The sequence below is a fragment of the Bos grunniens genome, chromosome 12, assembly GCF_055505025.1.
Source record: "Bos grunniens cultivar Pamir isolate PY7600 chromosome 12, Bosgru_T2T1.0, whole genome shotgun sequence".
Taxonomy (NCBI): Eukaryota; Metazoa; Chordata; class Mammalia; order Artiodactyla; family Bovidae; genus Bos; species Bos grunniens.
The window spans coordinates 59388299-59460387 of record NC_141176.1 but is presented as its reverse complement, the minus strand read 5'-3'; positions in this window follow the sequence as shown (position 1 = coordinate 59460387).

The following is a 72089-nucleotide window of genomic DNA, read 5'->3' as shown; positions in this document are numbered from 1 at the left end:
GCAAGTATTGTATGTGTGTGTTTCTATGTGATCATGCAATATCGTTTCAAAAGGCCAGAATAAAAAGTAGAAATAGGGAGAAGAAGGAAAAACATTTCCATAAGAAAAGTGCATTGGTTAGCTCAAGGTTTGAAAAAAGTTCAGGTAGAACCAGGTGTGGTCATGGCAACACAAAATTTTAAGAGAAACCTCCTTTTAATTTTATATAGAAAAGGGAAAAGAATCTGACACTTGTAGTTTGTTTCCTCTTGCTGCTTAGGAGAGAGATAAAAAAAAATCTGACTCTTGCCTCCGTTTGGAGACCCCTAGCCTTCCTGTGTGTTACCCTCTCAGTTTCATTAGTACCATTTTTCTAGATTCCATACACATATGTTAATGCACAATATTTATCTTTATCTTTCTGACTTACTTCACTCTGTGTAATAGGCTCTAGGTTCATCTATCGCATCAGGACGGACTTGAACGTGTTCTTTTTTATAGCTGAGTAATATTCCATTGTCTATATGCACCACAATCTCTGTATCTATACATCTGTCAATGGACATCTAGGTTGCTTCCATGTCTTAGTTATTGAAAAAAGTGCTGCAGCAAACATTGGGGCACATGCATCTCTTTCAGTTATGGTTTTCTCAGGGTATCTGTCCAGCAGAGGGATTGTTGGATCACATGGTAATTCTGTTCCTAGTTTTTAAATCAATCTCCATGGTGTTCTCCATAGTGGCTGTATCAATTTACACTCCCAGCAACAGAGCAAGAGGGTTTCTTTTCCCCACATCCTCTCTAGCATGTATTGTTGTAGATTTTTAACGATGGCCATTGTGACCGGTGTGAAGTGATACCTCACTGTAGTGTTTGTTTGCATTTTTCTAATAATGAGTGATGTAGAACATCTTTTCGTGTTGGTTGGCCATCTGTATATCTTCTTTGGAGAAATGTCTGTTTAAGTCTTCCACCATTTTTTGATTGAGTTGTTTCTCTGGTGTTGAGCTGCATGAGCTACCTGTATATTTTGGAGATTAATCCTTTGTCAGTTGTTTCATTTTCAGTTATTTTCTCCCATTCTGAGGATTGTCTTTTAATCTTGTTTATTGTTTCCTTTGCTGTGCAAAAGCTTTTTAGTTTAATTAAGTCCCATTTGTTTACTTTTGTTTTTATTTCCATTAGTCCAGGAGGTTGGTCAGAGGCTCTTGCTGTGATATATACCAAAGAGTGTACTGCCTATATTTTCCTCTAAGAGTTTTATATTTTCTGATATTACATTTAAATCTTCAACCCATTTTGAGTTTATTTTTGTGTATGGTATTTTCCCCATTTTTAACTGGTCTTTTATTGTTCAGTTTTAGGAGTTATTTCTATAAGTATATATTAATCACCTATCAGATATGCAACCTGCAAATATTTTCTCCCATTCTGTGTGATTTGCTGTTTAATAATTGGGTCACTTTCAGGCTTACTGTAAAGTTTGCCAAAATGCCTATTATTTTTTTTCTCCAAGCGTTGTCCTTTCTACAGTTCTTCTGGCTTTCAGACTTTTCTTCTTCATTCTTTTGTGTGCGTCAATGTAGTTCAGACTCAAATGAGTGGTGAAATTTTGCTACCCTTTGCTCACATCTGGTCATATAACAATAACATTGGACAGTACACTTATGATAGAAAAAAGAAAAAGAAGTCATATCTTTATAAATTTTATTTAAGAGCTCATAGTTGCTATTAGAACAATCTCATTCATTTTCTTCAGAATGTTTTTTGTCAATGCACTATTCTTTGCAAATGCAAAAATTTCATGAGCATATTTACTTGCATATTGTGTTTCATCAAAGCTGTTTTATAACATTTTTTCTGTAAAATTTTCTATGGCTTTCAATGGTTTCCTTAACCTATATTTTCTCTAAAACATTTTTTAGCACATTATTTGTTGAGCTATTTGTGTTCTCAGCCCCAGAATCTTGCTAGATATGAAGAAAAGAGCACAAAATGTAGTCTGTATTCTCAAGAAGTTACTGATCTTAAAAGAATTAGGGCATAATAAAATGGACATAGAATAAGCAAATAATATTTTTAAATGCCCACTGTTGTACACAGTATGGTGTATGGCAGAAGATGAAATTTGAGGATAAATCTATGATTGCAATCCTGACATTGTCTCTTATAATACATATACCCTTTGCATGGAACACTTTTGTTACCTTTATTGTATTCATGTATAAAGTGAAGTTAACATTTTCATAATAAAATTTGGGTTTTATTACAAAGAGAAATTGCAGTGCACTTCATCTATTACATGTAAGGCATTAATGATACCAAACTGAATTCCTTTCTCAATGATCATATTGAGTGGCTTTATTTAAATCCTTAAATGTTAACTTAATTGCATTATATCAAAAGTTTCTTCACTTAAATCAGAATCTTGAATCACTTTGATGAACTTAAGTCAATTTATTTCTATTATTATCACATTACTTTGTAAGTTTTAAAACATTTTTTAAAATTTTAGTATTTTAAAATTTTATTTTTTTCCTCATTATGATATTAACTCAGGAAATTATAAGAAACCTCAATATGTTATGAAAGTTATATTTTTCCTTTCTTAATAAGAGACAGAATTAGACTTGCCAGTTTTAAATTAACATACTTCTTTTTCTTTCATCAAATTGCTTCAATAAGTAAAAGTAATGTGACCTAGTTAAATATCCTTTTATCATTGAAAAATAGATATATATATAATGTCAGCTGTATTATTGGTTATTTAAAGTGCAAATAAATAAATGAAGGTTCTTTTGCCTGCAATCTAAATGTTCTTTTTTGAATTTATCATTACTTGTGATGTTAATTTATTTAAATTCTTATGGATCATATAACCTCAGTGAGAAATTTTTATTAGAAATATGATAATGGTATTGATCCATATTGGGATGTCAGGCTTGGAATCTCTTTTTTGGCTATGTCTAAATTTATGTATTATGCAAATGTCTAACTTGACTAAATATGTTTTTTGCTGCTTGAATTACATTAGCAATCATTCTTCTAGACATGGCCTCAGATTAAAGATGTGGAATCAGTCCAGCAGGTTTGATAAATTCTGTGTATTCTCACCATTAAGAGAGAAATGAATTGTCAGAAGTAGAATTAAATCTTATTCCAAAGTTTCCATTGGCCACATAAAAGTATTTGGAGGAGGAAGTATACTTTATAGCTTCATGACAGCTGCCTGTCTGTTTGTTTGTTGTTATTTTGGGATCAGTGCAAGAATTAAATGAACATTCCCTTGAAAATTTAATGTTGTTCCCCAAAACTTCTTCATACAGTATTGCCATTTTCTTGAATAATGCAATATCTCACATTTTCAATTTATTTACTCTGTGTTTACTCTATTTTTATTATGTTCGATGTATTAATGAAATGGCAGTATCATTGTATTTGTATTAAAATAGTGTCAGGCACTCTTTGCTGGCTAGCCACTTGTTACAGCTGGAAATAGTCTTTTGAAGTCCATGAGCTTGATATTCCATAATTATCTACATTTAACAATTAATTTGACTAAGAAATAAAATGCTTAAACTCAGGGACATAAATGCTTAAACCCACTATTGTTAAAATTATACTTCAGTGGCAATGTTATAGGGCTTCCCTGGTGGCTCATATGGTAAAGAATCTGCCTGCAATTCAAGAGACTCAGATTTGATCCCTGGATCAGGAAGATCCCCTGGAGAAGGCAATGTTAAAGATCAAATCAGGAAAAACTAGACTGGGATGTACAGGCTCACTGTCTGAGTCAAGGAGCAATGCCAAAGACAACTTGATTTTCACTCTTCATGAATAGGATGCCTGATAGATCTGAATAATAAGATCATTGCCAGCTCTTTCAGAAATTCTGAGCTTCAGCTTTCAGATATCACCTTTCTTATCTCACTGCACTTGTCAACAGGAAACATAGTCCTTTTCCATTTTCACCTCATGTTTGTCAGTAAGTTCATGATGAATGATTACATGCAACATGAACTGACCTGAGATTTGCATTCTACCTCAGTCAACTATCTTTTATCAGACAGCTACCAAACACCTTCACAGATAGCTTCATGTCTTACCTTTCCTGACTTTCCAGGCTGCAGATTTTTTACAGTTGAGAAATGAACACAGCATCTACTTCCCTCACAACATCTGTAAAATTGGCCCCTCTTAATGAGACTTACGGAGGCCTGTATATAACATAAATTAGTCACAAATCCCACACACACACACACACACACACACATATGCACTGTCAAGGATATTTAGACCCCTTTGATAAAGTTTCTTTCCTTTCTAGTTCTGTGCTTCTCTAATGCTCTAGTGTCTGATCCCTGGAAGAGTTATCCTTGCTCCTCTGATTAGTGGGGTGTTTCATTATCTTTCCTCTTTATGGAGTCAAGTCCCCTAATTCAAACTCCATACTCAATTTGCCAGTCCCCTCCAGGCTGCCATTACAGACTCAATAGACTGAGTTGATGCAACAACAGAAGTTTACTTTCTTACAGTTCTGCAGGCTAGAAGTCCAAAATCAAGACATCAGCATGGTTAGTTCCTGGTTAGTGCTGTGCCCTGGCATGTAGACTGCCGCTTCCTCACTTGTCCTCACGAGGTGAAGAGAGACAAAGCAAGCTCTTTGGTGTCTTTTTGGGAACAACACTAATCCCATAATGAGGATCCCACCTTTATGATCTCATCTAAACCAAACTATATCTCCAAACATCCTTACGTTGGGGATTAGGACTTCAGCATGATGTTGGAAGGGGACATTCCATAACACCAGCATGGATCTTTTCCTCTAGGATGGAAGTTGGAATGTCTATTCTCCTCAGGGTGAAAATAGTTCTATCCTGTTTAAAAAAGATACAACAGGTTCCCAATGGAGTCAGTTATGCTAAGCCCACATCACCAAACCAAGTCTTAACACCTAATTTACATTTTCAGTCTCTTCAGGAGTAGAATCTTAAACCAATCTGGAATTAATTGGTCAGTAGAGAAGTAACTGGCCTGATAGTCCCCTCAGAAAAGGTGACTTTGCCCGAAACAATTTGCTCTTTGCTAGTAACTCCTTTGTCTCACCCTCTCTGCCTATAAGTCTTTTATTTTGTACAGCTCTTCAGAGCATCTTTCTATCTCCTTTTTGGGACTATGCACAATTTAAAAAAGCCCATAAAATCTCTAAAACTTCCTCAGTTTATTTATTTATTTTTAAACAGTCCCTTGTGGTTGTGCTTACTCGCTCAGTCATGTCCAATTCTTTGCGACCCCTGGACTGCATCCTTCTAGGCTACTCTGTCCATGGGGATTCTCCTGGCAAGAATATCAGAGTGGGTTGCCAATGCTCTTCTCCAGGGGATCTTTCCAACCCAGGAATTGAACCCAGGTCTACTGCATTGCAAGCAGATTCTTTACTGACTGAGGCACCAGGGACAAGACCCTCTTTTAATTTGACCATCTTCTGCTCATAACTTCTGCCACTACAACTAGGATAACCTTTTAGAATATGTTTCTTTCTCATTGGCTCAATTTGCAAAGCCTGAGGCATTCAATTCAGAATACCAACGAGGGTTGAATTTCACACAAATGTTTTCCTCTATCTACTCTCAACTGTCATTGAGACAACTCCATTTTCAATTTTTGCCATTGTCCAGTGGCTACTTCAACTTTCCTATGGATAACTTCTGATAAAGGATACATAAATTACAAAGATAAAAATCTTCCTACAATGAAAGAAACCTTTATTTTGCAAAGCAATTTAAGTCTATTGTCTCAAAGCTCTGCTTTCAATAATAGAATCTTCAATTTATCTTTGAATAACAAAGAGGCCCATTAGAGTGATTTTTGTAAAAACAAAGCGATGATTTGATAAAACATAAATATAGCTCTCTGTTAGAAAAACAGAAAGACAGGTCAAAGCTTAATGCTTACTTCCCACTCCTTTCTAGGTTTTATGGTTTCCTAATGAGAGTGCTCATTATTAGAGACCTATTAAATCCCGTGGACAGAATTTGTCTTTAATTATTGCATATATATATTAATATTTTCTTTCTAGTGATAAAATGATATAAGATCACACATACTTTGTCTATTATTTAGTATAAGTATGTAGCAGGATAAAATTTTCTTCATGATTATTTCTTTTCCACTGAACATGTCTTCAACTCTGCCTTTTAAGCTTGTGATTTCTTCTCTTTCTCAGGTTTGTTGAATCAAAAAAGGCATTGATAACTAATATAAATAATCCTTTAATACCCATCATGTATATTATGCTGGCAAAACAATAGTATAGAAATTGTTACTCTCAATTAAACTTATTAACCAGGGGGGAGAGAGAGGAAGAGTGAGTGAGTGAGTGTGTGCATGCACATACACATGCGTGCTCAGTTCTTTCCAACTCTTTGAGACCCCAGGGATTGTAGCTGAACTGTAGCCCACCAGGCTCCTCTGCCCATAAAATTTTTAGGCAAGAACACTGGAGTGGGTTGCCACTTCCTCCTCCAAGTGATCTTCCTGACTCAGGGACTTAACCCTTGTCTCTTACATCTCCTGCATTGGGAGGCAGATTCTTTACTTCTACGCTGCCTGGGAAACCCCAATATTATGCTTAGAAAGCAGGAAATGATTCTCCTAGGATGACAGAAATAAAATGAGAAGAGCCTGCCAGCCATTTTTAAGTCAAAGCCCTGGGGAGGTAATCATACAGTTGCATAATGAGGTTAAACAGAAAGGGCAATTGTAAAGGTATCAAGTGGTTGTCTTGCTCTACCTGAAGTAGCTTCTGGGAGACGAATAAGGGCTGCCATAGCAACAACCACTGTGATTATGTCAGTTACAAAGAATATGAGAAATGAAGGAGTTTTTCCAGCCTAGAATGGAGAACAAAGAGAACCAGAGGTGAAGCGTCCCACATTCATCTATGTGAAGGTATTTCACATAGTCTTGTTATCATTTAAACACCCAACCCCATCAAGGTAGGTGTCAGGCAACTGGATAAAGTTCCAGTCACAACAAATGGCTTGAGATGAACTGGAGATAGAACCTAAAAGAACAAATAGCAGGAGAGGAGATTAATCAGAGATCGGATTGTACAATGTGACAACACAGGTAATTTTTAAATATTTAAGAATTACCAAAATACCAAGGGGAGACTACAAAAGGGGTTTACACACAAGTGTGACATAACCAGGTATCTATTTGCAGTTCATCCCTACTGACCGTATACACTATTAACAATGGAGAGTACAGAGCAGTACTTGTAACTAACAGTCAAAGAGAGTGTTAGAAGGTTATCTAGTCATTCCAGCAAGGAATAACAAAGCTTCTAATCAAGGACAACAGCAAATAGAAAGAAACAATAGGACTTTGGGTGTATCAGAAAGTCAAAGTGACAGGGTTTGATGAATAATTGGATATTGGGAGTTCAGTGAAATAAATTTTCAAAGGTGACTCCCAGGTTCTTCCATAAAGAATAGCATGTATAGTGGAAGAGAAAATGATTTAGGTGGAAAGTTTATAAATTTGGACACAGGGATTACACAGGGCCTTATGGTCTTGTACACACTTTGTCTTCCATACTGAAAGCAGATTAGAATTTTTAAAGCAAAAATTTTACTGCACAAGTAAAACACGTGTCTTAGGTCATTTTGGCTCTGAAAATAAATTACCATACGCTGAGTGGCTTAACAAATAAGAGAAATTTGTTTCTCACAGAGAGGTTAGGAAGCCCAATATCAGTGTGCTAGCAGAGTCAGTTTCTAGTGAGGCCTCACTTCCTGGTTCATAGATGACATCTTCCTGCTGGATCCTCACTTGACTGAAGAGATGAGGGAGTTTTCTAGTGTATCTTTTAAAAAGGCACTAACCCTATTCATGAGGGCTTCACTCTCATGAACTAATCACCTCTCAAAGGCTCCTCTACCTGCAAATATCTTCACACTAGAGCTGAGATTTCACCATGTGAATTTAGGTGGTGTGAGGACACGAACTTTCTGATTGTAGTGACAGACAAGGAAGACTTTATTCGTGGCGATAAAAGAGAAAGGTCAGAATGCAGCCTGAGCTTAACTCACTAAAACAAAGGGCTAGATGGTTTTTTAGGATATGTGGGTAGAGGATGAGGGTGGAGAATCACAGTCCACTTGCGTTTGTAATTGTCCTTACCCAAAGGAGGAGCTACCATTCTTACACCTTCATGACATAAAATAGTTTTACCACTTGGAGCAAGGTGCCCACTGAAGTTCGAAGTTAGGCTCCTATGCTTCGACAGAAACTGAAAGATGCTATCTTCCTGGAAAAGGATGGCTCCCAGTTCCTTGAAAATGACTTTCTTGGGTTGTAAGTCTGGCAACAGGCTTTAAAAAAAAAAATTATTGGAGTATAGTTCATATAAGAGGTTTTCCAGGTGACACAGTTAAGAAATTAATCCCCCTGCCAGTGCAAAAGACTCAAGAGACACTGGGCTTGATCCTGGGTGGGGAAAATCCCCTGGAGTAGGAAATGGCAACCCATTCCAATATTCTTGCCTGGAGAATCCCATGAACAGAGAAGCCTGGTGGGCTACAGTCCATGGGATCACAAAGAGTTGGACACGATTGTGCAACTCAGCATGCATGTATATCAGTTCAGTTCAGTCTCTCAGTCGTGTCTGACTCTTTGCGACCCCATGAATCGCAGCACGCCAGGCCTCCCTGTCCATCACCAACTCCCAGAGTTCACTCAGACTCATGTCCATCGAGTCTGTGATGCCATCCAGCCATCTCATCCTCTGTCGTCCCCTTTTCCTCCTGCCCCCAATCCTTCCCAGCGTCAGGGTCTTTTCCAATGAGTCAACTCTTTGCATGAGGTGGCCAAAGTACTGGAGTTTCAGCTTTAGCATCATTCCTTCCAAAGAAATCCCAGGGCTGATCTCCTTCAGAATGGACTGGTTGGATCTCCTTGCAGTCCAAGGGACTCTCAAGAGTCTTCTCCAACACCACAGTTCAAAAGCATCAATTCTTCGGTGCTCAGCCTTCTTCACATCCATACATGACCACTGGAAAAACCATAGCCTTGACTAGACGGACCTTTGTTGGCAAAGTAATGTCTCTGCTTTTGAATACGCTATCCAGGTTGGTCATAACTTTCCTTCCAAGGAGTAAGCGTCTTTTAATATGCATACTATACTCCTATTGAAACATTTTCCTTTTCTGCATGCTTGCAATATTAATATATAGGACTGGGGACTCTCTCATGCTAGATTTTATGCATGACACACACTTCAGAGCAATCCTTTCTTGTTATGAAGTCTTTGCATTTTTCTGCAGTATCTGCATTGTTAAGAGGTCTCCCTATCCACTTTTTCTTTAGAAATATATACTGGCAAAAACATACACATTACATATATTATATATACATATGTATATACACAATATACATGACAAATATATATTCATAATTATGAAGACATATATTTCATATATTTCAATTATTTCATAATTAAAATTAGCATTTAGCTTATAAATAAAAGAGAGCATGCATCTCCTATTGGTCAATGGAAGGCATATTGAATGTTCCAATAAGTGACAGAGGAATGAAAGAAAAGCTAGAATTTTATAAGGCAATATATACTTAAGATATATAATTTTAGGTGTAAATGTAACTAGCGCTACGTGTTTTTTTTTCCTAATCCATAAGGGGAAATAAATATGTTATTGGCATCAGGAAAGTAGAAATCACAGACTTTTTTGTATACTGTAAGATACAACCTTTGATAAGATCAAAGGTTGCAACACAATGCTATTTGATTTTATTTCAGATGCTCGACAGACATTTTTGTTTCATGAATATCGCATTGTATAGTGCAGATACAAAACATTTCCATGACCAAAACAAGTTCGATGAAAATTTACAGTCACATTAGCAGATGCAACGTAAACATAGGAGAACAAAGAGAGAATAAAACTGAAGTTTAATTGGATTCATAATGTGAAAGTAATTATCATTTAAACTTTGAAATTATTAAGAAATCATGGAGAAGAGATGTATTTATGGGGTTACATAAAACTGAAAATTTTCACAGTGAAATGTCACTGAAAAAATAGACTTGGAAATACCACTGATATTATTGTGTTAAAAAGTTTACATATGTACAAATTTATGGATAAATAATACATGTACATAAATATTTATACAAAGAAAATTATAATCTCATGATTGTAGTCAATTATGATCTCACATTTATAATAAGAAAAGTACCATAAATGTTATGAGAATTACAAAGAACAAATTAATGTAAAATGAACAAAGCCAATGCTTAGAGACAAATGTAAATTTAAACATGCATAATTGAGGGAGGATTTTAGCAATATTAGTCATCTGACCAATGGAAAAGTACTCAAGCATATGTAATTTAAAAACATAAATTCTACTCCTAGCAATTTACCTTTAGGAAATAATTTCATAAGTTATAAAATTGTATATGTACAAGAATGTTTATGACAGTATTTTTTACTGCAAATAATTGGGATTATTCTGCCTATGCAATAATTAGGAACTTGGAGATAAATTGTTTATGGAGGACATAAAGCAACATAATAAATAAAATCCAAAAGTCTGTATCTGCTGTGTTTACAACTGTGTAAAATTATGGGACTATATAAGCAACAATAGTAAGAGAACAGTGGGATAAAAAGGAATGTTCATAGATTAGTGGGATTTATAAAAAATAGATGATAATGATGATAATTGATACTATTTATTCTGACAATATTTGTTGAATGTTTAGGTTACTTCATGGTTGGCATAGTGCTAATTATTTTATATTCATTAGCTTAATTAATCCTTCTAACAACCTGAAGAAGTAGCTAATATCATTCTTCATTTTACACATGAGAAAACTGTGTCTCAGGTTCTGCTTCTTGTCCAGTGACATTCAGTGGAAAATTGCAGAGCTCAAGGTCTAACCCGGATCTCACTTGCTAGAACGTTGATTGTGAAATATAAGACAACAGACACAATGAAAAACGTCCCCTATCCAAGAACTTTGTTCCCAGCACATATACAAGGCTTATCTATACATGAAATACATTAATAAATTGATCTTTATTTCTATGTATCAAACTTGCTGTAACAGACTATTGTTTGTGTGCTCCAAAAATCCTTAGTAAATGTAAACACCAGTTGATGAAAAGCTTCATAATTTAAGTCTAAAACTTTGTGTCATTAGGCCTCTCATCTCTTCTCCAAACACAGTAAAATTTTAGGGAATATTTTAAAATTAGTCAATGTTGCCCAGAAAGAAAGATATAAAAATTTGTGGCATATGAGAACACCACTTGTGGGTTTTCAAAAGGGCATTACATAATCTGCAGGAAGTGAGCTCCCTGACTTACGAATGGATCTGACAGAGGTCAAATTACAGTTTACATGTCTGCCCCTCTTAAGAGAGGATTAACTCTTATAACATTAACTTCTCTTTATCATCCACAAGGATATGTCATTCCCTAATTGTTAATAGTGGAACCTTTCTCAACTAAGTCAAATACTACTTGAGAATAAGAATAAAACAGTAATTGCATTAGTTTTCTATCATTGCCATAACAAATCACTAGCAATTTAGCAACTTGGAAAACAAATTTATCTGACAGGGTCTGTAGCTCAGAAGTCCACATGGACTCAGCAAGTATCACAAGGCTGAAATCAAGCAGACAGCAAGGCTTTGTTTGTTACTGGAGTCAAAAGACAGTGAGTCACTCAGGTCTTGGTACAAATCATTTCCTCACAACTATAGGACCAAGGTCTCAATTTGCTTTTCTTACTGTTGCCCAAGGGTCATTATCAGCTTCTAGAGGCCACCTGCATTTTCTCGTACCTCGTTCCCTTCAATGCCATCAGTGTTAAGGTGAATCCTTTTCATGGTTCAAATTTGCCTCACCCCTCTCTCATCTCCCCTTTGCCTCTGTTCTCCTCTGAATTTATCTACCTCTATTGTTTCCATCTGTAAATGTTCATGTGATTGCTTTGGGCCTAGTAGATTATCCTGGATAAAATACTATCTTAAAATTAGCTAACTAGCAACTTGAATCCATCTGTACAGTGTCTACACAGCAGTACCTCAATCTGTTTTTGATTCAGTAACCAGGGGATGGAAATTTTGGAGTAACATCTTGTAGAATTCTGCCTACTACTGTAACCTAAAAGATTCATCCTGGTTCCTTTCTCTGTTGATAAATCTAAATCATATTTTTGGTTGAGCTAAGTTAAAACAATCTTTGAACTACACTAGAAATCTTAATACATGGTATCCAAAAATAGAAACATTTGAATTATTAAGCAGTTGAGAAAGTTTGATCACTTTCATTTGGAGTTCTAATTGCATTAGTATCTCCTGTTAAATCTTCAGTTACATGACTTGCATTTGTTCCATTGATCTCTAAATCTACAACAAAGACATCTCAAATTAAATATAGTGTTAGAAAGACCTTGACTATCTTAATTAAAAGGAAATTACAGAATTACTTGAGCCCTTCATTTAACAATGTTGTTCCCTTTTCCTCATCATAGATAGGTAATTGACTTTATATATATTTAACATAATCAAATAACTACTTAAATCTTCATCAGTGCCTAAGTGCACTCTTAACTGCTAGTGTTGATTTGGATGAATTGTATCATCTCCCCCTTTGAGAGAATACATTATCTCACAGGAACATACAAAAAAGGTATGAAAACACACCTGCCAGGACTAAGAGTATTTTGGCTTAAAATATCCACCTGTCCTATTTGCTATCTATTGCATGGACTGCAATGCTGGTCCTTGGTATGAATTTGTAGTTTGCTTTTCAATGTAGCAGAAATATCAAGTGAATTGAAGTCTCTATTCTATATAGGAAGGTCAGCCATAATGTTAATTTTCTGTGTCTCATTGCAGTGGCAACCCACTCCAGTACTCTTGCCTGGGAAGTCCCATGGATGAAGGAGCCTGGTAGGCTGCAGTCCATGGGGTCGCAAAGAGTCGGACGTGACTGAGCGACTTCCCTTTCACTTTTCACTTTCATGCATTGGAGAAGGAAATGGCAACCCACTACAGTGTTCTTGCCTGGAGAATCCCAGGGACCGGGGAGCCTTGTGGGCTGCTGTCTATGGGGTCGCACAGAGTCGGACACGACTGAAGCAACTTAGCAGCAGCAGTAGCAGCATTGCAGCACCTCTGCCTCTTCCCCACCCCATATACATTGTGGAAAAGGCCAAACAAGAATGACAATCTTTAATCACCATATTTTCATTCTAGCCTGTTTTCTTTAAAAGAATGATTAGAAGGCAAAATATAATTCCTCCCCTCCAAGACAATTATTAGTTTCATTAGTATACTCTAATGTGGTGTCATTTAAAAAACTGTATTCTCCCATGTTCAATCAGTAATGAATTCTAGAAAAAATGAGCTAAATTCATCAGCCTTGTTAATCCGCTAAAATCCTCTAAGACAGGCAGCAACACAGTTCTAAACTCTGTACTTACATTTTGATAGAAATATATTGTCAAGCTATAGATCTAATTTATAAAGTTTACAATGAATGCCTCCTTTTAAATCAACACAAATGGATAGTATGTGACTTTTTGACACAATCACTTCAGAAGCTGCAAACTCTGTCCTGGCCTCAGATGACTTTGTCAGCTTTATCCCTTGCTTCTATCATCTGTTATTATTTTGCCTTTTCTTACTGTTTGTGGGGTTCTCAAGGCAAGAATACTGAAGTGGTTTGCCATTCCCTTCTCCAGTAGAATAATTTCATAAGAATAATTCCAGAAAAAATGAAGAGATGGAGCCAAAGTAAAAACAATGCCCAGTTGTAGATGTGACTGGTGATGGAAGTAAAGTCCGATGCCATAAAAAACAATATTGCATAGGAACCTGGAATGCTAGATCCATGAATCAAGGCAAATTGGAAGTTGTCAAACAGGAGATGGCAAGAGTGAACATCAACATTTTAGGAATCAGCGAACTAAATGGACTGCAATGGATGAATTTAACTCAGATGACCATTATATCTACTATTGTGGGCAAGAATCCCTTAGTAAAATGGAGTAGTCCTCATACTCAACAAAAGAGTCAGAAATACAGTATTTGGATGCAATCTCAAAAATGACAGAATGATTTTCTGTTTGTTTCCAAGGAGAACCATTCAATATTACACTAATACAAGTCTATCCCCCAAAAGTAATGCTGAAGAAGCTGAAGTTGAACAGTTCTATGAAGACCTACAAGATCTTCTAAAACTAACAACCAGGGGACTGGAATGCAAAAGTAGGAAGTCAAGAGATACCTGGAGTAACAAACAAATTTGGCCTTGAAGTACAAAATGAAGCACGACAAAGGTTAACAGAGTTTTGCCAAGAGAACACATTGGTTGTAGCAAACACCCTCTTCCAACAACACAAGAGAAAACTCTACCTATGGACATTACCAGATGGTCAATACTGAAATCAAGTTGATTATATTCTTTGCAGCCAAAGATGGAGAAGCTCTATACAGTCAGCAAAAACAAGACTGGGAGCTGACTGTGGTTCAGATCATGAACTGCTTATTGCCAAATACAGACTTAAATTGAAGCAAGTAGGGAAAACCACTAGACCATTCACATATGACCTAAACCAAATCCTTTATGATTGTACAGTGGAAGTGACAAATAGATTCCGGGAATTAGATCTGATAGACAGAGTGCATGAAGAAGTATAGATGGAGGTTTGGAACATTGTACAGGAGGCAGTGACCAAGACCATCCCAAGAAAAAGAAATACAAACAGGCAAAATGGTTGTCTGAGGAGGCTTTATAAATAGCTGAGAAAAGAGAAGCTAAAGGCAAAGGAGAAAGGAGAGATATACCCATTTGAACACAGAGTTCCAAAGAATAGCAAGGAGAGATAAGAAAGTCTTCCTCAGTGATTAATACAAAGAAATAGAGGAAAACAGGAGAATGGGAAACACTAGAGATCACTTCAAGAAGATTAGATCTACCAAGGGAAAATTTCATGCAAAGATGGGCCCAATAAAGGACAGAAATGGTATGGACCAAACAGAAGCAGAAGTTATTAAGAAGAGCTGGCAATAATACACAGAATAACTATATAAAAAAGATCCTCATGACCCAGATAACCATGATGGTGTGATCACTCACATAGAGTCAGACATCCTGGAATGTGAAGTCATGGGGGCTTTAGGAAGCATCACTACAAACAAAGCTAGTGGAGGTGGTGGAATTCCTGTTGAGTGATTTCAAATCCTAAAACATGATGCTATGAAAGTGCTGCACTAAATTTGGAAAACTCAGCAGTGGCCATGGGTTGGAAAAGGTCAGTTTTCTTTCCAATCCAAAGAAAGGTGTGTCAAGGAATGTTCAAACTATCGTACAATTGCACTCATCTCACAGGCTAGCAAATAATGCTCAAAATTCTCCAAGCCAGGCTTCAACAGTATATGAAACCATGAACTTCCAGATGTTCAAGCTAGATTTAGAAAAGGCAGAGGAACCAGAGATCAAATTGTCAACATCCATTGGATCATCCAAAAAGCAAAAGAATTCCAAAAAAAATCTATTTCTGCTTTATTGACTGTGCCAAAGCCTTTGCATGTGTGGATCACAAAAAACTGTGGAAAATTCTGAAAGAGATGGGAATACCAGATCACCTGACCTGCCTCCTGAGAAATCTGTATGCAGGTCAAGAAGCAACAGTTAGAACTGGACAAGGAACAGATTAATTTCAAATCAGGAAAGAAGTACATCAAGGCTGTATATTGTCACCAAGCTTGTTTAGCTTATATGCAGAGTACATCATGTGAAATGCCAGGCTGGATGAAGCACAAGCTGGAATCAAGATTGCTGGGAAAAACATCAATAGCCTCAGATATGCAGATGACACCACCCTTATGGCAGAAAGCAAAGAAGAACTAATGAGCCTCTTGATGAAAGTGAAAGAGGAGAGTGAAAAAGCTGGCTCAACACTCAACATTCAAAAAACAAACATCATGGCATCTGGTCATATCACTTCATGGCAAATAGATAGGGAAACAATGGAAAGAGTGGGAGACTTTATTTTGGGGGGCTCCAAAATCACTGCAGATGGTGACTGAAGCCATGAAATTAAAAGACACTTACTCCTTGGAAGAAAAGTTATGACCAACCTAGACAGCAGATTAAAAAGCAGAGACATTACTTTGCCAACAAAGGTCCATCTAGTCAAACTATGGTTTTTCCAACAGTCATACATGGATGTGAAGGGTGGACTCTATAGCAAGCTGAGCACCAAATAATTGATGCTTTTGAGCTGTGGTGTTGGAGAAGACTCTTGAGAGTCCAAGGGAGATCAACCAATCCATCCTAAAGGAAGTCAGTCCTGAATATTCATTGGAAATACTGATGCTGAAGTTGAAACTCCAATACTTTGGCCACCTAATACAAAGAACTGACTCACTGGAACAAAATCTGATGCTAGGTTAGATTGAAGGCAGGAGGAGATGGGGACAATAGAGAATGAGATGGTTGATGGCATCACTGACTCAATGGACATGAGTTTGAGTAAACTCCAGGAGTTGATGATGGACAGGGAAGCCTGGTGTGCTGCAGTCCATGGGGTCACAAAGAATCAGACACGACTGAGCAACCAAACTGAACTGAATTGATATGGATGAAAGAAACACTATGTAACCTATAATGGACTATTTAAATATATTATACTTGGCCTTTTTCTTTAGATATTTTAGTGCACTCTGTTAAGTGTCTCTTCCCCACTTGATTGAAGTTATTAGAGGATTTTGACTGTGCCAGGCTTTGCCTATTTATCACCTAACCTCTGTAGGACTTTGCTTTTACATTTCCCTCCTACCTCTTCTCTAACTGTGGCACATCATCTCTACAGCCATCCAGAATTGCTTACACACATGCCTATGTTCTTATCTTAAAAAAAAAAGCAGCTTTTCTTTACCTATTTTAGCTACAACCATTTTTTCTCTTTACCATGACATCTCCCAGAAAATTGATCTAGATTTAATTTATTTAATTATTATTATTCTGATGGTTCTCTAAATATATTTTCATGCCAATAAACCCACATATGTTCCTTTTCATCTGTTAACAATGACCTTCATAGGTAGAGCAGCTAATTTCATACCTCTGTTGCCTTTAAAAGACTAGCATTTGGTCTGGCCAGCTCTTGATAATTTTGTACTCCCTGGCTTTCATAAAGTTGCAATATTTTAGTTCTCAAATATAATTAACAATTTGAGTATTTACTTATACCAAAACTTTCTCTGTCACTTCTATGATATTTCTATGTCCTCAGACTTGCCATGTAACTTAAATCATTTCTTTACCATTTTTTCATGCTTCATGTTACCTTCTACTTTGAATAATAAACTTGTTCTCATGTACAGAATACATGTGCAACATAAGTTATTATTTCAAATGTATTCAATGTATGATAAACCGGGAGGGAGAGCTCTTCCTTAGAGTTCAATGTTAATCAGTAAACTTAGAAGGAATAATATAGCTTGAAAATGGATGGATGTTAAAACCACTGGATCAAAGCTTAAAGAGGACCAGGATATTTATACCACCACAAGATATCTCACCATATGTTATTTATAAATTACAAACAAGAAGATGCTAACTTCTGAGTGGAGAAACCCAACAGACATCCTCTTAACCAACAATCAATGTTAACATCACAGTAACAGGACACAGTGGCATCGAGTGTTTCTTAACAGTAACAATAACCACCTATTATGTGATTTACTAATGATAATGGAAAATCTGAATCTAATCAGATGGAAAATTTGATAATCTCAAACAAGAAAATTTTACAGATCAACTGTTCTATTCTTTTCAAAGCTTCAATTTGTAACTGCTGCTGATGCTGCTAAGTCGCTTCAGTCGTGTCTAACTCTGTGTGACCCCAAGGACGGCAGCCCACCAGGCTCCCCCATCCCTGGGATTCTCTAGGCAAGAACACTGGAGTGGGTTGCTATTTCCTTCTCCAAAGCATGAAAGTGAAAAGTGAAAGTGAAGCTGCTCAGTCGTGTCTGACTCTAAGCGACTCCATGGACTGTAGCTTACCAGGAGTGCTGGTAGCTACCAGGAGTACTGGAGTGGGTTGCCATTGCCTTCTCCATCAATTCGTAACAGTTCTAGAGTAAATGAAACTAGAAATGACTTCCACGTTGAGACAAAATTAGCTGTAAAATATCACAGCATAACTATAGATTATGATATTAAGGAAATAAATTATGCAATGTGGGAGGAGCTTTCTTTAGAAAGTTTGATCAAGAATTCTCTCTTCAAAAATTTCATATGCATTGAGCTGGTTTGAGTGTAACCCAGACATGTGAAGAGTTTGCAGAAGAGCATCTAAGCAAATCCCAGGTGCTTTACCTTTTCAACTCTTTCCCCTCCCCTCATTTACTGCCTCTGTCATTTTATCCTTTCTAGACTTTCGTATGATTGGAATCATACAGTATGTAGCTTTTTTGACTGACTTCATTCACTTAGAAATATAGATTTATGATTCACCCAGGTTTTTTTTTTTTTTTTTCATGGCTGAATATGGCTCACTTTAGTCTTTTTTTTTTAATTTTATTTTTAAACTTTACAATATTGTATTGGTTTTGCCAAATATCGAAATGAATCTGCCACAGGTATACATGTGTTCCCCATCCTGAATAATATTTCATTATATAGATGTATCAGAGATTGTTCATCTATTGAAGGAAATCATAAAGTTGCTATAAAAGTTAACAGGCAGATGGACATATATTTTCAAATCAATTAGGTAAATATCTAAGAACATGATTACTGGACTCGCCAAGACTCTCAAACTGTTTTCCCAACTGGCTATACCATTAGTGATGGATGAGTTTCAGTTGCTTTTCAAAAGTAATGTTGATATTGTAAACTTAAAAAATTTCTTAGTATCATTTTAATAGATATGTTGTAATATCTCGTTGTTTTAGCCCCTTTTTGAAATAAGGCTTTTTTAGAAGCCAGCTGCACCATTTATTTTTGTATTGTCTATGGCTCTTTCCATGACATAATAGCAAAGCTTAATAATAGTGAGAGTTGCATATGATCCACAAAGACTAACTGGCCCCTTACAGAAAATTTTGCAGACTTTTGTCTTAAACTAATTATATAAAAAGTAATGCATTGAAAAATTAATTATATTTATTTCTAAAACTATTCTTTGCATTTTTAAATTATATACATTCTTATAGCTTCCAATAAAATAAAAATTTATACAATTAATTTTTTGAAAAAACCCTGAAAGTATAATGAATTACTGGAAACTTTCATAGAGAATATGCTACAGATAAAATTAACTCTCCTTTTTGTCCTGATAGATTTGGAAAACAAAAAATTAAGTGAATATAAATTTTAGGAAGGGATGTAGCATGAAGTTCTTAAAAGAAAATTAGAAAATGGAGGAACTAATATGTTTTAATTGTATTGATGACATATGCCAGATTTGTAAGTAATAACTCCATTTATTTTTAAAAGTAATCCCATAATACAGTTAGTATTGTGCTACTAATTATGAAAAAAGTGACAATCATAAATTTTTCCAAAAGTAGAGAATTACTAATAGATGGATAATCGAAAATTTGTCCATATGCCTAAATGATAATAAAATTCTCTGTGTTTTCAGCACTGCTCATTACAAAATATCACATCATCAGAAAAAAAAAATATCATCAAAGTCCTTCTTAATAATTAGCTGAATCTGCCACTAACAGGTGGTAATAATGATAACACTCTATCAAGGTCACTATTTCTCTTACCAAAATTTTGGGTGAGTTTGGGGAATGTTACTTAACATCTATGTAGATTGTTACTCCAGGTGTTTCTTGACTTCCTGCTTTTGCATTCCAGTCGCCTATAATGAAAAGGACATCTTTTTTGGTTGTTAGTTCTAGAAGGTCTTGTAGGTCTTCATAGAACTGTTCAGCTTCAGCTTCTTCAGCATTACTGGTCTTACTGGTCAGGGCATAGACTTGGATTACGGTGATATTGAATGGTTTGCCTTGGAAATGAACAGAGATCATTCTGTCATTTTTGAGATTGCATCCAAATATTGTATTTCGGACTCTTTTGTTGACCATGATGGCTACTTCATTTCTTCTAAGGAATTCTTGCCACAGTAGTAGATATAATGGTCATCTGAGTTAAATTCACCCACTCCAGTCCAGTTCGCTGATTACTGTCAACACTCACTCTTGTCATCTCCTGTTTGACCACTTGCAATTTACCTTGATTCATGGACCTAACCTTCCAGGTTCCTATGCAATATTGCTCTTTACAGTATCAGACCTTGCTTCCATCACCAGTCACATCCACAACTGGATGTTGCTTTTGCTTTGGCTCCATCCCTTCATTCTTTCTGGAGTTATTTCTCCACTGATCTCCAGTAGCATATTGGGCACCTACTGACCTGGGGAGTTCCCCTTTCAGTATCCTATCATTTTGCCTTTTCATACTGTTCATGGGGTTCTCAAGGCAAGAATACTGAAGTGGTTTGCCATTCCCTTCTCCAGTGAACCACATTTTGCCAGAACTCTCCACCATGACCCGCCCATCTTGGGTGGCCCTACACAGCATGGCTCATAGTTTTTTTGAGTTAGACAAGGCAGTGGTCCCTGTGATTAGATTGGTTAATTTTCTATGATTGTGGTTTTCATTCTGTCTGCCCTCTGATGGAGAAGGATAAGAGGCTTATGGAAGCTTCCTGATAGGAGAGACCAAGGGAGAAACTGACTGAGAGTCCCTTGGACTGCAAGGGGATCAAACGGTCCATCCTAAAGGAAATCAATCCTGGGTATTCACTGGAAGGACTGATGTTTAAGCTGAAACTCCAATACTTTGGCCACCTGATGTGAAGAGCTGACTCCTTTGAAAAAACCCTGATGCTGGGAAAGATTGAAGGCGGGAGGAGAAGGGGACGACAGAGGATGAGATGGTTGGATGGCAACACCTACTCAATGGACATGAGTTTGAGTAAACTCTGGGAGTTGGTGATGGATAGGGAGGCCTGGCGTCCTGCAGTCCATGGGGTCACAAAGAGTCAGACACGACTGAGCGACTGAACGGAACTGATGTAGATTGAATTTACCAAAAACTGCAATATTGAATTTTTGATGTTGTGAACATATATATGTGTGTGTATGATCTATATAGCTGGTATTTTTGGAAAAACAGAATGCTCAAGTAGCTTCCATATAGTGAGTTAAAGTGCCATAGCCATGAACTCAGGATAGAATATCTATTTTGAAAAACAAAATGTAGCCCTCTAAAAATATAAGTAGTGTGGCTTGGCCATGGACCTCTAGGGTATACAAAAGTTCCCATATTTAGCACCTGAGAACTTTGTTTATCTGGAGGAAAAACTTTAGATATACTGGCTTTAGAAATCAACATGGAAAACAGATATGTTTTTTATGTAGTAACTATATAAATGGTCATCAAGATTTAGAGTACCACAAATATTTAACTGTTCCAATTGTCACACTGGCCATTTAAGAGCCACATTAAAATGGGTTGAATAAATCAGAAATACAGGCAGCAGCAACCTTTCTTAACAGAAGACTGGCTTAACGAAGCTTACCACCAACATACCATCTGTTATACATCTCTTCTTAGATTAAGACACAATAGACTTAAGCATATGGACTGTAGGTTGTGAAGAAGAAAGGTTTTTGAACATATCAGCTTTCTTTTTTGGATTTCTGTTTTGTTTTGCTTTTAATTGTTGTGATTTGTTTTGTTTTTCAACAATGTATGTTTTCGTTCCTCTGGGGGCAATTTAAATATCATCCTGATTGAAGGCTAAATGGAACCACATTCCTTTTAAATGTTTTTTTTTTCCTAATTTAAGACTGGACGATAAATGTTAGAAGTAGCTAAAATTTGCAGACCCATTTTTCTGCCCCAAACTCTTCAGAGTGAAGTTTAATATGTTTATACCATTGCTATGGGAACAAACATTGTCCTCATTATTTTGTATCATTTCCCTATTCACCTAAGAGATCATAGATCCAAGCACACAGATGATCTCTTATACAGCCATACTGTATTGTCCTGCATGCAATAAAACAGCAGTAATAATGAAGATACTATCTAATATTCACTCTGTGTTTACTGTATGTTACATGTTGCTCTAAGTCCCCTATAACCATTAATTTTCTTAAACATATATGTTAGGCATTATTATTATAAGAACTTCATTTTATAAATGATCAATGGGAAGAAATAAAGACACTAGGTCTTTGAGCATGAAGATTAAAAAATACCCTGAAGTACTGAGATAAAACAAGTCAATTCATTTCAAAATAGCCTAAGATCAAAAAAAAAAAACTTCATGCCAATTTGAATAATAACATTTTGAGCTTCTATATAATAACTTGAGTTATTAAGTTTTTAAAAGTTGTACTGAAGCAAGTTGATTTACAGTGTGTTCATTTCTACTGTACAGCAAAGTGATTCAGTTATATATATATATTCTTTTATATATTCCTTTCCATTATGGTTTATCACAGAATATTGAATATAGTTCCTTGTGCTGTATAGTATGACCATGTTGTTTATCCATCCTATATATAATAGTTTGCATCTGCTAACCCCAAACTCTCCCTTCTCCACCCACCTTCCCCTTGGCAACCACAGTCTGTTGTCTATATCTGTTTTGTAGATACCTTCATTTGTGTTATATTTTAGATTCCACATGGAAGTGATATCACGTGGCATTTGCCTTTCTCTTTCTGACTTTCATTGCTTAGTATGATAATCTCTAGTTGCATCCATGTTGCTTCAAATGGCATATATTTCATTCTTTGTATTTCTGAGTAATATTCCATTCTCTGGAATATATATATACACATATACACACTAAATCTTCTTTATTCATCCTATTGATGGACATTGATGTTGTTTCCATGTCTTGGCTATTGTAAGTAGTGCTTCTATAAACACTAAGCTGCATGCATCTTTTTGAATTACAGTTTTGTCTGAATATATGCCCAGGAATGGGATTACTGGTTCATATGGCAAAATTTTATTACATTTTATTATCATATTTAACATGATGTTCCAATTTCAAATTAAGAACCATTATTACTTGATCTGATACTTAAATATTATACTTTTCTGTCCGTTATTGAGCTGGATGGAAGTTTAGTCACTCAGTCGTGTCCGACTCTTTGTGACCCCATAGACTGTAGCCCACCAGGCTCCTCTGCCCATGGGATTTTCCAGGCAAGAATACTGGAGTGGGTTGCCATTTCCTTCTCCGGAGGATCTTCCTGACTCAGGGGTTAAACCCAGGTCTCCCACATTGTAGGCAGATGCTTTACCATCGGAGCCACCAGGGAAGTTGAGCTAGATATTTGTATCCAAAATGAAGCTACATTTTATGGATCTATGTGAAAAGAAAGACTAGGGTGAAATTCATCACTGCACTCTTTAGTCTGTCCAGACAGGAAAAAATCAGCAGTTTGGTTACTGAATTGTTTCTTTCTTTCTCATCATTTTTTACCACAAACACAAGTGACTGCTTCTAAAGTATTCTTGTCAATATTTCCTATCATTTCTGATGCAAATCTGGTCATGACAGTTTCTTGTTACTAGTTTTATTTCTGCGTACCTAAACAGCTTTCACAAAGTTGATTCTGCCTATCAGTCAAATAGGACAAGAGAAAGACAAATTTCTGGAGACCCAGAACAGAAGAAGCGAGAGAATGAAAAAGTGAAAAAGACACGCAACATCAAATTCAAAAGACGTGGAAAGCTTTCTTGTTCACAACATCGATTCCTGTCTGTCAGATTTAAACTAGTGCCTCTGTCTAAAACACCTAACATGTAGAAAAGCCAACAGGACGGAAAAAGCAAAAGCATTAAAGCATGAGAATTTATATCACTATAAAGAATTTGAACACCCAAAATAGGCTCAAACCTTAGATTGGATCCAGGGGTCAGTTTTCTCATTTTTTAGTATTGGTGCTAAGAAACGGTTATTTAGTATCTGGACTTTGGTTTCTGCCTCTGGGAACTGAGAATGATAATTATATATGCCACATAAAATTTGCCATGCAGAATTTTTTCTTTGCAGTTTAATTGAGATATAATTGACACACAGCACTGAATAAGTTACTGTGTACAGTATAATGATTTGACTTAATCACACCATGACGTGATTACCAAAATAAGTGTAGTGAGCATCCATCATCTCATATAGATACAAAATAAAAGACAAACTTTTTGTCTTCTGATGAGAACTCTTATGATTTACTCCTTCCAAAACTTTGTAACATAGAGCACTGCTGATTGTAGTAATCATGTTGTACATTACATACTTAGTATATATTTATCTTATAATCGAAAGTTTGTGGCTTTTGAGTACCTTTATCCAATTTCCCTACCCCCACCTCCTGCCTCTGGTAAAATATATCTCTTCTATAAGTATGCTGTTCTTGAAGTATAAGTAGCCTACAATACTATGTTATTTCCTGGTTCACAACATAATGAGTCTATATTTCTGTACATTACAAAACAATCACCAAGATAAGTCTAGTTACCATCTGTCTTTATACAAAGATGTTGCAATATCACTGACTACCTTTCCCATTCTGTACACTTCATCCCTGTGACTCACTTGTTTTGTTACTGGAAGTTTGTACCTCTTGATTTCCCTAATCCCTTTCACTCACTGAGTACCCAATATAATCACAAGCCTTCTTAAAAGTCAAAGAGGGGAGCAGAAGAAGGGAATCAGATTGAGTTATGATCACAGAAGCATGTTCAGAGAGATGTAATGTTGACATTGAAGGTGGAGGAAGAAGACCACCCTCCAAGGAATGTAGCTGTCTGCTGGAAGCTGAAAAACACAGGGGAATAGAATCTCCTCTAGAGTCTCCAGTAAAGAAAGCCAGAACTGTTGATACTTTGAGTTTAGGTTGTTAACATTCCTAGATGGACTTCTGACATTGAGAACAGTATTCTCTCTGATTTAGAGAAGTTAGGAGGTTGCCCCAAGAGAGACCCATGGTGAATGAGGCAAGAAGTCTTATGGTTTAAAAAAAAAAAAAAAGAAGTCTTATGGTTTTACTACACAGTCTCTGACTTTGAGAAGGAAACTGCCATGTAAGTTAAATTAATTCATGCATACAGAATACTTAACAATATTTTTTACATTTAATAAGTACACGATAAATATCGATTAGCACATTATTTTGGAGGGGTTCAAAAATATTTTTGAAAGAAATGATGAGTCATTAGAGTGACAATGATGAAGCAGGGTATTTGAGTAAAAGAAATCTTATGTCTAACTCAGTATTTTTAATCTTATGGAATTTAAAAAAGTTTCTATAATTTCATTTAGACTTAGAATTAGTATAAATTAAAGATTTCACTTAAACAAGAATTTACATAAGTTACAACTGAAACTTTTAATTGAATTCATAAAATGTTTTGATACGATCACAAATTTAGTGTTCTCAAAGATTGAATGTAGAAAAAAATTTTAAACATTTATGCTTTAATAACTGCAAAAGTTTGATTCTTAAAAGACTTTAATTTAAATAGGATGCTTCTCTATTGGTAAGGTTTCAAATAAATAAATGACATATCAGTTATCTCCTCTTGTTTTCTACAGTGAAAGTCTGCATGAACATAGTTTCAAAGAGATCCTAAGAAAGTGGTAACAGCTATGAATATGCTAGTATACTTTGTATTTTACATTTTGTTTGTGGAAGAAGTATGTTCAGTTGCTAGGATTTCATACTTAAGGGCCAGATAGCATTAAATTTTGCCACTCAACAGCTCTGTCATTCACACTAAGGAATTTATTTAAGCCCTGAAAGGCTAATAAAAATGTAGATATCTAATAGCATCCAGATCAATGGATTGTTTGAGGATTGAATTATATAATTCAAAGAACGTGTCTAGATCACATCTGATTTATAATTATTTATTGTTGTTGTAACAGCTTAAACATTAAAAAGCCTTTTTTTCCTTTTTCAAGGAGAAGGAACATTATCTAATCAAAATATGGCTTCCTCTTGCCTGAAGGAGAATTAGAATTGATTTACTAAAAATGTAAAAGAGACTTAATATTAGAACTTTGACATCTAAATAGGGTGTTGCATCAAATTAATAAAGAAAAAGATTTGGCAAGAGAAAGTATCTTGTAATGCCTTTATTTTTTCTTTTATGACATCAAATACCCAGGTTTAAAGAGCTGTTCATTGAATTTTATCGGACAGAAGATAGAAGGAGTAAATTCTTCTTTTTCCAGTCTGGATTTTTGAAGAAGAGGAAATTGAAGGCAAATGTCTTCAGCTGCACTTCCATTGTGAAACTCTGGAAAGAGTTCACTTCCATATGTGTGTGGCTAGCCAGATTCATGCTGAGCACCCAGGGATAAATCCACAATGTGCCTAATGGTCCTCCCTAGGCTCCAGAAGCACCAGAGATGTATCACTGCCTAGCAATGGAGGGCATGGCGCAATCCAGACACACTGCCTCCTTCCTTCCCTCATTTCATGAAAGACATACCACCTCTTCTTCCTCTCCTATGTCCAGACGTCATCTGAAAGAGGACCAGTAGAGAGGGTGAAAGCTCAAAGACAGACAGAATATGGAGAACAGTGTGGAGATTCCTTAAAAAACTGGAAATAGAACTGCCTTATGATCCAGCAATCCCACTGCTGGGCATACACACTGAGGAAACCAGAAGGGAAAGAGACACGTGTACCCCAATGTTCATCACAGCGCTGTTTATAATAGCCAGGACATGGAAGCAACCTAGAGGTCCATCAGCAGATGAATGGATAAGAAAGCAGTGGTACATATACACAATGAAGTATTACTCAGCCATTAAAAAGAAAATATTTGCATCAGTTCTAATGAGGTGGATGAAACTGGAGCCTATTATACAGAGTGAAGTAAGCCAGAAAGAAAAACACCAATACAGTATACTAACGCATATATGTGGAATTTAGAAAGATGGTAACAATAACCCTGTGTACAAGACAGCAAAAGAGACACTGATGTATAGAACAGTCTTATGGACTCTGTGGGAGAGGGAGAGGGTGGGAAGATTTGGGAGAATGGCATTGAAACATGTAAAATATCATGTATGAAACGAGATGCCTGTCCAGGTTCGATGCACGATACTGGATGCTTGGGGCTAGTGCACTGGGACGACCCAGAGGGATGGTATGGGGAGGGAGGAGGGAGGAGGGTTCAGGATGGGGAACACATGTATACCTGCGGCGGATTCATGTTGATATTTGGCAAAACTAATACAATTATGTAAAGTTTAAAAAAAAAAAAAGAATATTTTGCTTATAGAGTGACAAAGTAGGGAAGTATAGAGAATAGTCTCCTGCTCAGCTGTGCAGATAATAGGAGAATAAGGGTAAAGTTAGGAAAATGAGACTTCATCCAGAGTAACTATGATGAACTTGCAATCTTGCTACCGGAGTTGTTTTGTTGTTTCCATTGAGGGTGCATGCGTGTATGTGTGTGTGTGTGTAAGCAGTACTTTTTCTTTTTTATTTCATTATATGTCTTAATTTTTCTTCCCCATTGCCTTTAAAGACTTCCTACTAAGTATTCCAATGATACGGATAAAGTTGGTATTTCCAATATTCTGTTATTGAAGTTTTAGATCCTTTTCATTATATTTTCTGTTAGAAATAATATTTCAGAGAATATCTTTGTAATTTACTTATGGTTGAGATTTTCTCAGACTAAAAATAATTTATTATTAAAAGAAAAAATTGTCTTAAACTTTGATATACTTTTGCAGAGTTGTTTCAGTTTGCATTCTACTTATATTGTTGCAAGCTACAATAAGTTTCATGTAAGGAATGCCATGATAAATATGCAGATACTACAACATAGCACTGTTTAAAAAAATTGTGAACAATTTTTCATAATGAGGTCTCTTGAGCAATTAAAACAGTGTCATATTTCAGGCATTAAGAAATAGAGACATGAAAAGGGGGTAGGAAAGGACCAAAATGGTCATATTTATTTTCGCAGTCTTTTCTAAGGCTAGAACACAAATAAACAACTAAACCTGCCTGTCACTGTGTATCTCAAGCATCGCTCTTCATTCTTTTGTACATAGATCCTCTTGTGAAGAAATCTCATTATTAAATTCTAAATCATCATATATTCTAAAATAATTCTGAATTCCAAGAAAAGCATCTAAAGTACAAATAAATATAAATTTTCTTTAGTGGTTTGAAAGTACAACTCTACTTGGATTTACATCCTCCAAAATCTGGTCCCACCACTTTTTTCTCATCTCATTTCTCAAAACTTAATATTTAACTCACATATTACTTCAGCCCACAATGCTCTTAGGCACTCAGTCACCCTCATTCCCTGTTCTCAGGCTGATCCCTTGGCACAGTCTAGAATTATGGCTCATCTTTTGTATAAGATATTCAGTTAATATTCTTCACATCTAATTTATCATAAAACAATTCTTACTAATCAAACAAGATGTTTAAATTATTACTTTTAAATTTTAGGAAAAATATAAAATTATCCAATGCTGGATAATTCATCTCTCTATCCATCAACCTACCTATCTATCCATCCATTAATTCATACATCTATCCATCAATACATATAATTTTGTTTTTCAGAATGATTATAGAACAGTATTAATTTACTTTTAAGTTAAGAAAAATGTTTTATTTGTGATATGTAACATCCATTGCTATTTAAGGAATGGAAATTAGTATTATATGCTGAAGACTTACTTTATGAGAGTGATTGAATTTATTTTCTAATTGGCTTACACATAATATATTTATATCATCTGTGATTAAAATATCTTATAAAAGCTCAATACATTTTAAAAGTTGTTATTAAGGCCTTGGTATTATTTCACTCAGGGTACTTGATTTTGCTACAGAAGTCAATAACTACTGGCTTGACAAAATACAAAAAGTGTTTTGCCTAGGGCATTGTTTTTTCTAACAGAAATAATATACCAAAAAATACAGATGCTTTATTTCTGAATCAGTGATGATCAGCAGATTGTGAGATAGCAAAAAATAAATTTGATTTTACTGAACCTGAAACTGAACTGACATGGCATATTTGAAATAGTCATTACTTTTCCATTATTACAATAACTCTGAAACAAGTTATAATTGTTTACCCAATCTGGTTGAAGTAAAAGTAACCATAAAGAAAACAAGGAAAAAACACTACAGATCAACACAGGTAACTGTAAAATATTTCTGTGAATGGGCATAACCTAATACTGCTCTGGTAAAGCCATTTTCTCTTAATAGGATGGATTTTCTCTTTTGGACTTTTGTTGCCATTTTCCTTCCTGCTGTAGGAAAGACTTTCTGGTGCCAAGGAACTGAACTCCTCACAAACATACTCAGTGACTCAAATGAGATAAAGGGAGATTATGACAAAGATTAAAGATGAACTCAGAGTACTCATATAGTTCTGAACCCTCAAGTGGCTCACAGTTGGGAGAATAGTGGATAAAATGGATCCTACAAAGGTATATGTTCAGGGTATATGAACTCTGTACATACAAGTTAATGAAACTTTTATGATATCAACTACTCAATCCTTCATGGCATCTTCCATATAATATTCTGCCAAAGAATGTCTCTTTTTATATTCCATAACTATTTTGCCAGATCTCAGGAAGAAGAAGGAGGGAGATAGGGAAAAAATATTCTGCCATATGTGATAATTCAAGTCTTCGTCAATAAACATTTCTCAAACATAGCTGTGAGCAAGGCATTGTTCCAGTAGTTATCAGTATTCAAATGATGTGTGAGACATGATTCCTGTCTGTAAAGAATTGACAGTGTTATAAATGATACTGATATATAATTTTAAGTCAGCAGAATGTCTAAAGGAGAAGGGAATTAACAGCTATGAGAATAGGAAGTGTTTGTATATAAAATGTATATAAAATGGCATCTGAGATAATCTTTTAAAGAAAGGGAAGGGAGCTAAAGGAGAGGGAGAAGGAGGTGAATGGTATAAAAATTAAATTTTACTTTCAAAATTTAAGGGGATACAAAGTGAGCAATGGAATGTGGAAATAAAATTGTGGATTGGACACAAGTAATTCTATGTGGCTGAATGGGATGTTTGAGCAACTATAGGTTTTTGTAATGACACGTAACTCTAAAATGTGGTATATAGTGAGAGACTGTATATTTTTACTAATTGATTCTTACTGTTTATCTTCTGCTTGTGGAATTCTTATATTTGAGAGTTCTGATCTATCACATGAATAATATCCTACCCTCTAAGTTTGATATTGAATCCTCTTGGCACTTCAAAGCAAAGTGTGCTTTTCAGTTTTCACAAGTTGTAGAGTCAGACTGTTTGAAATCTAAGCTTAGACTATAACTTATTGATGGCTGAATATGAATTTCAGTCATAAATAGATGCATTCAAACATATCTGGCAACTAAGACTAATTTTTTTCTTTTAAATTAAATTACAAAACACTGAAATTCAGAATTCATTGAGATTTCTAATTCACTGATAACACAGAATGAGAGAGTGAGAGAAGAGTAGAGAGGAAAAAACAGGACGAGAGAAATCAGAAATCTCAATTGTTCAATATTGTTAAAGGCCAGCAGACATGGAATATGGTAACAGGATTTTAACTTTACATAGCAAATGTTGACTCCTTAGAGTTGAATTGTGAGCACAAAGTTATTGGAATCAAATTGATGTATTATGTAATAAATGTTCTTACTAAATGCCACTGTAAGCTCATCTCCCAACATTAAACATTTGGAAGGCTTAATTATATTTCCCTGAGTTCTGAAGGGGAAAAAAAAAAAAGCACTTTTATTCAGAGAGGCCTGAAATCCAAACTCTCTGAGCCTCACATTTCTTATTTGTTTATTGAGCTAAGGGTGTTTATAGCATGTCCCCTGGTTCAACAATGTAGCTCTTTCTGGGCACATAATAAGTACTCAGCAAATTGTTAAGGTTATTAGAATATAAACTTTTATAGTAGGTCGTGTTTATTTGATTTTTAACTGATTTGTCTAACAAGGAATGGAGGGAATCTAGCACTCCTTTAGGCCCCATTAGGAATTAACTGTGATTCATACCCCAGAATCAACCCATACCCAGAAGACTCACTGACCCATCTTGGGGAACTTTCATTTCTTGGTCCTACAGAACATATTCAGGTGAATAAGGAGAGTTTGCCTTACTCTGACTTACTCTGAAGCTTAATAATTTATCTCCCTGTGCAGTGCTTCCTAAGCACTGATCATATATCCTTACTTGGAATCCATCAAACAAAGTAGGAACTTTTTACACATCCAAGTCTTAACTTGCTCTGGTCTTTCAGGCTACTCCACCCTCCAACCCCCAAACACCCGACTCCTGCCCTATCTGTTCTTCACCTCAGAGAATCCTGCCAGCTCCGAAACAAATACCCATTTCTTCAAATAACTGTTTCCTGTATATCCAAATCTGAAATACTCACTTTTTAAATGAACTTAAGCCCTGTAATGATAATAATGTTTTTTTAAAAAATGCCAGGTAGGAGAAATAAAGAGAGTTTTCTTTGGTTTTAATAGCTAGAGCAAAGGCAGCTTTAGAATTGATAGGCACATGTGCCTAGAATAATGGTTCTTGTCCAGGAGTAATTCTGTGCCCCAGGGGAGAGTTGTCAAAGTCTGAAGTCATTTTGCTTGTCATTCTTGAAGAGAGGGAGGATGTTCTGGTAACTAGGGGTGGCAACCAGAGATGCTATTAGTACCCTACAGTTTACAGTACCGCCCCCTGATAATAAAGACTCATCTTCCCCCGTAGCTCAGTTGGTAAAGAAACTGCCAGCAATTTGGAAGATCCCCTGGGAAGGAAATGGCAACCCACTCCATTATTCTTGCCTGGAGAATCCCATGGTCAGAGGAGCCTGCCAGGCTACAGTCCATGGGGTTGCAAGAGTCGGACATGTCTGAGTGAATAAACCACCACCACCATCCTGTCAAAAGGCCAGTAGTGCTGAGGTTGAGAAGACCTGGTCTGGAGCAGAATGACACCATCTCATTTGCCTCCCTCAGCGCTAAAGGACTGAGTACCAGAGTGTGCTGCATGGAACAGCAGTGGCTCTAGGTCACCGTGGCTGATCCTGGGAAAGCAGAAAGATATGCAAGCACCAGTGTTTCATAGGAAGAGTGTAGCCACTACAGCAGAGAAAAGGCTCTGCTAGTGAATACTTCCTGTTCTCCTTTTCTCGGGTTGTTGAAGTGTAGAGAAGATTCCAGGAACTTAGACATATTATGGGAAAAGGGTAGTCAAGACCATAGCAATTTCTTGGTTGTGATTCTAAAACTTATTTTTTTAAGCGTGATTTTTAGTGACGTAATAAAAATGAGAAGGATATTTACATTCTTTTTTTATTCCTGAATAATCTGATATTTAGTTCTTCCTAAGAAAAATATTTATACTTATATCCTGTGCTTTGCACAGTGATTTGCTAATAATAATAAAATGATGATGAGGAGGATAATTAACTTATCCTGTTCTTTTCTATGCTTGAAATATATTGAATTCTCTTTGCAGTATTACTTCTTCTTCTAACTCTATTAACTCAATTTATTTTATATATATATATATATATCACTATGGGAGAGATATTTAAAAGCTAGAATAACATTTAAAAAAATATATAGAATACATCATATGAAATATGTCCCCAGTTCTCCAGTTTCCAATAGGAAAAACGATAAGTAGTCTGAGTCAAGAGCTTCTGATCGGAATCACTCTGTGATATAGATGATACTCTATAACTGTTAACCAGTATTGATTAAATGAAACAGACAGTCTTCTGCTTGAAGAACATTCCAAAAAAGGTACGTGCAGCATGCAGTGAGACAGTCATACCTGAGAATGTCTGGCTGGCTGCCCAGAAAGTTCTCTCTAAGCTTTAACTTAGTTCTTTAACCTCAGTTCAGAGTTCATAGCAGGCTAATTTGTAAACATCAAGGGGTTCCATTTCTCTGAGGTAGTCACATATTAACCAAGCTTGATGTAATTGAAGAGAATAACAACACAACTAGTTGACAGTGAGAAAGAAATATAAAAGGTAATCCAATGCCTAATCTTTTCCTGTAGGCACTGATTAGAGAATGCCAAGCATTGTTATTTAGAGGTTTCTTGGTAAGCATAAAGTTAAATTAGGAGTGTTAGTAATAGGAAGTCAATATTTAATATTATCATATTAAATTACCCTCAGAGATAGATCATCACAATAGGTTATAATTGAATCTCATGGCAGGGTATCTATTTTGTGTGCAAGGTAATTCCATCCTGATATTAAAGTAAATTTTTATCACTGAAGCCTCTCTGCTGCTGCTACTGCTGCTAGGTCACTTCAGTTGTGTCCGACTCTGTGCGATCCCATAGACAGCAGCCCGCCAGGCTCTGCTGTCCCTGGGATTCTCCAGGCAAGAACACTGGAGTGGGTTGCCAAAGCCTCTCTAATTCTGTGTATTTTTAAGTTGTTACTATAACTGCTATTGTGGGAAATGGTTTGGTGGAAGGCCTTGCTGCAGCTGTTATTAGTGAGAGGTGCTTATGTCTGATTTTTTAATTTTTGAATTCTCCAGTTATTCTAGTTGTTTAATTTTATAAAAAGTAATGTAATTAAATGTCATGATTATCTACAATTTAAGCATTTAAGCCATAGATCTAGGCACAGCATTTCTACAGAATAGGACAAGCAGATTATAGGATTTACTTATGATGCCGTTACCCAATGTAAATGCTTAACAGGTGGTTTTTAATTAATAAATTTTCACAAAGCTTTCCCACTTGTAGATAGCACTCTCATTTCAACTTTCAAAATTATAGTTGCATATGTTTGTAGAAAATTTCATTCACTATTTGTCCACACCAGAAATTATACTTTGCTTAAAAGTATGATAACCAATAGGATGATTTTGAAGAAGACTACATTTGAGGTGTTACTTTATGAGTTCACAATCTTCATTTTAATTGGTGCCTTATGATACTATTGGAGAAGGAATGGCAACCCTTGTAATTTTGACTTGAGAATCCCATGGACAGAGGGCTCTGGTGGGCTACAGTCCATGAGATCAAAAAGAGTCGACAGTGACCGAGCAACTGAGCACATGTGACACTATGATTTCCTTAAGTAGCTGGCCCCATTGCCCAGGTGAGGGACCTTTGCTATTCTAAGTTTGATGATGTTCTTAAGATCAGCAAACTAAAGAGAGAAGCAGAACTTGGATTTAGATGTTCTGATTCTAAAGCCTATCAACTTTCCAGGTTTTTTTTTTTTCATTCTTATAAATAATAGCAAACATTGCTGTGTACTATATCATATTTCCTCTAAAACATTTACAGATTCTTTGTACAATTTGTTTTATATATAATAAGAACTAACTCTATTTTCTATTTTTATAGTTTGTAAATCTAAATAGATTAAATATTTCTATGATATTGAAATCTCTCACCATGTTGAAGAAACTGAAAGCACATTGTAGACCACAGGAAAAGAAAAAAAGTTGAAATGCCTTATTTTGTAAAAAATATACATGCATACACTGCTGTGGACTGAATGTTTGTGTCACTACAAAATTCATGTATTGAAGCCTCAACCTATTTGGAAATGGGACTTTGGGAGATGATTAGGTCATGAAAGTAGAATGCTCATGAATGGGATTAATGCCCTTTTAAGAGAGATCCCAAAGAACTCCCTCTTGGCCTTCCACCCTTAAGAACACTGAGAGAAAGACTGCAGGCTGCGGGCCATGAAGCAGGCCCTTATGAGATACTGAATCTGCCAATCTCCAAAATGGCAAAATATAAATTTCTGTAGTTTATAAATCAGCTATGGTATTCAGTTATAGCAACCCAAACAGTTTGAGACATATATGGATGTGTAAATGTGTATTTTTTAAATACCAGATTTTCTTGCAAAATGTTCTGTTGGGGAAATGGGTCATAGTGGTGACATTTGCTTTATATAAAAATGTTTTCTAGATTATTTTATATTCATTAAATATTACTCTCTGACTTGCTATATGCTAAATACTGAATAGGAGAGTGTTCTGATTCCAGCTACATGGCCAGCTGAGCAGGTGAAGACCACTTCTTTTGTCAATAATACATAAGATACCTATTTATAATATAACAAAACAAACTTTTTATAGCGAACTTTTCATAAATGGAAAAGGAAATCCACAAGTCCCATAAATAACCTTGGAATTAAAAGCACAGGCATAGCTGTGCATTTTGAGACATTTTTAAATGTTGCCAAAATAATCTAGAGGTCTGGAAACTAATTCCAGGTTTTAAAGGCTTGACAAATAAGTTTGGAAGCCTACTTGGGATGAAAGATATGACCTCAGACCTAGATGAGTTTGAGAAAAGGACCATGCAAAACAAGGTGTGGGTGGCCTAGAAAAATCCTACTAGTGACTCATAGAAGCAGTAAGGAAGATCGCCACGACCTGGAGCTCTCATTATGGGGAAAGCAGACTGGTATTAAGTAGATAGGTTTAAACTCAAAATCCACTCAACTTTCATTTTAATTTTTTTTTTTTACACATTCCACATGGAATAGTAAACAAAAGTGAAAAGTTTACTCTGTCTTAAAATCAGATTCTCAAGAAGCAAACTCTGAAATCAAGTTATATGGGGAGAAAGTATACTGGGGCGTGGCTTCCGGAACAGGAGTATGTGGGTGAGGAGAGACAAGGACAAATTTGGGACTGTGATGCTGTCACAAATAAAGGCCATCGCAATCAGGGGACCTGAGCCCAGGATGGCCCTTGAGTTGCCCTAAACAGTAGGCCGGGCCTTTGTGTCCCTGTATTGCTGCTGCTGCTGCTAAGTCGCTTCAGTTGTGTCCGACTCTGTGCGACCCCATAGACGGCAGCCCACCAGGCTTCCCTGTCCTGGGGTTCCCCAGTATTGATGGGACGAGAGCAAAGCCCTGAATCAGGTAGATTTTTTACAGCCAAGAGAAATCTATGTGGAGGAAGAAGGCTATGAGCTATCAGCAGGTAATTCCCTTGGCTGCTGGAAGATACATGTCTCCATTCTGAAAGCAATGTGGGGCATTTTCTAGCACCCCATGGCTTTCCCCACCATCCATCCTTATGCTGCTCTGATCTACCTTTATATAAAAGGTTAATCCCATCTGGGAAATTACAGAATTTGATTGCTCTTTTCCTGGAGAAACTTTCAAGGGAAGGTTAGTGGAGCAAACTATAGCCCCTACAGTCTCTTCTACTAAAGCTTGTGTTTGGGCCATAGCGGATATGTGTCACCTCCCCTATTACCCTTCTAGATTCCTCTCACTCCAGTAAAACTCCTCTGAATATTTTGGTAGCTAACATGTTAGGGTGACCCAAACACTCATCACTAAATCTCTTTATACTAAGTATTAATCTGCAGCTCCTGTACTTGTCAGTTAGCATCAAAAGTCACAGGGAAAAAGCCAAAAGATGTGAAAATAGTCTTCCCTGCTACATTTCCCAATATTATATCTTCCTAATTATCATGATCAGTTACTGATACAAAAATGTGACTTCTTTCCTTACATGATAGTTTCATGGCACAAGGAGACAAAGGAACCAGCAGAAGGTGGGGCTTAAAGTTTACTGGTTCTTATACTATTTCCTTGTAGAAGAGTTTTCCTTTTTTGAACTAAGACCTCTAGATGTTCATATCATAGATTCTGGGGATAGAAATCATGAATTCCCAAATGGAGCACTAGAAATTATGGTAACAAAGTTACTCCAAGTTGAACCTTAGGTATTCAGACTTACATATTTTTACCTCTTGAGGACATAACACTATATAAAAGAGTTACTGATTTAGATTATACACTACATCCTGGAGAATGGTAGTCTATTCTCCCTGCCATCATCTCCAAGCAGATTTTTCAGCTTTTGTCTTCCAGCCATTTTATTTTTGTATTAGATTCTGAGGAATATGGTACATTTTAGGGTCAGCGGTTCCTGTCATAAGGTACCCGTATTGACATAGATTTATGCTGATGGAGAGGCAGTGGTGCAACAGTGGGGTCTACACAGGGGTCTGGGCCATCTGTTCCTGCAGCCCAACCTTGTTCTGCTGTACTAGCTGTACCTACAACTGGATATGTTACTTTTCATGATGGTTACTGCTGAGTCTGTCCAATCTAATGACTTGAATTTTCTGAGAGACCTCAGTTCACGATGTGTGGCTCTAGCCATGCAGTCATGTGATATCTGATGGCCAACTACACTTCCTCTACCAGAACCTCATAGCATCCTGGCAGACAGTTTTTTTTTTTTTTAACAGTGTATAATTCTCTGTTGTAAATGGCAGGAATTTCTTCCAGCATCGTACGGGTCTATGTTGCTATTCTGTTGGGGACTTCCTTACTCTCTACCAAAGGGTGGTACCTTTGTCAACTCAGATGCACTGACTACTGTAGAGTTTCCTTGGTCACATGGCCTAAGCAGTAGGACTGCTTACACAGCAGTAACTGCGGACATGTTGCAGAGCCCTTCCCCGCTCTGAACTCAAATCAGAAGGTCAACTTTCCAGGTCATTTGGTAAAAGGAACAAATAGTATTCCAAGTGAGCAATGTTCTGTCTCCAGAAGCTAAAGATGTCTGCTAGGAATTTTCTCCCTTTCTAGTACTGGGAGGCACAGGAGACTTGAAACATACATTGTCCTTTATTTTAGAGGGGAAATCTGGTTATGCCCCAGACCATCTGATTTTCCAAAACCTCTCCAATGCAGCAGACCCTTGGATTCTCAGTGTTTATCTCACATCTTCTTGAGCACTTGTACATTACAATTACCCACCCTTTCTTACTCCACTCTTGTGAACAACCTAATATTATTGAAGTTGTAAACCAATGGAAATTTCTATACAATGTTTAGGAGGTCCAAGTCCCTATTATGATTGACAGAGGAAGAGGGATTTAATGTAGTTCTGGAAGTAATCTGTGAATATAAACTACTCTGACCCTTCCTCATGATGGAGATAGAAAAGAACACCTTCACCTGGCAATTGCTATTATATATTCCTAAGACCATGTTAATTGCTCTAACAAAGATAGTAAAGCTACTCCAGCAGCTATACTTAAGACTACTCTCTGCTTCTGCAGAGTTTGCAGTAATACAGCATAATCCTTCAGAATCCATCTGATTTTTATAAGTGCTAGATAAATCCTTTGGTAAATGATGAATTAAATGGGTGTGTAATGAGGTTCACTACTCTGCATTTTTTAGATATTTAAAGGTGTTGTTAATTTTTGCATTCAGACAAGAGTTTTTGGTAAGTTTAACCTCTTTTCTCAGGTGGGAAGATTCAGATGTTTCTGCTGGACTTTTCCTATATTATAGCTTCTCCTTTATTATAACTTTAACCCACAGACCAAGGTACACATGTGGGAGTTATGGCAATGACTGTGTCTGTCTATTCCAATTGTACATACTGGTGTAATAAACATTAACTGCATTCATGGACTCAGTGGAATCATAGCTAATTATGACAAGGCTAGATTCAATTTATCATCTGTTCCAATATGCATCCACTCTGAGAGGCCATGGTGACACTTTGAGTCCACTGGTTATTGTTGCTAACTTGGTCTCTGTTTCCCAGCAGTTCTCTATCTATTCCCATTTCTCTGGTGTATTTTTATTCAGGTGAGCAGACATAGGTCTCCTTGTGGGAGGACTGAATGAATCATCACTGTGCACTGGTTGTATTATAGTTTCCTTCCTCTTGCAAACTTGGTCTTTACATCAGTCAGTGTCATGCCAGGTTTGAAAACTGGCTCAAGTCCCAAATCTAAGAAAGGATAATTATATTTTTTATTGCACCAGATGCCCTCCACCTCCAGATCATCCATAATTTACTATTTTGATTATATAGATTGAGAAATAGCATTGTTGGCTATCTCTATGACATTTTGATTTTAGTAACCATCTTTATATCTCTTCACACATCTGTCTCCACTGGCTAGCACTCTAACATTGCTATTCTTACTGATTATGCTTCGCCACCAAGCCTTAATACATACTGTCTTACTATTAGGGAGTCAGTATCTATAGCAGTATCTTCCCTTTTAATTCCCATAACACAGAAGACATCGTTTAGCTGCTCAAAATTGCTGATATCCTTACCAACAGGATATTCTTTTTGTTTTCCTTGCATATTTGTATTTCCTTTATTCTATGGGAGAAAATGAATATTTTTAAATTTTATTGGAGTATACTTGATTTAAAATGTTGTGTCAGTTTCAGGTGTATAGCAAAGTAAATCAACAGGATATTTTTTTCATCACTTTCATAAATAGTATGTTCCAGTCTCTCCTAGAGAATATACTTAGCTAGTGGTTTTTCTGAACTTCATGGTCATTCCATAATAGTTTCACTTCTCAGAGCCATTTTACCCAGACCTCTACCACTTTCCATGGTAACTCTTGCATTTTTACTTCACATTGAGAAAGCCATTGCTTTTTCCAAGCTTGTAAGAGTCAAATTAGCCACTATTAGCACTATCTCATCGGGGGATGCAGGGTGTTAGATCATGCATTAAGAGAGCAATTCCTTATCAATGAATACTCTCTTATATAAATTTGCTTTCCATTTACCATATTCCAGCTCTCAATGTCTTTTTTCTTTGTATCTCCCAGGACACATTGGCTGGGTCCTGCAACTCCTTCAGTTCATAGTTCTTCTTCTTGAGAGGCCCAGCAGTTCTCTGGCTCTGTTACACTGTGATTTGACCTTATTTATGGGGTTGGTGGCCCCACTGAAGGTGGCTGTAAATCCAGAGAGGAGTGCCACCTGACTTGCAAGACAGAACGAAGCTTCTGTGTTGTGTTTAAGAAAGAGGGGAGTGTTAATCTTATTAGAGACAAATGAGGTATTTCCACTGTCCAAAGAGTTTAGGAAATCTGAGATTTCAGGCTCTTGAGCATATCAACTCTTATGTAGATTAGAAAGTCTGAGTCATCTAGAAATCCATGTACATGGTCTGAATTTCATATAACTCTATTTTAATAATTTCAAACAAGTAATTTAATCTCTATTCAAAAACAAATTTAACTTTATGAATGAAGCTTTAATTTTTTTTTAAAATACTTATCAAAGATTATAATTGTACACTATTGAGAAGTATAGAAAAAATACAATTATTGGAGGACAGTTGGTCTTCAATACTGTAAAGTATAGTTAGAGACGAGGCAATGAAGAAAGGAAGACGACCTCAGTGGAGACAGGTTACCTTTATTCAGGCAAGGGCGGGGGACAGTCAGTCTAACGACCAGGCTGAGCACATGCGGGATCAGGGAGGCTTCATATTTAAGGAGAGGTTTTGTGAAAGCAATAAAGGAAGATTTAATAAGGCAGATGAACAGAGGTGGGGTCCCGGCTGATACAATCTGCCTTGAGTATCGGGGCAGGACTTAAAGTTCAATTTTGTCATCCCCAAAGTCAGGTGGTTGAGCAAGGACCCTTGAAGTCGTTATCTTCTTTTTCCAGGCCGGAGGACTTTGAGGTCTTTATCTTCTTTTCTAGGCCCAAGGACTCCTTCAAATACTGTGTTGAACTCTGCCACACACCAACACAAATCAGCCACAAGTATACATATGCCTGAGAATGAAGCTTATTGATTGCATTTATATCCCATTCATAATCATTTAAAGTTTGCTGCATGCTAAATAAATGTACTTATTGCCCATAAGCATGTTTGAAACATGCAAGTGGGCTTAACTTTACTTATAGTATTTATTTAATCACGCAACACAGTTTTATTGTGCTACTTTTCGTCATACGTACAAAGTAGCTAATTTTAGAAGTGACTAAAACAGGTTTAGGAACTATATCTAACTACAGTAGCCAGCAGCCTTCAAGATGGTCCCATGATCCCTATTCTCTAGTATCCATAGCCTTATGTGGTATTCTCCCTATATATATAGTAAATCCCAGTTTTCTGTATATACTGTACATATAGCATACACTTTGATAATACTATATTGCTTATGAACTTAGGTTAAAGAAGACTATGGTTTCCATCTTGGGATCTCTTTTTCCCTTCCCCTTTCTCTGGAGGAAGCAAACTGCCATGTTTTCAGAGACCTTATAAAGAGCCTGACAGGAAGAAGAGCTAACTCTGGTAAATAGCCATACAGGACCGTGTTTCCTTGCCAATAGACATGTGAGTGGGCTTGCAAGCAGGTTATCCTATCCCAGGCCACTTTTAGCATGCCTACAGCACTGGTGCATAGTTTGGCTGAAATCTCTTGAGAGAGCATGAGGCACACTTTAGCTAAGCCACTCCCACATTCCTGATCCTCAGAAACTATGAGAGATAATAAATGCTTATTATGTTAAACTGCTAAATTGTGGGGGTAATTTATTATGTGACAACAGATAACAAATATATCCATCAAACATTAATTAATGGGAATTTATGCAGATTCATACGTTTTAAAAATTAAACTACTATATCACTCAAATATCAAAACATTATAAAATAAACATTTTTAATGTATCTGTGTTCCATAAATGTTTTCCATTTATATGCAAATATATTGATTGATATGCAATTCATTTTAATCTTTAAAAATCCAATGAATTTATTAGAAAAACAGCTAGAATCCAATCATCAATAAGAGAGATATATGCATTTATAAGAAAAAAATATATAGATATTTAAAAACTATATGCAGCCTCAAATTAAAAAAAAATAGCTCAAGTAAGCATATGAATCAAAGCCATTTCATCCTACAAATGTTCATTGCTCAGTCTTTTTGACCTTTTGCGACTCCATGGACTGCAGCCCACCAGGCTCCTCTGTCCATGGAATTTTTCAGGCAAGAATACTGGAGTGGGTTGCTATTCTCTTCTCCAGGGGATCTTCCTGACCCAAGGATTGATGCAGAGCAGGTCTCCTGCATTGCAGGCAGTTTCTTTACTGTCTGAGCCACCAGGAAGTCAAAAGGGTTCACAATTTAAGATCACCAGATATAGTCCCTCCCCCTCCAGCAGGTAGACTATTGTTCTCTGCCTCACTTGTCCAAAATGTTTATAAAGAAAACAGAATAAAGTTAAAACAATATTAATTTCCTGTGTGAGAAAAATGTAAATACGGAAGAAGAATTCAGCTTCTGCTTTAGCAAGGTAGTCAGAGTCACATTTAAAACAATGATTGCATGGCTTCTGTCTTCTCCATCAAACTGAAGGTTTCCAGTCCAGAGAAGAGGATGTCCCTCCTCACAAAAGCTTAAAGGGCTTTGATACCAATTAAATTCTGTGTTATGAGAGAAAACTCTTCAGTTATATATTTTTCTAACTACATGAAGGAGTAAATTCTGTTTTATAAATGACTGTAGGTAAATAAGATGAAAAACTAAGATATTGGTTCCTTTTTTCTTTGTATTATTATTGGGGTAGGGGAAGCCGGGGGTCAAAATAATAACAAGACTGTTTTCTTCACAAGAAAAGAAATCAACACTTGTTGTATATTGATGTACAAGTGCCTGTGGTAATATTTCTAATTTAATTAACTTTCCCTCTTTTGTTCAACGTATAGATGATTCTTCTCTAATAAATCCAAGAACTAAAGAAGAGATATTTAGCCTCTAGTTTTAGTATTTCATCTAGATTCTAGGTACCACTGCTCTGATAATTAATAAAGCTAGGAAACTATCACTATCCCATTTGCACCATGAGTTTTCACCATTTGCACATATAGAATTGAGGTTTATATAATATTTTAGGTAATTTTCTGAGGAAAGGAGAACAGTAAAATCGGAAAACTCGAAAGAAGCCATAGCACTGTTGTCAGAATAAAGTTTTCTGAAGGAAATATAAGAACTCATCTTAAAGATTCAAATTTTGATTCATTAATAAAACTAAAGAAGAGAGGAGGATAAAGAGCTCTGTTAGAAGTGATGCAAAAGGAAAGCACAGAGATGTATTTTGGGGCAAAAGCCATGAAGGAAATTGTGTTATGTTGTAGATAGACAAATATAGAACTATACAGCTTTAAACTATGCAAAATTAAGAAATGAAAGAGAGCAGTATATTTTAAAATATGCATTATTGATTTGAGCTAAGGAATTTATTATGGATTACTCTTGAGGGTTTGCTATGTATTTTAGAGTGCAGAATGATCAAGCCAGGTAATTGGGGAACTCGCCAGGAATAGAAATTGGCTGCATATATTAAACATCACATCTCTGTATTTTTAGGAACCTCTCCAAAAAAGCTCATCAATCTTAGAGTACATGGAATCTTGAGCAGTGATTGTGTTATACTGCTTTGCATGGAATTCTTGGCAATAAATAGCTATGGGTTATTGGTCAGCTTGTCAACCACATATCATATATTTGTTCTTCTAGAAGGGAAACTTATTTCCCAATGGGGAAGTGAAATCTACAGCAGGGATTCATTTTGGAATGAAATAGAACACTATGGAACAAGATGTGAATTTCTTATTTGCCCTCTGAGGTGTCAATTTCTTTTATTGGATTGGCTGCATTTTTCTTCTTTTTAATTGTATCACATTTCTTATTTCTAATCTTATATACTTTAAATTAAACTGGAAAATTTACTTTTTTTGTGTAAAGCAAGATTAAATTACTGTGAACCACAATGAGGGAGTAGGTGGCTGGAAGTAAGCCAGAATTCAAGGAAAAGGAGTGTGAATGTGAACTCTGTCTTTTCCATCTTAGCCTTGCTCTCTTGCTGACAGCATCAGAGAGGTGAGGCGAGCAAAAAGCAGCTGTGGAAGCAAGAAACCAAACACTGAGAACTGAAATGGATCAACAGCACCGGATTTTAACTAAACAGGTTAGAAAAGCAGAGCCATTCATAGCAAACTATTAAATGATGTGGAAACCATTTGAAGGCTTAAGGTTTAGGAAAGCAGAGTGGAAAATAATATTGAAGATGCTTGAAGAAATGTAGCAAGAGTGAGATGACACTTTTAAAACTGTAAGAGAAGCCTCTATGCATGAAGCTGTTGCTGATACTTTGTTTTGTAATTCCACATCCTTATAGGAGCACTATGTAAAACAGTAAATCTTGCTTTTAAGCAAACAGTAACTTAAAATTTAATGACTCAATGTGAGATAGATGGCTCCATGTACATTATACTGGCTTTCAGGGTGCTCTCATACATTCCTCCCTAAAACTCTTAGTCTAGACTTCAATGAACCAAGATAGTTCTTCTAGAACCCTACTTTATTGATTTCTAACTTTACCCTCACCCTACTTATGCCTGTCATACCACTTCTCCTGTCATAGCCTTATTGCTCTCAATAATTCAGCCCTTCACTATCTCTATTCTAGGAAGCCTTCTCTCTGATCATCATGTCCTCTGATTCAGGTGAGTTTCCTCTGCTAGTTTCCTAACAGAGGACTAGTTTCCTAGGTTTGGTCCTAGGAAACCAGGACTCCACTGATGCTCCTGTTCCTTTTCTGCTGTCACTCAATCCATTGATGTCCTTCCTTCTGACCTTAACAAGTTTTTAATCCCATGATCAGTCACTGTAAAAGTACCTTACTACAACCCTGTTGAAATCCAACTCTCTGCCTGCCTCATCCTTGCACCCAGAAGCTTAATGTGGCTATGGGAAAATATACAACCACAATAACTCTCTGCACTTGAAATTCTTGATCATAAACCTTACATCGACTTTAACACTGTCCTGCAGTCATTCTATATTCCCCTCATTCACTGGTTGACCCACTCTCCTCAATGACTTTCTGATGCCTGCTCCTCTCTAATACCTCCTTCACCATCCTCAACCTCTAATGATTATTAATTCACAAAATTAAGTAATCAGAAGATCATTTCTGTAGGTGCCCCCAACATCTAATTACAGATATACTTCCATGCTGTTTTCCTCTTGCTATGGATTAGCTGTTTACATTTTCTATCAAAAACTAATACTTACATTTGTAACCTTGATCACACCTACTGAAGAACATTGCTCCAGCAATTTGTCTCTCTCATTTATATCCTTGTTGTTTACTTCCCTACTAAATAATTTATTTAGCCATATAAAATGACATTATTTCTCCCATTAAAAACAAGTGAGCTTATCTTAACATCACTTTCCTTTACACCTACCACCCCAGGTATACATTCTCTTGGTTCCCTTCACACGAATATGGTGATATTTTACTGCAGATTCTATTCTTCCTCCAATTTCCTCTTGAACCTATGTGATTCAGTCTTCCACTCTCATTTTTTGACTGAAACTGCTTTTCACTATCACCAATGAAGTCTAGTACTCTAGTACTAGTAAATACAACATTTAGTGTCATATATTTGTCATATTTTATATTCTTGGCAATAGTCATATTTTATATTCTTGGTAACTCTTTTCTCTTGACAAACTCTCTTCCTTAGGCTTCCAGGGCAACCATGGTTGTTGTCATAATTGTTGTTTGATGTCCATCTTTTTCACTTGTTGCTAGAACTCAGTCTCCATGGTGATTTCTCTCAATTTCATAACCAGTTTGGAAGTCCCATTTCTTATCTGTACTCCTTTGGTAATCCCATATGATCTTATGTCTGCAAAGTCTATGATATGTGTAAATGTGTTTGCTAATTCCCAAATATACTCCAACCTAACTGTCCAAACTCCTAGATACAGTAGCCTACCTGATAATTCCACTTCTAAAATGTAAATATATTTAAAATTGAACACTTGATCATCACTCTCCAGTCTAAAAGGGAAAAATTAGCTGTTCTACCCAAATTCTTTCCCATCTATCTTAGTTGACAATAGCTTAATACTTCTAGTTGCTGGAGATCAACACTTGGAGTTGACCTTAATTTCTCTTTCTTTATCTCAAACCAGCCTGTCAAATTGCCTGTTGGCTGTACTTTCAGATAAAACCTTAATCAGACAGTATCTCCTCCCCTTCCCTATTACTACTCTGACCCACTATGGTCTTCTCTGGGATTCTGCAGTAGCCTATCTTGTCTCTGTGATTCCATCCCTGCCATGCACACTCCCTTAAAGTTTATTCTCCAATATTTGTCAGACTGATCACATAGACCATGTCATTCTTACCTTAAATGTGTTATCATTTCCTTGTTGCTCTTTGAGAAAACTATGAAGACCACACAATGGTCTGCAAGCCTTTATGTCATTGATTCCCTATAATTGTCTATCTTGCCTCTCTCTTCTTCATGTCACTGAGTCCACATTGCAACTCCTCAGATATACCAGACCAACCCCTCACGTTGTGCTCTATATTCTTTGTCTGAAACTTTCCCCTCTAAATATCTCTATGGCTTTATATCTTACATCCTTCTAGTCTTTGCTTAAAAATCCCCATCTCACTGCAGCTATTTAAAACTAATTCCCCCCTCCAAGTTCCACATATCCTGCTATACTTTTCTATTGCACTTCTCATAATCTAATGTAGTATACTATTTTCACTTATTTATTTTTGTTTCTTGTTTAAGATCATAATCCCCATAAAAGATAGGGCCCACCAAGGCATTAATGTTTGATTCTATTCACAGATGTATCATAGGTTTCTTGAACTGTGTCTATAAAGAGTGGATATTTGATACAGATTTGTCAGGAAAAAAAAAGATTCAGTTAATGGTAACAGGATTAATTTAGAGTCAGATAAATGGATTCAACGTCAGACCATTGCTCCCCTCATTCACTACTAGTACCAGGAGAAAGTTACTTTAACCTCTCTAAATGTGTAGAATATGATAATAAGATACCATACAAGTTCACTGCAAAGACTGAATTTTTGAAGTATGGTCTAAGCACACACTAATAATAATGATAATTATAATAGCTGTTTAAACACATGATAGCCATTTTGCTATTGCAATTGTGTTCATAAAAATATCAAACTACCTAGACCTCATTAATTAGTTTGTTTGTAAAAGTGAATTTTCTACACACATGTATGAGTTTGTTCTATTGTCAAAAGTCTGGAAGGTATATTATGTTCAGCAGATGAAGTAGGGCTTTCAAAATCTAGGATTTCATATTGTTTATCATTATACTTTGTGGATTAACAGAGTGGATATTCAAATGGTCCATTAGAACTGAATCAAATTGGCTAGAAAGGAAGACCAATGAATAGATCACTTCCTTAATTTTAATAGTCTTATATAAAAAGGAATTATCTTCAGTGTTCCCTTGCATTCGATACAAATAACAAAAACATATCTTTCACCTGTACATCCACTGAGTACGTAGGAGATTTAAATGATTTCATCCCCGCTGTCTCATTTCCAGGGTATTCCTAGATTGTTACTGAAATTCTTGGTTGATATAAATAATAAAGGTGTGTGTGTGAAGCTCGCTCAGTCACGTCCAACTCTTTGCGACCCCATGGGCTGTAGCTTACCACGCTCCTCCGTCCGTGGGATTCTCCAGGCAAGAATACTGGAGTGGGTTGCATTTCCTTCTCCAGGAGATCTTCCCAACCCAGGGATCGAACCCAGGTCTCCCGCATTGCAGGCAGATGCTTTACCATCTGAACCACCAGGGAAGCTCAGATAATAAAGGTAGTTGAGGTTAAATGAGTTAGAATCTAAACTCTAAAAGCAGCCATTTATCCAGTAGAGATACATCAAAAACTGAGAGAGACTGCATGGAAGAATCACATTTGCAGAACAGAAGATTTTCATGATGCTGTTAATTCTATTTTGCTTTCTCTTAGAAGCCATTCGAGGGAACTTTGAGATCAAAGAGTGAAAACATTGTGCTGGCAGTAATCAGCATACAGAAAGCTAAAAGGCTACCTGCTTGTCTGAGTGAATTTGTACCATTTTCCATACATGGAAATCCTTACTTTCCTGCTGCCTCTACCCATCCTTCAAGTTTAATAGGTTTCTAAGCACTCAGTCATTGTTATTACGTCTGAAGCTGACCTGGACATTCTGGCTCGACTCCTTTATACTTACGTGATCCTTCTTCCTCTTTGACAGTACCTATTCTTATAGATTTCAGTCATTTGTTCCCTGTCCAGGGCTATGTTTTCAGATTTAGGTCCAGCTACATATCAAGGCGATACTGCCAATACACCATTCTCCTGCTGGCGACCTCTAGCAGATTTAGTTCATCTCTTAGTTTCTTTTACCAGTCCTGTCCAGTGAGTAGTAAAACCAGTGAGTCTTTTACAGTCTTTTATTAGCTGACTGACTCCTCTCTCTTCCCCTAGAGCAGCAGTATTGTCATGCAGCATTCAAGCATAGGCTGTTTGGAAAATCTACTCTAGTGATTCCTATTTAAGGAATATATAATTCCTGTTAATTAAAGATGATGAGCCCCTAGCAATATAATCACAAATTGACCTATATAATGAAAAACAAAACTTATATAAAATAATAGATAACTGTTCTTCTTCATTGTTTTATGACAGAAGAGAGTTCCTTCACAATATGCTAACTGGATATTAGCGCATTATAAAATATTAGAATATTATAAAATATGTAATTTAACTTAAAATACAGCAAGCAGCACAATATAAAACAAGCTGGTTGATGTAAGGTATACTCTAAGGCTAGTTATATTCAGAACTGCTCAGTTGGTAAAATTTGTCTATTTTCAATCAGCCCAATAAATGTTAGAAATTTGTGCTCTCTCTGATGAAGTTTATGGTAGTTGATAGTTGTAGAATGGCTAAGATATTCTGTAAATAAATAACAAATGTGCATGAACAACCATGAGTCTAGGGAGTCCAGTAGGAAAAAAACTAAAATTTGATTCATAAAAGATCCTACATTTAGAAATGGAAATGGAGAATTTTGGTTTGCCGACTGCTAGTAATCAAGGTCACAGAATCCCACTCTGGAATCTTGTCAGGTGTGCCTCTTGTAATTTTATGCAAGTTGTGTTCAAATAGATAAACAACCAAAGAGATGTGGCTTCCTAATTTAGAACACAGGTTTTATGAACTATTTTGTGATTCTTAAATTTACTTAATAAATGTCTGTATATATGATGAAATTTGTTCTGAGAACTATTTTCATTATAACTTGATAGCAAGGTTGTAGAGGCACATTATACTTTATCTATTTCAAATAATTTAAATTATCTAATAAGAGATGCTAAGAGTTCTCATGTCAAATTGACTTAGTTTAATTTATTTTTAATCAAACAGGATGAAGGTGACTTAAAAAATGATTTATAAGAGGGAGGTAAGAATTCTAGGTCTGAGGAAGAGTACATGTACAAAAAAATTTATAATCAGATAAATAATCATAGTCCACATGGAAAAATTTGTACAATGGTAGGAATGGTAGGTTGGATGAATGGAATATTTTATTCAGTATAATTCAGTAGGTTTTAATTAGCTAATTTAGAATTTGATTATGAAAATATATATATATTTTTTGTTGCTAAGTTTAAGAAATCTAGGTTCTTTCACTGAAGGATGAGTCAAATAAAAGTTATATACCTAATTAGAAATGTTGACTTAACATGCTGTAATGACAGGAAAATGGAATATTTGAACACCAAATGCATAATGCTCATTTATTTTCCCTAATCACAGGGCTCATTTGAAAGATAAGTAATCTGTTTTTCAGGCAAGAAGATCAGAAAATTGCCCCCCTGATTTTTGGCTTTGTCTTCAGATGTAGAGCAATCTGAAATTCTGTCTTTCAGTAGGGGAAAAAAAATCCTAGCAAACATGAAGTAATGGAAAATTATCTTCAAGGATGTTTAAAAGAAAGATTCCTAAAAAGTGGGAAATCCCTTTATGCTTCCTTAAATGACTGTCACAATCGCAAATAGTTCTGATCCCTTTTCTTTCAACTTTTTAAAGAGCAAAACCTGATTGCATATCAGAGCATAAAGCTTGGTATCAGGGCATAAAAAATTTCTTTCATATGGTGAGTCAGTATCAGTATTTCCTTGAAAATATGAAAAATGAGCTGAGGTTGGAAAGTATAAATATTAATACAATCAAAGACTGAGCAAAATGAGGGGAAGAATTATAGACTAATTTATGGCCCTTAAACCTGCTATAAGAAATATCTGACTTACATGAAATAATCATTAAGGATGAGTTAGGATAAAAACAAAAACAAATGAAGTGACAAATATATGCCTCATTTTATATTCTATAGATTCAATCATTTTATATAGATAGATATATTCACCAACCTCCCACAAGAGTCTTGAAACAGTTTATGTCAAAAATGTTTAATATTAAGAAAGTTTCCATCATATGCTATAGTCATTATTTTATTCAATGTAGTTTCTAATTTCCTTATTTTGATTGAATTTTTTTCATGTTTCACATACATATTTTATCTAACCATCCAGCTTTTAAATTTTTTCTCTTCTAGAAGGTCTTGCACAAGCTAAATGTGAGAAAAATATATACATACAATTCTAAGTAGCTTTATTTATGCTTTCAAATATATACCTGCACATTTTCCAGCCTATATAAAATTGGTGGTTTCAATCTTAAATGCATATTACACCAGTTCTAGACAAAATGGTAAGTCTATTCTTTGATCCACATTATTTTTTTACTATCAAATTAGAAACTTGGTCTGTTTTAATCCAAGTGCAAGTCACTCAGTCGTGTCTGACTCTTTGCGACTCTGTGGACTGCATAGTCCATGGAATTCTCCAGGCCAGAATACTGGAGTGGGTAGCCTTTCCCTTCTCCAGGGGATCTTCCCAACCCAGGGATTGAACCCAGGTCTCCCACATTGCAGGGGGATTCTTTACCACCTGAGCCACAAGGGAAGCCCCCTGCCTTTTTTTTAAATCCAAACATGTAGTCTAATTTTACCTTATACAGATTTTTTCCTGTAATTTTCTTATTTCAGGATGCTTTAATATCTGTACTGAGTCTTATTATTATTTTTATAAGTTAAAATTTGACACAGCAATCATGGAAGTAAAATTCATGTTATCTCTTAGAACCTCAGTTTTCTCACTTGAAATGCAGTGAAGCTTATGAGTAGCCATGTACAGGGTACTTTAATCATAGTTTTATACCTATGAAAAGTTTTACCCCTGCTTACATTCTTGTTAGGCCAAGAATACACTGTTTTAGTTAAACTTTCCATCTACATCATTAATATATAACATGCTCTGGTGATGAGACTCTGCTTTGGAAGAGGGAAAAGGCAAACAAATTGAAAGTTAAAAATCTATTCCTTGTGATATCTGTATTTTTACCTTTCACATTCATGTTGTGGTCATTATACTTTTGGCAAAAAACATAATATTTCCATGTACAATGGAAAAACTCTCTGCATCAGAAATATATTTTGAGCATTAAATACTTCACCCACAGTTAAATATGGTTGAAATAACAGTGACAGCAACAACATCAACAATAATGATGCTTGTATAGCATTTACTAAGTGCCAGACACTATATTGAATTTTTGTTTCCATATGAGGAAGGTGTAATTATTTTACCCACATTTGTATTAGAAAAAAAACTGAAGCACCAAGAGGTTAAGTGAATTTTTCACAGTCACCCAGTCTGGAAGTAACAGGGTTCGGATTCACTTCCAGACTCTCCAGCTCCAGACTCCACTTTTTAAATAATGAATAAATCATCAGTCCTGAAGAAGGAAACAGCCTGAAACTGAGTAAAAAATCTGCTCAATTCAGAGACAGCAAAAATCAGTACTGCAATTAATCTGACTGTGATCACAGACATTGATAAAGTCAGCTGCTAAGTTCATAGGAAATAATCTTTCCCATTGCAACTATGTCATGTCCAAATGATTTCCTTTCTTCTTGAGACTACTATCATCCTGCTTTGCTAGTCTCACCTTATGAACCAAGCTCAGTGTGATGCTCAGTTGTTGTCATCTATCTCCTAAGAACAGCAACCAATCCTGAGCTCAAACCTACTTTCCTCCCCCTTACAAATTGCAGTCAACACAGAGCTGACTTTTCCTGTCCTGTGTCCTCCTTAGAATCAATCATGGTGAGTACCAAACTTACCAAAACCCTTCCTAACCCACCCCTGGACACGGATACCACAAGGACCTGTGGCACGCAGTCTACCTTGATGTTACATATCAATAAAAATGTTTTTGCTAGACTGCAGGTGTGTCCCTAGGGGTCTTCTTCAGACAGTGGTACAGCGTTATAGAACCTGATAACAAGTGCACGGCCAGGGTTATTTTTGTTTTCTAACATTTTCCTCATCTCCCTGAACTTCCATACATCTTGGATCCACTTTGGTTTTCAGATCCATGCTTTCAGGTTTACCTGGTGTTTACTAAAAATCCAGTGTGACTATTCCAGTACCTATATTCATCTACTGGTAAATATGAGCAAGTTATTTATTGAGGTGAAGTTACCTATCTGTAAAAGAATAATAGAATCCATTTCTCGAAGAAGTTTGTAGGATTAAGTGGAACAATATATCTGCAGGGGCAGAGCCTAAATTAGGATCAGCAGAGAATAAACATTGATCATTATATTGTTTACATGTAAAATTATTCATTTTTAACTGATATTATTCCAGAACTGATTTGAATTGGGACAGTTATACAGATATAGAAATAGATATTTTAGTGATCTATACATATATAATAGATATGGGTAGATAATACAGCTGTCCCTCAGTATCCACAGGAGATTGGTAATAATCTTTCTCAAATATCAAGTTCTAGAGATGCTCAAATACTTTATATACAGTGGTATAATATTTGTGTATAACCTACAGATAGCCTCCCTTATACAGATAATTTAAGTTTTGCTTTTTGGAACTTTCTGGAATTTTTTTCTACATACTTTTTATCCACTGTTGATTGATTCCATGGATATGGAACCTGTGGATTTGGAGGGCCAACTGTACTGTAAAAGAGAAAATATCAGGATATTATACTAATGTCTTAAGTTTAGGCAGTAAGATAAATAGAGAAAAAAAGAAAACTTCATTCAGAAATACATCTCATAAGATTATCTTCAATAGGTTAGAAAGAGAGCTATATTTATAACAGTCCTTTCAGCTTATTTTTCGTTTTTTGTGTTTTATGCAGTTTGTTCAAAGTACCTCGAAATTTAACACTTAGGAAAAAAAATAGTATATACTTTGAAACATTTTATTATATGAACTGATTCATTTATTCTCTCATCACATTGCTGTGTTAGTTTATTTCTCTTTCTCGATTCTTACCTACCTCGTCGCGACAAAAATTTAGAACTGTGGGCTAAAATATTTAGAACAATAGACAAGTTACAGCTCAGTTACAGCTCAAGCAGACAGAATATTAGACAGATATACCCAAGACCTGGGAGCAGGCCGACCCCAAAGGAGTTACCCTAATGTTCCCTCTTGGCTTCCCCCATTTTATACCTCCCATCTCCTCCTTTTGGTGTGTCCATGCAAAATAGGGCTTGTACCCACGACCAGTCAATGAAAGGGAATGCAAATGGGCATATGCTCAAGGCCAATTGACAGTTGTAAGTTAGATAACAGTGGGTTCTGTTGTGTATGTCTTCCCACAATTCAGTCTGTTATACTCAGACATATACATGTGTAGCATACTTATGAGCACTTAATGTAACTCCTGGCTGCCTAAGGTTACTTGAGGTAGCCGCTATGGTTAGTTTGTGTCCACTGTGTGCCTAGGGCACAAGTGCAGGAGTTAAAAAGGTCTCTGTGGTCATTTTGTAGAATATATGTGAACTCTCCTGGGTGTCTCTGAGATGGGGTATAGAGATCAGTTTTCATCCCTTTCAATCAGGCTACCCCTCGTTGCTCACGCCTAACTCTCTACCTAACAAAATCCTTATTATGCCTGATTGTATGGTGAGGCTAGCTGTGGAAGAGTTTTTTTTTTTTTTCCTTACACTGACACTGATTTTGTTTAGGAAAGTTGTTTTCAAAATAATCATTTGATAAACTTGTATTTTTTATTCCTATGAAATATATATTCCTATTACTTTCCATAGGCTAAAAAAAGGGAACCCGGTTGTACAAGTAGGGCTTCATTTTCACCTATATTACCTATTCAGGGTCAAACATAATTTATTAAAAGAAGCTCTGCTGAACAAAAAGTTATGAGAACACTGAGTTAAGCTATAAAAGACTATACTACCCATAACATTTTGCCAGCAAAAATATAAATTTGAGAATAATTTTTGAAAATAAAATTCATTTATAGAGTTCCCTTGTTGTTTGTTGTTCAGGCCCTTAGTCATGTCTGACCCTTTGTGACCCCATGGACTGCAGCACGCCAGGCTTCCCTGTCCTTCACCAACTTGCAGAACTTGCTCAAACTCATGTCCATTGAGTCAGTGATGCCATCCAACTATCTCATTCTCTGTCATCCCCCTCTCCTGCCTTCTATCTTTCCCAGCATCAGAGTCTTTTCTAATGAGTCAGCTGTTTGCATCAGGGGGCCAAAGTATTGGAGCTTCAGCATCAGTACTTCCAATGAATACTCAGGATTGATTTCCTTTAAGTTTGACTGGTTTGATCTCCTTGCAGTCCAAGGGACTCTCAAAAGTCTTCTCCAACACCACAATTCAAAATCATCAATTCTTCAGCACTCAGCCTTCTTTATCGTTCAACTCTCACATCCATACATGACTAGAGATCCATTAATAAAAATTAAATAACAAATCTATATTAGATTGGCATTTCCAATAACTTTCAAAGTTAATAATTAGCTAGATATATATGACGTATGCTGAGGAATAGACATGGAAACTGTCTATGCTTTCCTGAAGTACTTAACACATTTGTCTCATCATTAAACTACAAAACCACATTTTTGGGGGCACTAAAATTCCCCATAGAATTAAATGTTTATAATGGAGAAATGGTGTTTTAGGGAGAGTATGGAATAGATTTGAATGAACATTTAAGGCTGACTGTGTATTTTCTCTAAGTAAATTTCTAACCAGTCTCCTCCCTTCCTTTCTCTCTCTCTATCACACAGGCATACACATGCACACACCATTAGTTCCTGCAGGAACCTCTTCTCTTTATGTTTTATTCTCTTTGTCTGCATTTATCACCATAACTAATCCTTGCCTTATAATAAGAAAGCCTGTTTTCAATTCTGAATATTGTTTTGTTTGTATCTTTTCTTTAAAAAAGGATATTATTTTATGTTTGTGTGTGTGTGTTTTACTTATTTTTTTTTAACTTTACAATATTGTATTGGTTTTGCCATACATCAACATGTATCTGCCAAGGATGTACACGTGTTCCCCATCCTGAACACCCCCTCCCACCTCCCTCCGCATACCATCCCTCTGGGTCATCCCAATGCACCAGCACCAAGCTTCCTGTATCCTGCATCGAACCTCAACTGGCGATTCATTTCTTATATGATATTATACATGTTTTAATGCCATTCTCCAAAATCATCCCCCCCTCCCTCTCCTACAGAGTCTAAAAGACTGTTCTATACATCTGTGTCTCTTTTGCTTTCTCGCATACAGGGTTATCGTTACCATCTTTCTAAATTCCATATATATGCGTTAGTATACTGTATTGGTGGTTTTCTTTCTGGCTTACTTCACTCTGTATAATAGGCTCCAGTTTCATCCACCTCAGTAGAACTGATTCAAATTTCAAATGTATTCTTTTTAATGGCTGAGTAATACTCCATTGTGTATATGTACCACTGCTTTCTTATCCATTCATCTGCTGATGGACATCTAGGTTGCTTCCATGTCCTGGCTATTATAAACAGTGCTGCGATGAACATTGGGGTACACGTGTCTCTTTCAATTCTGGTTTCCTCAGTGTGTATGCCCAGCAGTGGGATTGCTGGGTCGTATGGCAGTTCTATTTCCAGTTTTTTTTAAGAAATCTCCACACTGTTCTCCATAGTGGCTGTACTAGTTTGCATTCCCACCAACAGTGTAAGAGGGTTCCCTTTTATCCACATCCTCTCCAGCATTTATTGCTTATAGACTTTTGGATCGCAGCCATTCTGACTGGTGTGAAATGGTACCTCATTGTGGTTTTAATTTGCATTTCTCTGATCATGAGTGATGTTGAGCATCTTTTCATGTGTTTGTTAGCCATCTGGATGTCTTCTTTGGAGAAATGTCTATTTAGTTCTTTGGCCCATTTTTTGATTGGGTCATTTATTTTTCTGGAGTTGAGCTGTAGGAGTTGCTTGTATATTTTTGAGATTAGTTGTTTGTCAGTTGCTTCATTTGCTATTATTTTCTCCCATTCTGAAGGCTGTCTTTTCACCTTGCTTATAGTTTCTTTTGTTGTGCAGAAGTTTTTAATTTTAATTAGATCCCATTTGTTTATTTTTGCTTTTATTTCCAATATTCTGGGAGGTGGGTCATAGAGGATCCTGCTGTGATGTATGTCGGAGAGTGTTTTGCCTATGTTCTCCTCTAAGAGTTTTATAATTTCTGGTCTTATGTTTAGATATTTAATTGATTTTGAGTTTATTTTTGTGTATGGTGTTAGAAAGTGTTCTAGTTTCATTCTTTTACAAGTGGTTGACCAGTTTTCCCAGCACCACTTGTTAAAGAGATTGTCTTTTCTCCATTGTATATTCTTGCCTCCTTTGTCAGAGGTAAGGTGTCCATATGTGCGTGGATTTATCTCTGGGCTTTCTATTTTGTTCCATTGATCTATATTTCCGTCTTTGTGCCAGTACCATACTGTCTTGATGACTGTGGCTTTGTAGTAAAGCTTGAAGTCAGGCAGGTTGATTCCTCTGGTTCGATTCTTCTTTCTCAAGATTGCTTTGGCTATTTGAGGTTTTTTGTATTTCCATACGAATTGTGAAATTATTCGTTCTAGCTCTGTGTAAAGCAATTACCTTCAATAAAAAAAAAATTTTTTTTTAAAAACTCAATATTCAGAAAACTAAGATCAAGGCATCCGGTCCTATCCCTTTATGGCAAATAGATGGGGAAACTATGGAAACAGTGAGAGACTATTTTTGGGGTTCCAAAATCACTGCAGATGGTGACTGCAGCCATGAAATTAAAAGATGCTTGCTCCTTGGAAAAAAAGCTATGACAAACCTAGACAACATACTAAGAAGCAGAGATATTACTTTACCAACAAAGATCCATCTATTCAAAGCTATGATTTTTCCAGTAGTCATGTGTGGATGTGAGAATGGGACTACAAAGAAAGCTAAGTGCCAAAGAATTGATAGTTTTGAACCGTGGTGTTAGAGAAGACTCTTGAGAGTCCCTTGGACAGCAAGGAGACCCAACAGTCCATCCTAAAGGAAATCAGTCCTGAACAGTCATTGGAAGGACTGATACTGAAGCTGAAACTCCAATACTTTGGCCCCTGATATGAAGAAACGACTCATTGGGAAAGACCCTGATTCTGGGTAAGATTGAAGCTGGGAGGACAAGGGGATGGCAGAGGATGAGATGGTTGAATGTCATCAGCGACACAATGGACATGAGTTTGAGCAAGTTCTGGGAGTTGGTGATGGACAGGGAAGCCGCACATGCTGCAGTCCCGCACATGCTGGGTCTCAAAGAGTCAGACACAACTGAGTGACTGAACTGAGCTTAACTGACTGAAATTGAACTCACAGTAAGACCTGTCAAGGTGATTAAGGCCACTCTAACAAAATATATCAGTATCAAATTTTAATCAGTGGTCTGAAATCTGCACGAGGATCTGTTCATAGGCTTTATATGTTTAATGTTTTTCTAATAGATTCCTTCTTATTATTTCAAAATTCTTAGACTCTATTTTTTTTCTATTTTCATGCTTATTTTCAGCAATGAACTTTTAGATCTTTATAGGTATTTTTTATTATAAAAGTAATGTATGCCCCCTACACATTTTTTTTTTTTTTGAGACAATCGTGAGCTTATAAAGTGAACATATGATATACACTCCTCTCCTTGTTCTGTTCTCTTCCTCTGGATCAATTCTTTAGGGATAAGAACTGCTAACAATCTGGTGTATAGCCTTGTGCATCTATCTTTAATATATTGTTTCTCCCTAAACAAATGAAATTTTCATGAATTGCAGTGGTTCATGACCAAGAATAGTGTTCCTGTTACTGTCTCATGACAACCGGAATGCTTTCCTGGTTGGATTAAATAAAAATATAGGCTGCCATTTGGGCTATGATGACATTTTGATAATGAACTCTATTTTTACATTGAATGTAGTTAAAAGAGAAAGAAAGGAAAGAAGGAAGGAAGGAGAGAGCTTTCAGATTTAGTCACTATGTGAAATATAATGCCACCAAAAAAAAAAAAAAAAAAAAGCCTCAGTAATATGTTTTGGCCAGGGATTTAGGGATTTAGCCATGTAAGCATGGAGCCAGCAGAGCTAAAGGAGTACTTTATAACTGTCCATCCTGAAAACACATGTGAAAAATAATCTCAATTTGAACAAAACTGGACACTAATTAAACCTTGGATTTACCCCAATCCCTGCCTTCCCTGGTGGCACAGAGGGTAAAGAATCTGCTTATAATATAGGATACCTGGATTTATTCCCTGAGTCAGGAAGGTCCCTGGAGAAGGGAAAGGCTACCCACTCCAGTACTCTTGCCTGGAGAATCCTAGAGGAGCATGGTGGGCTACACTCCATGGGGCTGAAAAGAGTTGGACACGACTGAGTGACTAACACTTTGCCTTAAAACCAGGCTGTCAAACTAAAAATTCTACATGTGATTTGGCACAGTTTGATGAAGCTATTTACTCTGAAAGTGGCTAAGTCATGTTGTGGCTTGGCAGAAAGAAATACAAGAGACAAGATGCTTTTTGACACATGACATTCTACCACAAAGACCCCCAAGATGATGATGTTTAATGCAGTTAGAAACTGCTCATGGAGAAAGAAACAAAACTTATTTCAACATGCAGCTGGATAAGAATTCCTATATCATTCTTTGTGGCCAGATTTTGGTTCTTAGGTAACTTTATTAATTTTAAAAGTGTCAAAGGTTTGAATGAGTGAAATTTTTTTTTTTTTGAGAAGTACATGTTTAAATGAAAGGAAATAAGAGTATTTTGTGTTTAGCTAGACATCTGTACTACTTGTTAACATATTTGATTCTGTGACTCTGAAGATGAAAGTTATACCATGTACCATCAAAAACATAGCTTGGAACATTTGTAAGTAATGTCATGAAGTCTCAGGTTATACTACCAGACTATGTCTTGTTTATTACATGAAATTTCATTGGCTTCATTACAGCCAAGAATGAAGTCGTTTCTGTATCAAAGATATTATTTTTACAAAATGGGAGCAGAATGTTATTTTGATCTATGTGTAGAAACTTCCTAGATTTCCAGAGTGAAAATCTTAAAGCATGTGATTGAAATTTAAGTAGAAGTTTTATTTTTCATTTTGAGGGGAAAAAAATTCCCTTCTTAGAACAATTTGATCAGAAGGAGTTCTTTTACCTCTAGGTTTAATTTGAAGATTATTCATTTCCACTGACGGGTTTTAAATTGTTATTCAATACAATCACATGGAGGGCTGGTTAAAACACAGATTCTAGGTTCCACCTCCTGAGTTTCTGCTTCAGTCAGTTGAGGTGGAGTCCAAAAATTAGCACTTTGATACCCACTGACTTAGACTATCCTTTGATTACATGAATAATGTATTTTTTATTTACAACTCTGCATTTATGGATGGTGCTGATAAACTTAAGAGCTCTTTTGACTGAAATACTACTCTGCAAGATGAGATTAAATATTCCAGTGATAGGGATATACACCAGGTTACACCAGGTTTCGTGGTGATACAGTCCTATCAATGACTTTGGCAGGCAGTGAATTGAAGACACCTAAAAATGCCTGCCATTTTTGTTAAGGTTATATTAAAAACAAATATGGAGTGATCATAGAAAAGAAGCAAGCCTTGCCACTGGTGACCTCACTGCTTATATGAGGACAAAGAACTATAAGACAAGTTAAAGCAACATGGCTTCAACTTGAAGTCCTGTTGAATTTTAGGAATAATGTTAAGCTTATCTTGCAGAGTGAACTGAGCTTTCTCTGATCACATTTTCTCCCCAGTATGTTTGAAACCAGTGTTATCAACAGTGTTGGTAAAACTGAGAACATTTTTCTGATTATACTGAAAAGATGATATGCATACTGCCATTCAACTCTCTATTCAGATCAAATAAAGACAATTTTATTGAAATCATTTTGAGCAAAATTAAATCATAATTTTTATTGCCTAATTTTGACTTTCTGGGATTTGTTTTCATCAACTGGTTATTAATTTTTCATTTAAACATAAGATGAAGAATAGGTCTCTGTGTAGTTACTTCTTTGTATATACATTTTAATAGCTAGTAGAGACTTATAAACTTGAGATATGAAGAGTTATACCCATTTTATTTTTCTAAAACTCCTTTGGATCTCAATTCCTTCATTGACAATCAGTCCAAAATCCATTCTTTGTGTCTTGCCCGTTTCATCTCACCTCAGTGTTTTTAACAAAATCCCCGGATATTTATGGTGTCCAGCTCCTACATGCCAGACAGGTACAGAACAGTATGCGATACTTTTTCTGCCAGTATTCCTGATGATCCATGGACTCACTACTAACGATGGTACCTACATAGCCAAGGTTTTCATCACTGCTGAGGTGGCTCATTAATGTCTAAACCTCAGCATGGCTTGTGGTGTTTTTTCAAAGAATGATCATTCCATTTCCTCAGTGTCATCCCATGCTTGACATCTGATGGTTGTGGTCTTTAGCCCTCACTGATTTTGTTCCACACATTCTTCTCAGGGCAGAAGATACCTGCAAAAGGGCTAGACAATATTAGTTCTGCTGCTGCTGCTAAGTTGCTTCAGTCGTGTCCGACTCTGTGCGACCCCATAGGCGGCAGCCCACCAGGCTCCCCCATCCCTGGGATTCTCCAGGTAAGAACACTATTAGTTCTAGCACTTTCTATTTCAGGAATCACAACTCCTTTTCGAACTCCCCAGAGATAAAGTAGCATCTCTACTACTGCCTAAAAATACATTATCTTATTTTTTTCCCTTGGAAAATCAACAACCTTGAAATGGCAACCCACTCCAGTATTCTTGTCTGGAGAATCCCATGGACAGAGGAGCCTAGCAGGCTACAGTCCATGGGGTCGCACAGAGTCAAACACAACTGAGCAACTTCACTTTCCACCTTCCCACCTAGTGTGGACAGAAGGACTATTCTCAGAGATTGCCATATAATGTATCCTTGTAAGGATAATGTGACCTTCATTAATCCAAAGGTTATTTTCATCCTAGCTTACTATTATATGTTGCTTTGTTCATTAAAAACAAGACAAAAAGGAGAAATAAATTATATATGTGGTAGACTGTTGTCGGAGAAGGCAATGGCACCCCACTCCAGTACTCTTGCTTGGAAAATCCCATGGATGGAGGAGCCTGGTAGGCTGCAGTCCATGGGGTCGCTAAGAGTCAGACATGACTGAGCGACTTCACTTTCACTTTTCACTTTCATGCATTGGAGAAAGAAATGGCAACCCACGCCAGTGTTCTTGCCTGGAGAATCCCAGGGACGGGGGAGCCTGGTGGGCTGCCATCTATGGGGTCGCACAGAGTCGAACACGACTGAATTGACTTAGCATAGCATAGCATAGCATAGACTGTTGTAACGTCAATTTTTAAATGTGTGTGTTCATGGGCATTTTTAAAGGAGGGATGCCCATAAACCATTTTTCTCATATTTTCAATGAGATCCATGACCAATAAGAAATTTATAACCAGTTGGTTATATGGGTATAACTTTACAGACAGAACATGTAATATTAAGTATTATAGAGAGGAGTCAAAACAGAATAGCAAGGGTGCATCAGAGATACAGGAAAAGATCAAGAGAAGCTGACAATCATGGAAGTCAGAGAAGAAGAGAGTTGAATGCAGGAGAATCCAGTTAGATGAAGAACACTGTGATCGGTGCAGTTGGGAGCATTTCCTGAGGACTGCTGTTCAGGTTGTCACTTTCTATGTGAGTTACCTGCAGCAATGATATCAATGAACACAGCCTCCAGGGAGAATCTGCAGCAGCAGTGGTGGAGGAGGATGAAAACTGAAAGGAAGCAGTAGGAGGTGCAGGAACTCCCACTGACTCCTCATGGCTAATAAGTAATTGAGAAGCCAGCCCGACCATTCAGGCACATTTATCTGGTCTTATGCTGCCTTGTCACTTTCATACATCCTCATTTATCACTTTTCATGTGCTGCTTTTCACCACAGCAGTTCATTCCAAATCATTTGTGGTTTAAAGGGGAATAGTGCTTTTTCTCCTCAAATCTATTATAGATCTACCTTTTTGCAAAGTCCAATAAATTGGAAAAAATCAAAAAACATAAAATGCAAGCACCATTTTTTATTATTAAACTTCCAAAACTTAACATGCTATAGGATTTCATTTGTAAAACATGCTTGGAGAGACAATACTATAGAAATGGAGAATGAATTAGTAGTAGACAGGGCTTAAGGAGAAAGCAGAGACTAAAGGGAAGTGAGTGTGAATATAAAAAGGCACCATGTTTAAACCTTGTGCAATGGACATGTTCCATATTTGAGTGCTAATTTCATTATTCTTGTTATGACATTGTATTGTAATTTTGTAAGTTATTATGGGGCTTGGGTAATGTGCACATGGACTTTCACTCTTTTATTTCTTAAAAGTTTATGCACATACACAATTATCTCAAAAAGTTTATTTAGTAAAAAAAGAAAGTAGACATATTATTCTGTCAAAGGACTAAAAAGACTTTTAAATGCTTTTTATTTTCCAATGTTCATCTCATTGAATTGTAACATCCACTCAATCCACACTGGTCCACAGACCACACTTGAACTAACCAGCACTTTCTTTTTTTATTTCTGTGTTACAGTTAAATTCCTTCAGCACAGACTCCCTTTAAAACTATTCTTCTGAAAACAGACTGCTCTTCTGCACCACTCTACTTTTCAGCCTCATTACACAACTCCATACCTTAAGCCATCCTTAATATATCATGGACCTCTGTGTTTCTCTCCTTAGCTTAAATGTTCCTTTTACTTACACTCTTCTCCACTAATCAGATCTGCTTTCCCAAATCCATCTATATTTCACATGCCAGGATGACTCCATTCATAGTTTCTCTAGATTCCATCACTCAGAGTTAATCTCTCCTGTTTCAATTTTCTTTTATCTATAATCACTTATTTTTAAGTAACCATTCAAGCATTTTCCATTCTCTTCACTTTAATTAAAAGGTAAAAGAATACTATACCCAGAAGATACACAATAATTATTGAAATAGGTTAAACCAAATAGGAGGAATTGCTAGCATCTGTTTGATGCCTGAAGAGGTCTCAGTATCACTGCATCTGTTTCCTAAAGTTAGTCCATGAAGCAGTAGTTGCTGACTTCACTCAAGGGATGTTATGAATTTGCTGTATTTCATATTGGTTCTTTCTTGGTACTTCAGAGGAAGCATTATCTGAGGTTCAGTTCAGTCACTCAGTCATGTTCGACTTTTTGCGACCCCATGAACCGCAGCACACCAGGCCGCCCTGTCCATCACCAACTCCTGGAGTCCACCCAAACCCATGTCCATTGAGTCTATGATGCCATCCAACCATCTCATCCTCTGTTGTCCCCTTCTCCTCCTACCCTCAATCTTTCCCAGCATCAGGGTCTAATGAGTCAGCTCTTTGCATCAGGTGGCCAAAGTATTGGAGTTTCAGCTTCAACATCAGTCCTACCAGTGAACACCCAGGACTGATCTCCTTCAGAATGGACTGGTTGGATCTCCTTGCAGTCCAAGGGACTCTCAAGAGACTTCTCCAACACCACAGTTCAAAAGCATCAATTCTTCAGCGTTCAGCTTTCTTCACAGTCCAACTCTCACATCCATATATGACCACAGGAAAAACCATAGCCTTGACTAGATGGACCTTTGTTGGCAAAGTAATGTCTCTGCTTTTCAATATGCTATCTAGGTTGGCCATAACTTTCCTTCCAAGGAGTAAGCGTCTTTTAATTTCATGGCTGTAATCATCATCTGCACTGATTTTGGAACCCAGAAAAATAAAGTCTGACACTGTTTCCACTGTTTCCCCGTCTATTTCCCATGAAGTGATGGGACCAGATGCCATGATCTTAGTTTTCTGAATATTGAGCTTTAAGCCAACTTTTTCATTCTCCTCTTTCACTTTCATCAAGAGGCTTTTTAGTTCTTCACTTTCTGCCATAAGAGTGATGTCATCTGCATATCTGAGGTTATTGATATTTCTCCCAGCAATCTTGATTCCAGCTTGTGCTTCTTCCAGCCCAGAGTTTCTCATGATGTACTCTGCATATAAGTTAAATAAGCAGGGTTACAATACACAGCCTTGACTTACTTCTTTTCCTATTTGGAACCAGTCTGTTATTCACCCAGTTCTGTTATCTGAAGGGAGAAAGCAAATCCGTATTTAGGATCATGGTTGGGGGGTTAATTCTAGAAATTTAGGTGTTCAGGGGTTTAAGACTGCAACAGTACCTTTATATTAATTGGATATCTTAGCCATCAAAATTCTGATTAAGAATATCGCTCAGGAAAAACATGCCACATTAATCTATCAGAGTTACAGAAAATAGCAAGTTAATAAAGAAAGCAAGTACAAAGAAAAATCTAACTGCTGATTAGGCAGCTTGATTTCTTATTTTCATTATATATGCATGTATATATAATCAATGTAATAACTGTAGTGATATAATTGGAAATAGTATCACAATCATTAGCAAATGCTCTTCATTGATTTTAGTGTTTAGTTACATGTGGTCCAAAGCTTTCCTATTCTCATAAAACCTATAGAATCCTTTTATTTATTTATGCTTACTGAATATTAGAAACTATTTATTAAAAGTAGTCATCTAAGTTTAGAACTTCCAGGGTGAAAACATGTTCCCTCTTGGCTCCATTTTCTGTATTTCATTTAGCTGAGTTCAGATTTTCGCTTATTGTGATTAGTACACACTGTCAGATGAAAGACTGTGCAAGTTGCCCTTCATCTTCTGTGATAAATTTAGCTCCCCACGATGATACATAATTACACTGGGCAGTGCAATCTGATTATCTGTCAAATATAGATGAGTCACCCTGCTACCTTCAAATACCAGTTCTCTGTGTCTACAATGAATTAAAACACTTCAGTCCTTGATGCAAAAGTGATAATAAAATCTCCATTCAGCCAGTACACATTTACTGAATGCCTGCTGTGTGCCAACCAATCGTATTTGAAGAGCAGCTTTCAGATGAGTTTTACATAATTCTTTAACTGATCCTTAGAATAACTCTTTAATCCGTAGAAGCAGACACACTGGTCTCAATCTGCAGGTGAGGAAATGGTGCTTCAGAGAGGGCAAGTGATTTCTTGGGGCTCACATGGTTTGAAATGTTACAGTTAAGAATAAAAGTTAGGACTTCTGAGTCATCCCCATTTAGTCCTTTTCACATAGCATGCTTTGTTGCAGAGTATAAGATGTTCTGTGCATGATAATGTAGGTCTGGCGTCTTTTGTGTGAATGTCTTTATCATCAAATCACTTATAATTATGAAAAATCTACTTTCCACTCCAAAAGTATTAGCCCTGTGGGACTTCAGTGAAAGTCATGTATCACAGATCTGTAAAATAAAATAAATAGAAGTTGCAAACATATCTGCAAAGAATAGCCCACTTGAACCTATGACAAAAAGATTGTTAATGATAGAAATAGTTACGTTTCCACTGAATCTGTAACGTTCTTCGGTATTAGCTCAAAAAATGTCTAACAAGATAAGCAAATCCTTGCACTCATAGTAAATGTACACACATTTCTTTATAATTAACCCTTCACATGTCTCACATATAACTTCATTTTATAGCTAAGAATAAAAAAATCTAAGAGAAGCTGCCAGGATGAACAAATGGTTTCTTCAGAGCTTGTGTATTTGCTGTGTATTTGCTGTTATAGTACTGCCTTTAATAAATGCAGTTAAGGCAGATAAATTCCACTGAGGTAGAAGCTACCAGGGGCTTTCCTGGTGGCTCAGCAGTAAAGAATCCATTTGCAATGCATGAGATGCAGGTTCGATCCCTGGGTTGGGAAGATCCCCTGAAGGAGGGCACAGCAACCCCCTCCAGTATTCTTGCCTAGAGAATCCCATGGACAGAGGAACCTGGAGGGCTACAGTCCATGGGACTGCGGGGAGTCAGACCCAGCTGAAGTGACGGAGCATGCATAAGCTACCAGAGGCAGAAATTGTGTCTGTTTATCTCATTACTAGATCTCCAACCCTAGAATAATACCTGGCACATAGCATATAGTCAATAAATAGTTGTCAAATGAATGCAATGCTTTGAAAAGAAGTCTCTTTTCAACCTCAGCCTTTCCTGATGTATATATGTCTGTGATACTGGAGAAAGCTGCGTCAGAATGGTTTAAGTTTCATATGTGGCAAAGTGAAACCACAGCTGTATAATGATGATCCTGTAACACCAGTTGATTCACATTATACCTCAGCCATGGTTAGTACATGCTGTTCCAGCAGCCATCTCTCTCTTTTTTTTTTTTTTTAATTTTTAATTGAAGGATAATTGATTTACAGAATTTTGTAGTTTTCTTTCATATAACAAAAATCAACCATAGGTACACCCATGTCCCCTCCTTCCCATCTCCCGCCCCATCCCACCCTTCAGCTTGTCACAGAGCCCCTGTTTGAATTCCCTGAGTCATACAGCAAATTCCCATTGGCTATCTATTTTACATATGATATTGTAAATTTCTACATTACTCTGTCCATACATCTCCCCTTCTCCCTACTCTCCTTCTCCTGTGTCCATAGGCCAGTTTTCTATGTCTGTTTCTCCACTGCTGTGCTGAAAATAAATTCATCAGTGCCATCTCTTTAGATTCCATATATGTAAGTCAATATCAGTTCAGTTCAGTTCAGTCACTCAGTCGTCTCCGACTCTTTGCGACCCCATAAATCGCGGCACGCCAGGCCTCCCTGTCCGTCACCAACTCCCGGAGTTCACCCAGACTTATATCCATCAAGTCAGTGATGCCATCCAGCCATCTCATCCTCTGTCGTCCCCTTCTCCATCTGCCGCCAATCCCTCCCAGCCTCAGAGTCTTTTCCAATGAGTCAACTCTTTGCACGAGGTGGCCAAAGTACTAGAGTTTCAGCTTTAGCATCATTCCTTCCAAATAACACCCAGGGCTAATCTCCTTCAGAATGGCCTGGTTGGATCTCCTTGCAGTCCAAGGGACTCTCAAGACTCTCCTCCAACACCACAGTTCAAAAGCATCAATTCTTCGGTGCTCAGCTTTCTTCACAGTCCAACTCTCACATCCATACATGACCCCAGGAAAAACCATAGCCTCGACTAGACAAACCTTTGTTGGCAAAGTAATGTCTCTGCTGTTGAATATGCTATCTAGGTTGGTCATAACTTTCCTTCCAAGGAGTAAGCGTCTTTTAATTTCATGGCTGCAGTCACCATCTGCAGTGATTTTGGAGCCCCCAAAAATAAAGTCTGACACTGTTTCTACTGTTTCCCCATCTATTTCCCATGAAGTGATGGGACCGGATGCCCTGATCTTAGATTTCTGAATGTTGAGCTTTAAGCCAACTTTTCACTCTCCACTTTCACTTTCATCAAGAGGCTTTTTAGTTCCTCTTCACTTTCTGCCATAAGGGTGATGCCATCTGCATATCTAAGGTTATTGATATTTCTCTCAGCAATCTTGATTCCAGCTTGTGTTTCTTGCAGCCCAGCGTTTCTCATGATGTACTCTGCATATAAGTTAAATAAGCAGGGTGACTATATACAGCCTTGACGAACTCCTTTTCCTATTTGGAACCAGTCTGTTGTTCCATGTCCAGTTCTAACTGTTGCTTCCTGATCTGCATACAAATTTCTCAAGAGGCAGATCAGGTGGTCTGGTATTCCCATCTCTTCCAGAATTTCCTACAGTTTATTGTGATCCACACAGTCAAAGGTTTGGCATAGTCAATAAAGCAGAAATAGATGTTTTTCTGGAACTCTCTTGCTTTTTCCATGATCCAGCAGATGTTGGTAATTTGATCTCTGGTTCCTCTGCCTTTTCTAAAACCAGCTTGAACATCAGGAAGTTCACAGTTCACATATTGCTGAAGCCTGGCTTGGAGAATTTTGAGCATTACTTTACTAGCGTGTGAGATGAGTGCAGTTGTGCGGTAGTTTGAGCATTCTTTGGCATTGCCTTTCTTTGGGATTGGAATGAAAACTGACCTTTTCCAGTTCTGTGGCCACTGCTGAGTTTTCCAAATTTGCTGGCACATTGAGTGCAGCACTTTCACAGCATCATCTTCAGGATTTGAAAGAGCTCAACTGGGATTCCATCACCTCCACTAGCTTTGTTCATAGTGATGCTTTTTAAGGCCCACTTGACTTCACATTCCAGGATGTCTGGCTCTAGGTCAGTAATCACACCATTGTGATTATCTGGGTCGTGAAGATCGTTTTTGTACAGTTCTTCTGTGTATTCTTGCCACCTCTTCTAAATATCTTCTGCTTCTGTTAGGTCCATACCATTTCTGTCCTTTATCGAGCCCATCTTTGCATGAAATGTTCCCTTGGTATCTCTAATTTTCTTGAAGAGATCTCTAGTCTTACCCATTCTGTTGTTTTCCTCTATTTCTTCGCATTGATTGCTGAAGAAGGCTTTCTTAGCTGAACATTAGGATACATGTGTCTTTTTCAGTTTCATTTCCTCAGGGTATATGGCTAGGAGTGAGATTGCTGTGTCATATAGTGGTTTTATTCCTAGCTTTTTAAGGAATCTCCATACCATCTTCCATAATGGCTGTATCAGTTTACATTCCCACCAGCAATACAAGAATGTTCCCTTTTCTCTACGCCCTCTCCAGCGTTTATTGTTGTAGACATTTGATGATGGCTGGATGGCCATTCTGACTGGTGTGAGGTGGTATCTCATTGTAGTTTTGATTTGCATTTCTCTAATAATGAGTGACTGGGGACAGGAGGAGAAGGGGGCGACAGAGGATGAGATGGCTGGATGGCATCATTGACTCGATGGACGTGAGTCTGAGTGAACTCCGGGGGTTGGTGATGGACAGGGAGGCCTGGTGTACTGTGGTTCATGGGGTCGCAAAGAGTCGGACACGACTGAGCGACTGAACTGAACTGAATAATGAGTGAAATTGAGCATCTTTTCATGTGCTTGTTAGCCATCTGTATGTCTTCTTTGGAGAAATGCCTCTTCAGGTCCCTTTCCCACTTTTTGATTGGGTTGTTTGCTTTTCTGGTATTGAGTTGTATGAACTGCTTGTATATTTTGGAAGCTAGTTATTTTTCAGTTGTTTCCTTTGCTATTATTTTCTCCCATTCTGAGGATTGTCTTTTCACCTTGTTTGTAGTTTCTTTTGCTGTGCAAAAGCTTTTAAGTTTAGTTAGGTTGCACTTGCTTATTTTTGTTTTTATTTCCATCACTCTAGGAGGTGGATCATAGAAGATCTTGCTTTATGTCATCAAGTGTTCTGCCTATGTTAATAGTTTCTTACATTTAGGTCTTTAATCCATTTTGAGTTTATCTTTGTGTATAGCATTAGGTAGTTTTCTAATTTCATTATTTTGCATGTAGCTGTCCAATTTTCTTAGCACCACTTATTGAAGAAGCTGTCTTTGCCCCCATTGTACATCCTGGTAGGTGCCTGGGTTTATCTCTGAGTTCTCTGTCTTGTTCTATTGGTCTATATTTCCAACAGCCATCTTTAAATAGAACAATAAATACCCTCCAGAACAATAAATACCCTCCAGTGGTACCAACAGAACTCAAAGCTTACATTCCATTAACCCTAAGCCAGAGCTTTGCAGATATGCAGAGTAAAAGACAGCATGCATTAAAGTTTCTAACCTAGCACTGGTGACAGAGGATGTGCAGTAAACACTGAGTGAATCTCCCTTCAAATTTGTAGCACAATAAATCAGAACTTGTGTGTGTGTTGCATAATATGGTCTTATCTAATTCACATGAAGGTAAAGCTAAAACTCCTTATGATTTCATATGTGTATTTAATAATGTTTGAGGGACCTCTTTAATACGGTAGTTAAGCTAAAAGAATTTTAAGATAGAGGGATTTTGGTCCATGGCCTGACTTTGTCAACTTTCTAAAATTTGGCAAGTTATTCAGTTTTCCCAAGGTTAAATTTCCTGAACTTCAAAGCAAGGAAAATCATAGTAAAAGCTTTATAAGATGGTAATGTGCTGTATTTGAGGTACCTGCATTTGAAGGCCACAGGGAATGTTGAGTTACTGAAAAGAGGGCAGGTCCAAACCTGCAGTGATGGCTCAGGTGATTCTGTCTATGTAAATCAGATACCAGTTATGCCCACTTTGCTCCTGCAGACTTATATATGATATTGGCTCGCATCCAAGTTCTATAATCCATAGAAATCTAAATTCTTCTTCAAGGTTTTTAAGAATCCTGAAGGATCACAGTTTCATGGTGAACTTTTATCTAGAGTGGCACTTCCATGCCCTTTTTGTTTTGTTTTGATTTTATTAAATGCTTTCTATTGACTGACACGAGAAAATGAGGCTGTTTCTAAAATTCTACCTGCTCCCAAAAATACACATTGACACAAGGTATCAATGAAAAGACTTTAGTGAATATCTTGGCATCAGAGGAATGGGATCATTTTAAATTGCAAAACAGAATCAAATTTTATACTGCCTGTTGTTTTCATTTTATTCATTTTTATTTGTTAGATACCAAACATTTTGGCATTCTCTTGGCTTTTCACACTGCATCATTACCTAATTTCCCAAGATTTCATTTGTCCATCCTCCTCTCTTCTGTAATTCCCTCTCCCCATCAACTTCTAAAAAATTCCTCATTATGTAAGCAAAATAGATGTATATTTATTGATTAATTTTGGTGGAGATTTCTACAATAGTCAAGATTGCAGGATCTCACATTTTATTCCACAGAACTTGAGTACCCCCAGCCATAAAAGACTGTTCCTTTCCAAAGAGGAATATTGTAAAAATGTTACAATAATGCATCTATTGCATCATTACACTCAAGACTGACTGCCAATGCCCCTTGTCAGGAAAACAACTGAATGTCTCTCATTTGCTTGCTTGCGACTGATCTATATTTACTCCAGTTACCATCACTAATTGGCTGTGTGAAATACTGACTCTACATCTTATTTGGGACCACTCTTTGATACCAAAGTTGAATCTGTTAGCCATGATGTTCTCCAAAACACGGTCAGAATTAAATTTAAAATATGTATGCTCTATATGTGTGTCTTTTGGGGCTCTTGCATTTTCTTCATCATGATAAGCATATTTCCAATGACAGCCATTCTAAAGGTGATCTCTATGTCCTACACTTTCTGTTTTGGTTAAGCGTTACTGGTCTCATTTCTTTTTCCTTGATATCATATTCCATCTTCTTGGTAAATCTTTTATTCTTTGAAGATTTTAATGCTTTCCCACAGTTGCTCTCTCCTTTATCATTCTTGGTTTCCTAGGAACAGCTTTCATGTGAAAATCACCTTTACAACCCGAGCCATCCCCTTGGTTAGTCTAAGAATTATTTTTTTCATCAAGTTATCTCTGATGCTGGGAGGGATTGGGGGCAAGAGGAGAAGGAGACGACAGAGGATGAGATGGCTGGATGGCATCACTGACTTGATGGACGTGAGTCTCAGTGAACTCCAGGAGTTGGTGATGGACAGGGAGGCCTGGCGTGCTGCGATTCATGGGGTGGCAAAGAGTCAGACACGACTGAGTGACTGATCTGATCTGATCTGATACAGAAATTTTAAAAAATATATTAATGAAAACATTCCTTATTTAGACGTGTTCTATTGTCTACACTCCCATTTCTCGAATCTAGTGGTTCATAAACTCATTAAGACTGTCAACTGATTAAATTTCCATTATCAATCCTCTGTTTTTAGTACCCTTTTCCCAGCATAGTTTTCATGATTTTTTTTTTTTTTTGCAATTACTCTGTTGAAAATAACTTAAACTTTATATTTTCCCATGGAATCCATGTGGTTAACATTACCTTTAGGCTAGGTTAGA